We start from the raw sequence: 72089 nt of genomic DNA, 5'->3' as shown, positions 1-72089 counted from the left end.
AATATACGCACCCCACTTTGGGTACACCCCGGTTGGGGACTCGCCTCAAACGAGGGATTGACGGCATGAAATATTTCTGAGTGGCGGCATGAGACTTTGGCTGCGTTTATCAACTTTCCCCTGTTTAAACGGCTTTCAAAAGCCGTTTCCAAAACCCTTTCGAAAGCCGTTTCCAATGCCCTTCAGAAACGGATTCCAAAATAGTTGCGTTTATCAACTCTTGGCCTGTCACTGCACAGCTGCATTGCGCAATTCGACCCGAGGAGAAGAGGTCATATAAGGCGTGCATTGTTCGTAACTGCAGTACAATACTACAAAGCCGTTTCAAAACAGCTTTGCGTATATCAACTTCAAAAGGCTTTTACAAACAGGTTTCTGGAAACCTGTTTAGTAAACCTGTTTGGAAAGCCACAAATTTGCGGCTTTCGAAAAGGCTTTCCGAAAGGGCTTTCAAAACAGCTTTGCGTTTATCAACTCGTAAATATTCCTTGAAAGCTGTTTGGAAAACCTGTTTCTGCCGAGAAAAGGATAATTGATAAACGTACCGTTTCGAAAAGGCTTTCCGACGCATTTACACGCAGACTCTTGCTCGTTGACCTTAAGCTTACCTCTTCCATCCCGGTTGAGTAATCAATGCTATCTGGACTGTCCTAGCGTCACTGACAGTATCATTTCCATGTTTGCAAAGTACGTACACATACAAACGCACACAAACACACACACACACACACACACACCCCTTCTCTCGGTTCCTCCATCTTTCTCTCTCTCTCTGCCTCTCTCTCTCTCACCCAAGTTTACACACAATGCATGTTCTGTAATATGGTATAGGTACATCTTATCCCATTCCATTCGGGAACCTGGTGGCATATGAGTAGTATATATATGTACCCATATACACCCCGGTGGAGCAGGCGGAGCAAGGGTGCTCCACCGTGATTTGAATATGCATGAGATTAGGTCATATAATGAATATACATGATATTACATCATACATGAATATGTATGAAGGGGGAAATGAACGCATCCTTCCGACAAGATTATGAAAGCTTGATGTTTTCAGCCGTCCATTGCACGAGTATTTTGATATGATATTCGTCGCAGATTATTCTTGTTTTTTAGTGGTGCGTACATTTTAGGAAATGCTTGCTTCAAAACAGTGAATATATACGCGGTCATGATGTCGCTGTTGATTAATTCTCGACTATGTAAATCAGTGTGCCACGGTTGTGAATCTATCATAGAGTGGAGCCTTGCGTGTGGCAAGCGATGTGACATGGATTTCGTTTGTTGAGGAAAGGGGGAGTAAACTATATGTAAAGCCTTATTGAGTATGCATGAGTTCATAGTATCTCTAATGATGTTTTCGTAAATATGCAAATCAGCGTGCAATGAATGTGAATGGTGGTTGTGTGGAGCCTCGGCAAGCAATGCGACCATGAGATGTGGAGCACTACCTTTGATGTTGTTATTGTTATTGACTTTTCTTAAGGAAAGTGAGCGTGGAGCCTTTAGAATTGTGACTATGACACGTGTTGTGGAGCATCAGAGGAAGGGTGAGAGTTCTAGCTGTGGAGCCTGATACATATGCATGAGGCCATAGTATCGCCAATGATTTATCAGTAAATATGCAAATTAGCTTTCCATAAACGCAAATCCATCATTTCGTGGAGCCTTTACAAGTGCCGTGACTATCAGATGTGGAGCGCTACACTTAGTTTTTGTTTAGTTTGTTTGCTTGTTTTAGGAAAGTAAGCGTGGAGCATTTACCGCTGTGACTATGCCATGTGGAGTGTTACATTTATTCTGTTTCTTAGAGGAAAGTTGAGAGATTTATCTGTGGAGCCTGATGCATAAGTATGCATGAGGCCATAGTATTGCCGATGATTTATCAGTGAATATGCAAATTAGCTTGTTGTTGACTTTTTTAAAAGGGAAGTGAGCGTGGAGCCTTTAGCGCTGTGACTGTGACGTGTGGAGCGTTATGTTTAGTTTGTTTCTTTAATAGAGGAAGGGTGAGAGTTCTAGTTGTGGAGCCTGATGCATATGCATGAGGCCAAAGTATTGCCAATAATTTATCAGAGAATATGCAAATAAGCTTGCCATGAACGCAAATCCATCGTTTGTGGAGCCTTTACAAGCTATGAGAGATGTGGAGCGCTACGTTTGTTGTTGTTGTTGTCTTTTATTAGGAAGGTTAAGGTGGAGCCTTTACAAGCTATCAGAGATGTGGAGCGCCACATTTGTTGTTGTTGTCTTTTATTACGAATTTGAGGGTGGATCCTTTTCCTTTTTTTTTTGAAGGTGAGGGTGGATTGAGACTTTACAAGCTATCAGAGATGTGGGGCGCTACATTTGTTATTGTTGTTTTTCTTGTTAGGAAGATGAGGGTGGAGCCTTTGCAAGCGCCGTGACTATGAGATGTGGAGGCTACATTTGTCGTTGTTGTTGCTGTTGTTTTTGAAAAAGGTTGAGCGTTGTGGGGAGCTTTACGCGTTAATATGTATGTGCTGTAGTGATGATTTTTTTTTCTTCTCGTGAAAGTGTAACGCAACATTCCACGAAGTTGTTGCCTGGAGCCTCGTATATGAGGTATCGTGCATCAAAGTGATCTTTATTATCGCTCGTTCATATTATTGTAGAATGAGTAGGATATGTTGCATAATATGTATATAAAACATTGAAGTTTATTAAGGCATAACGGATCATGATGTAGCCTAAATAAATAATAAAATACTCAAAAGTTTTAGATGACTCGAATCTATTGCGTTAGATTAGACCTACATACACGAAGAAAGAAAGAAAGAAAATAATAATCGTGTCAACCGATTCATAGACGTGCGCGATATACATGTATAGCTACTTAAATTAGAAACCAAGTGTTTACAAACGAACCCGGTAGTTTTGGTTACTGTTGTAATAATATGACTTACTTTGGTAAGCTAAAATTATATACACATTTCTCATGAGCAACACAAACGAAACTCTCATCAACGCATCACTGGACTCGTAGACTATTTTAGTATTTTGGACCATAGTTTGTATGCTGTTGAATGTGAATCCATGACTTTATCCAGTATTTCGCTTGATTGCGCGTCACAATCGCATAACTAAATTGAACGTGAACACCACACGTGAACTAGACTACCAGTAGTTTTTTGATAGTGATGCTTGTATTGATCAACCTTTGATTGTGCAAGCTTGTGCAACCATGGAGGTGAAGGTTTGAAAATGTCTGCACATAACGCAGTGGTATCTTTGTACAATGGCCAGAAAGGTCGATGGTATTACGTAACCCGTAGGAAATGACTTTCCTCCATGAAGTAGGGCGGTAAATTTAAACTTCCTTACTCGAGTTCAGGTTCATTCGACCTTTGGTGGCTGTGGAGCATATCGCTTGCATTAATACCCACAGATATTCAGAGCGAGCAATTTTTACAGCGACGATAATTGGATTCCCCTTTGAACTTTAATACGAAAAAAAAAATAATAGAGCTTGAGGGAATTCATCATTGTATCGTGCCAAGCTGAATAAGCAGTATAGATGACTGTACACGTCCGTTATCATCAACCTTGGAGTGGAAACATAAAAATTATGATTTTAGACAGATAACTCTCGTTGTACTTCCCGATAAAACACGGGATTAATGCATTTAATCGTTGTCGAGGTGGTTGTTAAGATGTGGTTATTTCGTTTCGTGTTTTTGTGGTGTGGTCGGTACAATAATACTATGCCGAAAATGAAGAAAAGTTTGTTTTTCTTTTTTCTTTTTTTTTGTTCTAAAATTTAGCCCTTTTTCTTAATTTAATTTTGCAGACGTTTACATCGTACACGTCTTGTACGCGAATGACAGTGTATTTGTATTTCTTGCAAGCATTTTTAATTTATGCATAAGCAATGTTAGTTGATATAACATGTGTGTTGCGATAACTAATGTTCTGAGAGGTTTTATTTTTATTTTTTTCTGCTAAGTTTTGTTTTTCCTTCGGTAAATCTTTAACAAGTTTGAGCTATTGATTGCTTTATTTACCGGCCAACATTTTTTTGTTTTGTTTTGTTTTAACTTGTACCTGTGAAAGTATTGTATATTTGCTGCATGCATACATATTTATTTTTTTGTTGTTGTTTTATTCCTAAGAAGAATATGTATAGATATTTTTTTTAAAGATTTTTTCGTACTCACGTTATAACATGCAGGATGTATCAAACAGATCGCCTGTTCCATGAATGCAAAACCATCGTTTGTGGAGCCTTTATAAACGCTCTCTATCAGATGTGAAGCGCCATATACTTGCTTTTTTTGTTTTTGTTTGCCTGTTTGCTTATTTGCTTGTTTAGGAAGGTGAGCGTGGAGAATTTAGTGCTGTAACTGCGACATGTGGAGCGTTACATTTAGTTTGTTTCTTAGAGGAAGGGTGAGAGTTCTAGTTGTGGAGCCTGATGCATATGCATGAAGTCATAGTATCGCCAATGATTTATCAGGGGATATGCAAATTAGCTTCCCATGAACGCAAATTCATCGTTCGTGGAGCCTTAACAAAGTGCTGTGACTATCAGGTGTGGAGCACTACACACGCTTTTTGTTTGTTTGTTTGTTTGTTTGTTTGTTTGTTTGTTTGTTTGTTTGTTTGCTTGTTTTGTGTAAGCCTAGAGCCTTTAGCGTTGTGACTGTGGAGCGTTACATTTTATTTCGTTTTTTAGAGGAAGGGTTATAGAATCCCAGCTGTGGAACCTTATGCATATAAACAGAGGTCGTAGTTTTGCCGATGATTTATCAGTAAATATGCAAATTAGCTTTCCATAAACGCAAATTCATAGTTCAAAAGGCCTTAACAGGCGCTGTGACTATCAGATGTGGAGCGCTACACTTGCTTTTTTGTTAGTTTGTTTGCTTGCTTGCTTTGTTTAGGAAGCTAAGCGTATAGGGCTTTTAGCGCTGTGACTATGACGTGTGGAGCGTTACATTTAGTTTGTTTCTTAGAGGAAGGGTGAGAGTTCTAGTTGTGGAGCCTGATGCATAATGCATGAGGCCAAAGTAATGCCGATGATTTATCAGTAAATATGCAAATTAGCTTTCCGTGAACGCCAATCCATCGTTCATGGAGCCTTTACAAGCGCTCTTCAGATGTGGAGCGCTACTTTTGTGGTTGTTGTCTTTGTTTTGTAAAGGTAAATGTTATGTGGAGCCTAATGTTAATGCATGAAGCCGTAGTATCACCGATGATGTACTCAATATTCATGAATAATATGCAAATCAGCGTGCGACGAACCTGAATATTTGTTGTGTGGAGCCTTGGCAAGCGATGCGACCATTCGATGTGGAGCGCTACATTTTGGTGTCGTTGTTGTCTTTTATTAAAGGAAGGTGAAGGCGGAGCCTTTCAAGCTATCAGAGATGTGGAGCGCCACATTTGTTGTTGTTGTCTTTTATTAGGAATGTGAGGGTGGAGCCTTTGCAAGCGCAATGTATGACTATGAGATGTGGCGCGCTCCGTTTGTTGTTGTCTTTATCTTGGAAGGTGAGTGTGGATGAACTTTGACAAGCTATTGGAGATGTGGAGCGCTATATTTGTTGTTGTCTTTCTTTTTAGGAAGATGAGATGGAGCCTTTGCTAGCGCTGTGACTGTGAAATGTGGAGCGCTGCATTTGTCGTTGTTGTTGCTGTTGTTATTGAGAAAGGGTGAGCGTTGTGTGGAGCATTATTCATGAATGTGTGCTGTACTGATTGTTTTGTGTGTGCGTGTGCATGTGTGTGTGTGTGTGTGTGTGTGTGTGTGTGTGTGTGTGTGTGTGTGTGTGTGTGTGTGTGTGAAAGTGTAACCCAACATTCCACAAAGTTGTTGCACGGAGCCTTGTATGAATCGTCGTGCAGCAAAGTGATCTTTATTGTCGCTCGTTCGTATTGTAGAACGAATATGATACATTGCATACATAAAACATCTAGAGGACGTAAACAGATCATAATGTAGTCTCAATAAATGAAAAGCTTGGAAATTTTAAATAACTCCAATCTTTTGCGTTAGATTTTACACGAAGAAAGAAAGAAAAAAAACCGTGTCAACGGATTCTTATGCACACGATGTATAATTCATAGCTATTCCAATTACAAACCAAGTATTTGCAAACGGACCCAGCTGTTGTTTTAATAATATGACTACTTCGGTAAGCAAAAGTTGAGCAACACAAACGAAACTCTCACCAACATATCACTTGAATCGTAGACTAGTGCTATTCTAGTATTTTGGACCATGTATAGTTCGTATGCTGTAGAATGTGAAGCCATGACTTTGTCTAGTATTTCAGTTGATCATGCTTGAAACTACCGCATAATCGAATTGAACGTGAACACCATACGTGAACTAGACTACCAGTATATATATATATATATATATATATATTTTTTTTTTTTTTTTTTTTTGGGGGGGGGGGGATAATGATGCATGTTTCGATCAACCTTTGATTGTGCCAGCTTGTGCAACCATTATGGCGAGTATTTGGAAGTGCCTCAATGGTTGCACAAGCTGGCACAATCAAAGGTTGGTCGAAACATGCATCATTATCCAAAAAAAAAAAAAATACATATATATATACTGGTAGTCTAGTTCACGTATGGTGATCACGTTCAATTCGATTATGTGGTGATGTGTTGGTGAGAGTTTCGTTTGTGTTTCTCAACTTTTGCTTACCGAAGTAAGTCATATTATTAAAACAACAGCTGGGTCCGTTTGCAAATACTTGGTTTGTAATTGGAATAGCTATAAATGTATATCGTGTTCATAAGAATCCGTTGACACGTTTTCTTTCTTTCTTTCTTCGTGTAAAATCTAACTCAAAAGATTGGAGTTATTTAAAATTTCCAAGTTTTTCATTTATTGAGACTACATTATGATCTGTTTACGTCCTCTAGATGTTTTATGTATGCAATGTATCATATTCGTTCTACAATACGAACGAGCGACAATAAAGATCACTTTGCTGCACGACACTTCATACAAGGCTCCATGCAACAACTTTGTGGAATGTTGGGTTACACTTTCACACACACACACACACACGCACACACACACACACACACATACACACACACACACACACATAGACATGCACACGCACACACAAAATCAATCAGTACAGCACACATTCATGAATAATGCTCCACACAAAGCTCACCCTTTCTCAATAACAATAGCAACAACAACGACAAATGCAGCGCTCCACATTTCACAGTCACAGCGCTATAGCAAAGGCTCCATCTCATCTTCCTAAAAAGAAAGACAACAACAAATATAGCCCTCCACATCTCCGATTTCTTGTCAAAGTTCATCCACACTCACCCTCCAAGATAAAGACAACAACAAACGGAGCGCTCCACATCTCACACTGCTTGCAAAGGCTCCACCCTCACATTCCTAATAAAAGACAACAACAACAAATGTGGCGCTCCACATCTCTGATAGCTTGTAAAGGCTCCGGCTTCACCTTCCTTTAATAAAAGACAACAACAACACCAAAATGTAGCGCTCCACATCATATGGACGCATCGCTTGCCAAGGCTCCACACAACAAATATTCAGGTTCGTCGCACGCTGATTTGCATATTATTTACGAATACTGAGTACATCATTGGTGATACTACGGCTTCATGCATTCACATTAGGCTCCACATAGCGCTTACCTTTACAAAACAAAGACAACAACCACAAAAGTAGCGCTCCACATCTGATAGAGCGCTTGTAAAGGCTCCATGAACGATGGACTGGCGTTAACGGAAAGCTAATTTGCATATTTACTGATAAATCATCGGCATTACTTTGGCCTCATGCATATGCATCAGGCTCCACAACTAGAACTCTCACCCTTCCTCTATAAGAAACAAACTAAATGTAACGCTCCACACGTCATAGTCACAGCGCTAAAAGCTCTATACGCTTAGCTTCCTAAACTAAGCAAGCAAGCAAACAAACTACAAACTAACAAAAAAGCAAGTGTAGCGCTCCACATCTGATAGTCACAGCGCCTGTTAAGGCCTTTTGAACTATGAATTTGCGTTTATGGAAAGCTAATTTGCATATTTACTGATAAATCATCGGCAATACTAAGACCTCTGTTTATATGCATAAGGCTCCACAGCTGGGACGCTATAACCCTTCCTCTAAAAAACGAAATAAAATGTAACGCTCCACAGTCACAACACTAAAGGCTCAAGGCTTACATAAAACAAGCAAGCAAGCAAGCAAGCAAACAAACAAACAAACAAACAAACAAACAAACAAAAAGCATGTGTAGCGCTCCACACCTGATAGTCACAGCACTTGTAAAGGCTCCACGAACGACGAATTTGCGTTCATGGAAAGCTAATTTGCATATCCCCTGATAAATCATTGGCGATACTATGACTTCATGCATGTGCATCAGGCTCCACAACTAAATAGAAGTCTCACCCTTCCTCTAAGAAACAAACTAAACGTAACGCTCCACATGTCGCAGTTACAGCACTAAATTCTCCACGCTCACCTTCCTAAACAAGCTAATAAGCAAACAGAAAAAAAAAAGCAAGTATATGGCGCTTCACATCTGATATTCAGCGCTTATAAAGGCTCCACAAACGATGGTTTTGCATTCATGGAACAGGCGATCTGTTTGATACATCCGGCATGTGTGAGTGTTGTTTAATGACATGAGTACGAAAGAATCTTATTAAAAAAAATCAATACCTATACATATTCTTCTTAGGAATAAAACAACAAAAAATTAAATATGCATGCATGCAGCAAATATACAATTCTTTCACAGGTACAAGTTAAAACAAAACAAAATAAAAAATGTTGGCCGGTAAATAAAGCAATCAATAGCTCAAACTTGTTTAAGATTTACCGAAGGAAAAACAAAACTTAGCAGAAAAAAAAATCAAAAGAAAACCTCTCAGAACATTAGATCTAACATTGCTTATGCATAAAATAGAAATGCTTGCAAGAAATACAAATACACTGTCATTCGCGTACAAGACGTGTACGATGTAAACGTCTGCAAAATTAAACGAAGAAAACGGGCTAAATTTTAGAACCAAAAAAAAAGAAAAAAGAAAAACAAACTTTTCTTCATTTTCGGCATAGTATATTGTACCGACCACACCACAAAAACACGAAACGAAATAACCACATCTTAGCAACCACCTCGACAACGATTAAATGCATTAATCCCGTGTTTTATCGGGAAGTACAACGAGATTTATCTGTTTAAAATTATAACTTTTATTTTTTCCACTCCAAAGATGATGATAACGGACGTGTACAGTCATCTATACTGCTTATTCAGCTTGGCACGATACAATGATGAATTCCCTCAAGCTCTATTATTTTTTTTTCGTACTAAAGTTCAAAGGGGAATCCAATTATCGTCGCTGTAAGAATTGCTCGCTCTGAATATCTGTAGGTATTAATGCAAGCGATATGCTCCACAGCCACCAAAGGTCGAATGAACCTGAACTCGAGTAAAGGAAGTTTAAATTTGCCGCCCTTCTTCATGGAGGAAAGTCATTTCCTACGGGTTACGTAATACCATCGACCTTTCTGGCCATTGTACAAAGATACCACTGCGTTATGAGCAGACATTTCCAAACCTTCGCCTCCATGGTTGCACAAGCTTGCACAATCAAAGGTTGATCAATACAAGCATCACTATCAAAAAACTACTGGTAGTCTAGTTCACGTGTGGTGTTCACGTTCAATTCAGTTATGCGATTGTGACGCATAATCAAGCGAAATACTGGATAAAGTCATGGAGTCACATTCAACAGCATACAAACTATGGTCCAAAATACTAAAATAGTCTACGATTCCAGTGATGCGTTGATGAGAGTTTCGTTTGTGTTGCTCATGAGAAATGTGATTATAATTTTAGCTTACCAAAGTAAGTCATGTTATTACAACAGAAACCAAAAGTACTGGGTTCGTTTGTAAACACTTGGTTTCTAATCTAAATAGCTATACATGTATATCGCGTACGTCTATGAATCGGTTGACACGATTATTTTTTTTTCTTTCTTCGTGTTTGTAGGTCTAATCTAACGCAATAGATTCGAGTCATTTAACACTTTTGAGTATTTTGTTATTTATTTAGGCTATATCATGATCCGTTATGCCCTCATAAACTTCAATGTTTTATATATGCAATATATCCTACTCATTCTACAATAATATGAACGAGCGATAATGGAGATCACTTTGATGTACGATACCTCATGTACGAGGCTCCAGGCAACAACTTCGTGGAATGTTGCGTTGTACACTTTCACCACAAAAAAAAAAAATCATCACTACAGCACATACATATTAACGCGTAAAGCTCCCCACAACGCTCAACCTTTTTCAAAAACAACAGCAACATCAACGACAAATGTAGCCTCCACATCTCATAGTCACGGCGCTTGCAAAGGCTCCACCCTCATCTTCCTAGCAAGAAAGACAACAATAACAAATGTAGCGCCCCACATCTCCGATAGCTTGTAAAGTCTCAATCCACCCTCACCTTCAAAAAAAAAAAAAGGAAAAGGATCCACCCTCAAATTCCTAATAAAAGACAACAACAACAAATGTGGCGCTCCACATCTCTGATAGCTTGTAAAGGCTCCACCTTAACCTTCCTAATAAAAGACAACAACAACAAACGTAGCGCTCCACATCTCTCATAGCTTGTAAAGGCTCCACAAACGATGGATTTGCGTTCATGGCAAGTTTATTTGCATATCCCTGATAAATCATTGGCGATACTATGACTTCATGCATATGCATCAGGCTCCACAACTAGAACTCTCACCCTTCCTCTAAGAAACGAACCAAACGTAACGCTCCACATATCATGGTCACAGCGTAAAAGGCTCTACGCTTACCTTAATAAGACAAGAAAACCAAACAAACAAACATGCATACAAAGAGAAAGTATAGGCTCCAGATCTGATAGAGCGCTTGTACAGGCTCCACGAATGATGGATTTGCGTTTATTGAAAGCTAATTTGCATATTCACTGAAAAATCATCGGCAATACCATGGCCTCATTTGCATCAGGCTCCACAGCTTGAACTCCCACCCTTCCTCTAAGAAGCAAAGTTATGTAACGCTCCACAAGTGTCGCAGTCACAGCGCTAAAGGATCCACGCTCACCTTCCTAAACAAGCAAACAAACAAACAAACAAACGAAAAAAAAAAAACCCAAAAAAGTGTAGCGCTCCACATCCGATAGAGCGCCTGTAGATTCAAGGCTGAAAGAATGATGGATTTGCGTTCATGAAGCTAATTTGCATTTACAAGCAAACTAAACAAAAACTAAGTGTAGCGCTCCACATCTGATAGTCACGGCGTTTGTAAAGGCTCCACGAATTGATGGATTTGCGTTTATGGAAAGCTAATTTGCATATTTACTGATAAATCATTGGCGATACTATGGCCTCATGCATATATGCATCAGGCTCCACAGCTAGAACTCTCACCCTTCCTCTGGTGCTCCACATCACGTGTCATAGTCACAATTCTAAAGGCTCCACGCTCACTTTCCTTAAGAAAAGTCAATAACAATAACAACATCAAAGGTAGTGCTCCACATCTCATGGTCGCATCGCTTGCCAAGGCTCCACACAACCACCATTCACATTCATTGCACGCTGATTTGCATATTTACGAAAACATCATTAGAGATACTTTGAACTCATGCATACTCAATAAGGCTCCACATAGTTTACTCCCCCTTTCCTCAACAAACGAAATCCATGTCACATCGCTTGCCACACGCAAGGCTCCACTCTATGATAGATTCACAACCGTTGCACACTGATTTACATAGTCGAGAATTAATCAACAGCGACATCATGACCGCGTACATATTCGCTGTTTTGAAGCAAGCATTTCCTAAAATGTAGCATCACTAAGGAACAAGAATAATCTGCGAAGAATATCATATCAAAATACTCGTGCAATGGACGGCTGAAAACATCAAGCTTTCATAATCTTGTCGGAAGGATGCGTTCATTTCCCCCTTATTAACGCTATCTAACCTTACCAGGAAATAATGACATCATACATATTCATGTATGATGTCATATCATGCATATTCATTATAAGATCTCATCTCATGCATATTCAAATCACGATGGAGCACCCTTGCTCCGCCTGCTCCATCGGGGTGTATACGGGTACATATATATACTACTCATGTGTATTAAGTTTATTGATGGGAATTTCACAATTCCGTACGGAACGGGTTAATTTATTGCTCACTCCATTTCTGTGTTCACTACAAGCATGACGAAAAGAAGTCATTCTTTTATGCTGCATGTTCTTTGTGTATTCCACGAGAAGTTTACGTGACATGCATGAGGACATACGCATGCACAATATTTTTGATTTAAATCAAGATTTTACTTTAAAAAAAAAATCTTTTACAATTATTCCTTTGTTGTCATAAAGTGAATCCTCCTCTTTCAAAATAACTTTCCAATTCCACAAAGTTCTTCTACTCATGAATATAGAGTATAGATAGATCAAGATTTCATCCAAATCATAAAGTCTTCTTCGGCCGTATGCTACCGTACAAAGGAGAGGTCATATCCTTGTAAGTTAATGTCCAAGTTGCTGATCATGTCCAGGGCAGCATCACTTGGTTTAGCAATTTATGCAAGCCCTCCGGAAAATTTGCGACGGTGGCAGTTGTGCACAATGTGACCCAAGATTTGGTCGGGATGGCTGCAATCACATGCCAGACTATCTAAGGATCCCCATTGGTGTGGACGGTGGCCTGTTTGTGTCATGGAGGATTTGGTTGCGGTTCAGGGCGAGCCACTCTTTCCGAGGGAGGTCGAAGTCCCCCGTAGCTCTGCTGTCTGGTCAATGATGATGTTGCATGTAACTTTAGTAGTATCGGAGACTGCATCGGACCATTGATAGGAGGTTGTTCAGGTCATCGTGGATTGGAAGGTCTGGGTCTGCATTGACGGCACTGGCGATCCTTGCCATTTTTTCTACCATTAGTAGGGAGGGGGGATGTGTGACAAAACAGGAAGCCAGTGAAGAGGGTGGACCTGAATGTTCCTGAGACTGCCCGCATGGCCGAGTTCAGGATCGTATCGACACGTTCCGTGTGGCAGCTCTAGGCCCACGAAGATGAGCAGTACTCTGCAGTCGAGTCCATAAATGAGGGCTAGTGCTGCAGTAGAGGGAGTACTGGCTTTTAGACCAAAATGGATTTTCCTGTTGATGTCGACTCGATATTTCTGTTTGTCTGCAAGTCTCTTCAAGTGTTCTAAGGTTTTTGGGAAACGCCCTGTACTTCATTGTCAGAGTTATCACAGAAGGCTACCTTGAGTTTAGCGTTGGTAAGATGGTGACTTAGACAGAAGGCAGTGACTGTAGTCTTTGAAGAGTTGCGGCGAAGTCTCCAAAAAGTTAAAGTACTCCTCCATTGTAATGAGGTCTTGGCGGGTGTACGTCATCCACGGATCTATTCTGACATGTGAGGGCGAGGTCATCTGCATTAGCAAGCTTCTTGGATGATTTCAAGGCATGCCACTCACATATTGTTGAGAGTTGGAGTTAAGCTAATATAGTATCCTGGGGGGGGGGGGGGGGAGCATGGTTCAGAGTCTTCAAACAGCTGGACTGCATGGTTACCTAGAGTGACCCTGAATCTGCGATTGCTGAGGATTGAACACAAGCAACGCAAAATTGTCTATGGTCTGTGAAGGCAAGACCTGTTAACAAGCCTTGTCGGAAGCCATCCTCGACATTACTGGTTTATAGGACTAGAACTTCATCGGTTCCTACCGGTCTGAAACCTGCCTCTTCTCTCGGCAGGATCGGCTCCTTTAAAGGAGAGAACCTGGCAAATAGGAGTAGTTCAAACAATTTGAAAGTTGTAAATATCAGCGAGATAGATCTGTAGCTGGTACAGTTTGAAGCAGCTTTCCCCGACCTCAACTCTCTCCAGGCTTTTGGGAATATTGTTCCAGTGGAATGGGCACAGGAGAAAGGGGATGTCAGGAAAATGCGTCCGTTGCGGCCAATGTTCTTAAGGAACTCCGAGTAGATATACAATCGATTTCAGCCATTTTGCTTAACTTGGTGGCTTTCAGACCAATCTCCATGTATGCTAGTGAGTAGGGATAGCAAAAGCCAGAAGCCTGTTGACAAGGTCAGTAGGATTCTCACAGGCCTTTAGCAACATTATTCTTTCGAGCTGCCTTAGAGAAGAGAGACCTTTAAGTTGGCAACAACACAGACACCTTAGGAGGCTGGTGAGGGGCTGGTGGGGCTCACACGAAGTGACGGAGAAGGTTCCAAGCCTTTCTTCTGAAGTGAGAAAATTTTAGATCTTCCACCATTCCCTGCCACCTTTGGCGTCTTGCCGTGCCTAGTGATGCAAGAAATTCAATGGCGATGCTGGGGTCTTCCGTTGATTCAGTGAGCTCCAGCAGTTCTCATCAGACTTACCATTTCGTGTTAGTCTTCCGAAAACCTTGAGGGATGTACTTCCTTGCCGCTTGTTTCAGGATACTGCAGAAAGACTGGAGCGAGACCAGGAACCGAGTCTTCCTCCTCTTGCGTGTACCCTTCTCAATCAGCTTTTTTTCTGAAATCCCATCGTGCGCATGGCTTGGGCTTGGATAGGAAGGCTGGAATTTGTAACCCAATGTGGACCAATTCTGGGCGATGCTGGCTGTGAGGGAAATGAGGGAAAATGTTTCGAGATGTAAAAAGTGGGGAGGCCATTAGCTGATCCTGAGGCGAATCAAATTAGTCTGGATTGTAATCTTGCTTCCATCTGCTGTAGTAGAAAGTGTCAGGTTGCGTGGCATCAGGAAGGAGGTTATGTAATAATCATGAGTCATGCGTTTGTTTGTTTGTTTGTTTTCCATCTGAGAAGATGGCTGGATAGCAAATATTCAGCTGCACTAAGCTAGTCTTCCATGGAGTCCAGTTGGATGTTAGGCGAGACCACTTCACCGGGTTAAACACCCATCACAGTTGTGACTCTCTCACACACGGGGCCTCCATTTTATGTCCTATCCGAGAAACAGAGTGTTCTGCCTTTTGCTAGAGGGGACGATATGATCACACACAACATTGCTCAGTCCAGACTCGGGTATCGAACCCGTCGCTTGGGTCAAAGGCAGACGCACTCCCGACTGAGCCAACTCACCGCCCTGCGTTGAAAATAGAGTCCATATGGTATGAATAAAAATCAGTAAGTACTTGCAAACTGCATCATTCTGTGTGAAAAAGCAACAACAAAACAACACATATTATCATTCTTACACATAATTCTCACGAATGGACTTTCACTGAGGCTTTTTGCACAGAATTCGAAAAAAAAAAACACATATAAACTCTTACAATTACGCACTCACAGACGTTTATTTCCTCTTTACATCCAGATTGCTTTACAGTGTTGTACAGTTAACTTTCAGTTACACTCACAGGAACATTTTTGGTTGAATTATTTGTCTGTTTGTGTTTGCTGTTCTTCTTTGCAGTTCCAGGAACAATCCATACCCGCCACCAACTGGGCATTATTGTGTTCGTCGGAATGACCGCTGTTTGCGCCATGAGACAAAACGTCAGTGTTGCCATGGTAGCCATGGTGAATGACACCTACGTCACCCAACAAGTTTCAAGGAACGGCAGCGTAGAGACATTTCAGACATGTCAACAGAATGCTGATACTAATAACACGTCAACCACAGAAGTAAGAGCGCTATTGCATATTCGTAAATTCTCGGTCATACGATGGTTTATGCTTCTGATAACGACATGACTTAATTTACTAGCCATGTATCTACTCTCTTAATTTTCACCTACAGATCGATTTCGTCAGCTATGATTTTAGTTTCATTGTTTTTGAACATTGTTTTCTAGTAGGGTATCAATCATGTGCTTTTATTTTGTGTTTTTGCATATCACATTGTTTTACTCGCATGTGACACTTTCTGTGTTGCATCTCTATAGGGAGACGGCGAGTTTCTCTGGGACGCCCACACGCAGGAGCTGTTGTTTGCAGCCTTCTTCTACGGATACATCCTTACCCAGATCCCCGGCGGCTGGCTCGCCGACAAATACGGCATGAAGTGGGTCTTGGGCTTCGGTTTTCTTCTGTCCAGTGTCTGCACTCTCGTAGGTCCAGTGGCAGCCATGACAGACTTCCGGTGGTACTTCGTGACCCGCTTCTTTAGCGGCTTTGGCGAGGTTGAGCTTTATTGGTCGATTGTTGTTGTTGTTGTTGTTGTTGTTGCTTTAACAAGGGTTCGACAAACCCGATCGAATAGCTTCAAACATCCCGAGTGAAAAATTCGCTGATATTCAATAGCTTCAAATCACATGGTAGATTTAGAGCCCCGGTCACTAATTGATTATTTTGAGTACGTGCAGCGAGTTTATCTAATGTATCTTCGACAGACGCATTTGTATACGAAATCATACGCTGAAGATCACTCAGGGAATACCTCCTTCTCAGATTAGTTATGATGTTGCAGACAACAGCCTTGATGTGCTTTATTTTTTTTCCAACCATGTTGAAGGACTGAGCTCTTAGTCCTTGATGTAAACCTTTTTTTTTCTGCAGGGTGTGTCTTTCCCATCGATGCTGGCAATGTGGTCCAAGTGGGCGCATCCAAGTGAAAGGAGTAGCTTGAGTGTGATTGGATTCGCAGGTATACCATACCCGTCTCGTTGAATCGATCATTTCATATTTCACCTCATGAAATATTCTGTTCATTGCGGCCTTTGATTGCATTCATATATTCATTATTTGTATAGTAGTTCCTTCCAGTCTTAAGGCCGTGTCACACCTTTCCGGGCAAGCTAACCGGGCTTGTTGCGAGGAGTGATTTTCCGCGCGCAGGAAAATTTTCGCGGACGGACAAGAAATTTTGCGAGTTTCGCACCTGTTTCCTACCTACTAGACGCGTACTACTTACATTCTACTTGCGTGTATTCCGTGTGACCTGCGTGAGAGCTTTGGAAGCGATCCGTTTTCTGTTACGAGCGACTTGCAGGTACTGAGATGTACCTGCGTTGGAGGTGCCTGCGAGGTGCTGCTGGTAAGGGTCTCATACTGGTGTTCTGCGTGTACCTCTGCGAGCAAAACCCCATAACTCACTCGGAACAAGTTTTGAACATGCTCAAGGCCTTGTCATGCTGCATCTGGGAAGTTTTGCGGCTTGACTTGCGGGTAAACGAATTTGCTACACGGAGCTCTCCGCAGTTGGTCCGCACCTGACAGTAACTAGCGCGTATCTCGCCTGTAGTTGCCCGTAGGTGCGCACTCAAGTCCGATATAACCGCAGCCAAGCTTTGAGCATGACCAAAAATTTTCCGGGTGAGTCGCGGGGATGCCCAGAGAGGTCCACGCAGAACGCCAGTAGGAGTTCCTTAGCTGCAGCACCTCGCAAGCAACTCCCACGCAAGTACTTCGCAGTCCAGTATGCAGCCAAGATAATAACGTTCTGTGGGATTTCTACCATTCCTTCCGAGGAATTCCTTTACTGAGTGGTCAGCACCCACGCGAATGGTACAAAGGTCACAGAGTATACTCGCAAGTAGAATTTAAAGTAGAACGCGTCCAACAAGTAGGACACATGCAGTGACTCGCTCAAATCCTTGTCGCCCTCAGGAATGTCCGGTATGCTGAAAAATCCCTACACTCAACAAGCCCGCGTAACTTGCCCGGAAAGGTGTGACAGGGCCTAAACATAGTTGCGGGTAAAAAGATTTACGTGCGCACCTCCGGGCGACTACGTGTTAGGTACTGTCATGTGCGGGTCATCTGCGGGGACTTCCGGGTTGTAAAAATTGTTCTTCCCAAGTCGTTAGGAAGGCTTGCCTGGAAAGGTGTGACACGGCCTTAACGACGCGTTGCTAGCCCGCACAAGGCCGCTATCGCGCAACGCGAATGCAAAGTTAGTTACACCAAATTTGCCGATAGTGGCCTTTGTGCGGGCAAGCAACGTAATAATTATATCTAACACTGTCATTATTTGCTGTAGAATTGAAGATATCGATTCAAATTTACAGAGACACTGCCCCTCTTATCGAGATAGCTCCTTGCTATTCATGTGTTGTTTATACTCATTTCCGATTTCCATGATATGTGCGTTTTCTTTGTACCAGGTTTCAACTTTGGCAACATTGTTGGCAATGCGCTTTCAGGTTTTCTGATCAACCTAAATATAGCCGGCGGATGGCCGTTTACTTTCTACATTTACGGTCAGTATTGATATGCAATTTCATTTCAGATTATAGCTATTGTGGCGCAGTGGATGAGACCACGACTGCACGTCACGACTTCTACACCCATGAATCATACAGCCCATGAGTTCGACACTAATCAAAGAAGGTCCACTATATAGAGTGACACATTAATCCCCGTGTTGTTATATCGAACTCGATACATAATGTCGAACTCATGGGCTGTATGCCTCGTGGGCTGTATGACTCATGGACCTTTTTTTTTCAGTGTCGAACTCGTGAACTCTTAAATGACTTGTGAGTGTCAATTTCGCGGGTTAAGACCACGGAGTCCCAATGATGAGTTCCCGCTAGAGTCCAGTGGCAGAAGTAGTACTATAGCGCCCTTCAACGCGACACTAATAGATAGTGCCCTGTGTTGGCTGGTTCTTAGAAAGTAACGCCGTTGCATCTCACGCTGTTCGTCTTCACGCGTTTTCCTCCCTCATATTTTATGGATTCCTCAGTATAGCTACACGGAGTGAGCCCAATATGAAGGGTTCTCTAAACGTTCTGGAAAGGGTCATAAGACTATTTAAGACATTTCTTATTTTTTTTTTAGAAAGTTCGAGACGATTTTCAAGAGTTCTTTTTTTTTTACGTCCGCAGAACGTCCACTCCTTTTGAAATGAGCAGAAATTAACGTTCTATTACACGACGTACGAATTTGGATTTCCATGTACACTGAGGCATGAACGTAGACCATAGATGGATTTCACTGAAATTAGGATGTGTATAAAAGATTGTCTAGATTGTGACATGAGAAAATATCTCAGAAGATATATGTTTATGTCTTATTGTTTGAAGCCCCACTAATTGCCCGTACAATGATGACGCAGGCTTTGTATTTTTACAGCATATAATCAATATCTTTTTTTTTTGGGGGGGGGGGAGGTAAAGTGACGACGGAGAGAATCTAAATTCTTTGACAATTTGACAATTTAACAACGTAGCAAAGTATCGAATTCAATTAAGTTGAGTCAACTTTATATCAGCTTCATTAACGATTTTTGTTTTTACAGTCATACATACTGACATATCGTAACAAAATCATTCGCCGAAGACAAACAAAATACGGCATCTTTTATGAATTAAGGAAAAACATAAATGTAAAAGGAAAGTTTAAGACAAGGCGATGATTACAATGGAAACAGAGAGATGTAAGTAGAACAAAAATTAGGGATGTATAAGTGAAAAAAAACCCTTTAGATATACCTTGTCATGTCGCCAACGCAAAATGATTGGGATTTAAAGAATAATAAAGTTTCTGTCATCACTGCAGGATCGTGCGGGGTTGTGTGGGTCATCGCGTGGTGCTTTCTGGGGTACAGCTCGCCCGCCGAGCATCCGTGGATATCGGTGGAAGAGAAAAAGTACTTGGAAGAAGGGCTCCGTTTGTCAGGCTCGGTAAATCAATGGCATGGTCAGGGATAAGGTCAGAATCAAGATAATTTGAATGAAACCAACAAGAAGTAGCCAGAGTTGATCAAGATATGACCGGTCAACATGCTACCCTCTTAAAGTTTGGGAACTTTCAATTAATGTTGGTGTTTGAAAAATAGAATTATCATATCACATCATAATCATCACAGAGAGTCATGTTTCATGAGCATACAAATCCCAACAAGAGATGTATGCCGTGACTGAAAACACTAAATAATCGAATAATCGGTGTGTATTGCGTCTATGAAGGGCGATTTGTCAATCAATTGCAATAAAAAAGATAGGCGCAACAATCATGAATTGGGATAAAACCTACTCTTCGTTCAATTTTAAGGGAGAATTTTTTTTTTTTTTTTTGTAAAGAGAGAAAGGAATGTAGGTGTACAACCGTGCCTAAATTCCTTTACGATGAAGAAAATTTGAATCGAAAGCAAAAGCTTTGTCCAGTTAGCTTCCTTTACGTCGTATTTTCACAAATTTCAATTTAAACGGAAATTCATTATTCGCATTTTTTAGAACAATCTTAACCTTAATTTCATAAAATATCGAACTTGTACTCACTGTATTTACACTAGCGTTGCTTTTTCCTCTATGTTTTCATTTTGGTTAGAAAGGCAAAGTGTCGGTTCCGTGGGCCAAGATGCTGACTTCGCCCACAATGTGGGTCCTGGTCTTCACTCACTTTTCTCACACGTGCGGCATATTCACCCTCCTCGTCAATCTGCCGCTCTATTTCAGCGACGGTATCAGAGTGCCTATCGAACAGGTGATGACATTACCCCGTGAAGAAGTAACCATATTGATGACGATAATGAGCAAGATCATAATTCAAATAATGATATATACATATTATGACAAGCTTCATATTGAAAACAATAGTGGAAGTGACAATAAGTATACTGAATGCGTGTTTTAAGGCAATTATGTGTCACAGTGGTGACAAGACATTTGCTCCTGCGACAATTCCTCCGGTCTTATTTTCTCAAAGGACTTAGGATTAGGGTTGTGATAGGGTTTTAAGGTTTGATTTGATGGGAGGATTCTAGGATTAGGGTTGGGATCATGTGTGTGGGTAGACTTTATGTTTGGTTTGGCGTGCAGATATTTTATGTGAGCAATTGTCTCAGTAGCAAATGTCGTGCAACCATCATTATTGATGTCACTTGTGTAGTTGTATTTGTTTTGAGTAGCAGTACGCACAGTGGCAACCAATTACGTCACATTTGGCCAGCAGTATACAATGCGAACCTGGTTGCAGTGAATTTAAGAATTTTCGCATTTTTTATCCCATATTGATGAAGCTCCTACCATTATTGTTTGATTATCATGATTTCAAAGTAGATCTAAACATGAAGCAATGTCACACTTCTGTAGTAATCACACATCTTTGCTCTTTGGTTCACTCTGCACAGGCGGGTGTGTACTCGGCCCTTCCATTTATTCTTCAGTTCGTCGTCATGATAGCAGCGAGCTACCTAACGGACCGACTTCTGGCGCGGGAAGTCATTGGCAAGACGGCTATTCGCAAACTGATGTCAGGAATAGGTAGACTATGATCCTATTTTTTCTTACTGACAATACGTTGAGACATATAGGCTTTATATAATGAGGCACCGCCGGCAGAACGTTTACAAAAGTGTGTGTGTGTGTGTGGGGGGGGGGGGGGTTAGCACTTCCTGGTTCATGAGCTTACAAGCCCCCCCCCCCAAAAAAAAAAAAGGCCTTCAGCGCAACTTCTGATGCCACTTCCGGGTTTCTTTAGCTGACAAGCAAAAAACACACACAAAAAAAAACAACATAACCTTACCTTACCATAACCTTATCTATTTCTTACCAATGCCACTTACGCACTGCCGGGGTAAAAAAAAAAAGAAAAAAAAAGAAAAAAAAAGTGGGGCCAAAAGTGGTGACACCTTATGTATTCCTCTGTATGGTGCAAAAAAAAAAGGGGGGGGGGGCCCGAACCCCCAGTCCCCCCCCCCCCCCCCCGCATATGAGATACCATTGTTGGTAAGATTATAGTTCTGAATTCCCTTTGATATGATACAAATGATAAAAGACTTTTCAGTGTTGTCCAGCCAGTCTCCCCCGTCCAGTCTCCATATCCACGCATTTGTAGAAATATCTCGATAACATTCTTCGTGCAGATTGTGGCAAAGTCACGACTTAAAGGGGATGGCTAGTAACTGATCAGTGGGAATCAGTGGGAATGCTGGAGGATGATTGTTCTAATGCTTGTGGGATTCATTTAAGAGTACATTATATATCTCTTGTTGTGTGAAAATTATTTGCTTCAGAATGGTCTCATATTCAAGTAATGTGCAGTTTAATGTTTCCAGGGTAGCGTGCCTGGTCAGTGACGGGGCATTAATCTGCACATTACTTGAATATGAGACCGTTCTGAAGCAAATAATTTTCACACAACAGTAGATATGTAATGTACTCTTACATGAATCCCACAAGGATTGGAACAATCAACCCTCAGCATTCCCACTGATTCCCACTGATCGGTTACTAGCCATCCCCTTTAATGATAACAGTAAGAGGTCTTCAATAGTAGCAAGATGATGATAACGTTTTTCTGCAGAAGTCATTCTTTCTGTCCAGTTTTTAACCTATTTGTGATCAGAAAAGAGAGCTAAATACATCCTAAATTTCAAAGGTTTTTCCACATACAACTCCCTTTATAGCGTGCAGGAAGTGGATTCAACAGCCAGATGGCAATTATTATGATAGAGAGAGCAACAACATCAATACTGGCGATCATTACGGTTCCATCAAAGTCTGAATAAAGCATATCATTCATGTCATTATGGTCTCTGAAGTCCTATCACTTCTTTTCCTGAGGATTCTTCTCTCTTTTTTTTTTCTAAGGCTTTATCGCTGTTTGCATGAGGCACTCGTCAGAATTACCGCGTCGAAAAAAAAAAATCACTTCGTTTTGTTTGCAGATTTCCTCTTTGTTCTTCTTTATCTGACAGGGTTTTTCTCTGGATCTTTCTTTCTCATACTGACCGGATTTGCCAGCTGTAACATCGGCATGTCTGTAGCATTCGTCACGCTGGCAATGGGCGGAATCGGTTTTTCCTTTGCCGGTCACTTCGTGTCGCTGCTTGACGTAGCCGGAGTCTACGCGGGTTCGGCTATGGGCATGATGAACACCGCTGGAACACTTGGCGGGATTGTCGGGCCTTACATCGTAGGAGTGTTCACAGAAGTGCAGGTAGACGTGTAGGCCCCTTCATACAGAGACATAAACTCGATTTCCCACTTTAAACTACCTTTAACCTTAACATAATATCATTGAACATTATTTTTCTCGCGAACATTCCGGCAGGGAGATTTAAGAGATGCTTCGAGGTATAGTCTCTGTCCATAATACATAAAGCTAGTACTTTCGAAAGGGGGAAAAGTGATTCTTGCCGACATCTGAGATATGCAACGTGATATCACGACATTGTGTAGGTAGTCAATATATCCGGAAGAATGTTTCATGCGTTTCATAGAGTGAAGAAATTCAAAGAAGTTTAAAGTGAAAACATGTTTTCAACGAGAAAAGCAATTAAAGACCTATGGCCTTAGCTACCATTACCAAGCAAGCTGGTTACCAGAAGATGGCATTGTCCACGTATAATCACATTATGCCAGGTAAAGAGAACTTCGATTCCATTACGGGGACGACTCAAACAATCATTCGTTGCTGGCTAGTGTTCTTCTCAACTTAATTCCGACTAACTACACTGTAAGAATATCCTTGCAAACTGTTTTAGCAAAGATGATAAAAAGACAAAACAAAACAACATTCTGATATAGTATAGACGATTTGAGCACTAGAAATAGTAACGACGGTGATAGTAGTTTTTGTTTATCGTTATCATCATTGGGAAAGCAATGATTATAAAACGGTCTCCATTTTAGGGGTGGTGTTGTATTTGGTGTCATGCAACTACATATCAGTTATTTTCGAAACATTAGAAAGAAAAATAGCATGCAACGACTTTTGGTATCCGTTGCCCTTTCTACCTATATACCATTTGACCATAGAAGCGATTTAAGGTCATTTTGGTAGGAACAAATTTGTTTCATGGTCACAGACATTTGATGTCATTGATTATATAATCACATTCCTATGATCGATCTCTCTCTCTGTCTCTTTCCGAATTCCAGTCACCTTCACTTCTGTCCCTCTTTCATTCCCATTATTTTTTTTTCTCTCTGTCCCAAAGTCTGACATCAGTGGTTGGCAGAAAGTGATGTGGTTCTTGGCCGGAGTGTACGCCTTTGGCGGACTGACATTTGTCCTGTTTGGCACGACTCGTCTGCAGAATTGGGCAAGACTAGATGAGGGCAGCAAACAAAAGTATGACGTTCCAGACGAATCCAAGGCTGACTCTGCTGTAACCATGGTAACAAGTGAAACCTGATGACACGGCTTCCAAAGACCGCGAGCAGGACCAAAGGAAAAACAGCCTTCACGACGCAATACGGGCATACCTGGATTTTTGACAAGTCCTCGTTGTTTAGGTTAAAATTTTACACTGAATTTAATAGAACAGAACTGTTTATCCCAAGCTTCTTCATATTCTGATGAAGAAATGAAATCAAGTTCAAGAAACATCCACCCCCCTCAAAAAAGCAAACAAACAAACAAACAAACAAAGAACAAACAAGCAACACCAGTCCGGGGGGGGGGGGATCTTTGGGTACTTTGAGTGGCAATTGGCCAAGAAAATCCCACAGCATTGTACACTCTGGACAAAGTCTTTTGCGTAGAAAGCGTTAAGTCACTCATAATATCTCAGCTCTTTGGCCTGATATAGGTTGCTCAGATTTTTTATTTTGCCAATGAAATGCCACATGCAGGCAACGTATGCGCATTCGGAAGGCAACAATGTTGTTTTAACATATAGCTTCGAGAGTACTAACACAGTACTGATATACAATTTATTTTTCGTGGCTGAAAATAAACCTTTGTTAAACCAAAGTCATGTCTATAACTTTTTGCACCTTTTATTTCAAAATTTGAAATAAAAATTGAAAAAAAAGTTATAGACATGACAATTTTATTGTTTTGACTTTGTTTTGACTATCCATACGGGATGTTTGTGATGGCAGCATAAAGAACAGATAATTCGCCTTTTGCAGACCTTTTCAAAATCAGGATATCGTATTTAATAAGATAAGGGAAAGACAAGTAAAAGTAAAGAGAGCTACCATATTACTAATATTGGTAATCATAAAAGTCACAGTGGCAGAAGCCTTGGTTTTGAGTAATATTGGTTATTTTGAAGGAATGTTAATCACAAAATAAGATAAGGTTCGTTATTCTGAAGGTTTGTTATTCTAAGCACACGATTCTCTGCACCTAGACGTTTGTTAATCCAAGAATAAAATTGGATTCGTTCATGCTACTATTTGTCGCGTTATTTCGAAGGTTCGTTATTCTTAAATGGAAGTAATGTTTGTTGTTCTGAAGGTTCGATGTCCGAGAATGAAATAAGGTAAGAAAAACGAACCCTTCGAAATCACATTCAACATGATATGCAGTATACTGGAATACCACATTATAAAAGATACAGTGTTATTGGCATTTATACCAGCCTCTGTCTAAAAACTGTTTGGTGTTAACAAAGAGGCCAAAGAGAGAGAGAGAGAGAGAGAGAGAGGGAGGGAGAGAGAGAGAGAGAGAGAGAGAGAGAGAGAGAGATAAAGAGAGAGGGAGGGACGTATAGAAGCCAAAAGAGTCGCCATCAAGGCACAGATTGTAATTTTGTATCATGTCATGATACACTGTACAGTGTATTATAAAGGATCCAAGTCTCAATGCACTGGGCAGATGCTATGTACACTCATAACTCATGCTTCTTTTTGGTCTATTAATTTTGTTCTGGACTACTTATGTTGTACATGTGATGTGCTTGTTTTCTTACGTGCTTGTCTATGATGAATACAGTTTTGGTACAAATTTGCATAATTATGTTTGGTCATGTCTCCTTATTCTTTATGAGATTTATTATTTTGTATATCGTTTACCAAAATAAAATACGAAAATATGAACAAGCAACAACCAGTCGAGAAAATTTATCTTAAACTGTAATTGCTATCAAAGATTGGAGACAATTCTATATCCCGCTTCTTTCTACGTAAAAAGAGTCACCAAATGATGGAAAAGCTAAATAGGTTGTTAAAGGTTTTTAAACCGGAGTATTAGGCGTGAACACATTTTCCTTCTTTTTTTTTTTGGGGGGGGGGTTGTAATAGTAATTATTTGTGCTGAGACCGACAAAAGTATACCAAGCCTTTATGACACTGAGTTGGTATATGATCGGAATCATATCAAGTTGATTTCTTCATTCTTTTCAGAAGAAAAATACAAACCTATCCTTGATTTGAAACAATTATGTTTAGAAAAAAATAGAAAGATCTTGAGTACTTTTTGAAGACTTTGAATGGACAGAGTTACATTGAATGATTTAAAGCGGAGGCATATAATAATGTGTCACACTAGTACGACAATATTATGAAACCAAAAAAGTAAAAACGGAAGTCGACAACATCGACAGTGTGCACTTATAATTATGCGACCTGTTGATAGCCAGAAGGCATGGTAAACTAAAAATGGTGGTACAACATGCTTTATCTAACATCAGAAACACCATTAAAAAAAAAATACGGTATAAAGAAATATATTCTTAAAATGCATAGTGACAATTGCGAAGTTATTCTTTGTAATAATTATTTGTTCTCGATATGATTTGGCTATTTCCACACCACGAATAGTTGTAAAGTTCCTAGCTAGAGAGGGCGACATTTATTCCTGCACGAGGACCTGCACTTGAAATTTCGATCTGTCTTTTATCTACAAAATTACTTTATTCAATTTCAGTTTCAATTCAATTCATTTATTTTTTCATTCTTCCTTTTTCAACAAAACAAAACGCATAATAAATTTGGAATTACATCATAAACATAAACATTCGACTTTATAAAAGATAAATGATACAGATAAACAAAAGAATGCATACTGGCAAAAAAGTACAAAGTTATGCTTCAGTTGAGAAAAAGAGAACTGAGAGGTCCATTAATATAAAGCAAGCTTGTATGTTGTGAACCACTCAATTAGTGACTATTAGTAACATCTGTTTGTGTTTGAAATGTATCAGATAAAATAATATGATTATCACAATGAAACAGACCACCCTCTGAATCGGCCATCTGATCTTTATTGCGGCTTCCTAAAAAAAAATACCAACACATAGAATAAAAGAAAACAAAAACAAAATTGTCATTAAAATGTGTGGAAAAGGGAGAAGAGCTCACGAGTATGAATCTAAATACCAGTACTAATCATGTTGGTTTTCCGTCTTCAATAAGAATGTCAGTTCAACCAGGGAGGTGACTCACCTCCCTGGTTCAACTAACAAGTGTCTAGTGATTTTGTTACTTAAAAACCAAAAGGCAGCAACAGAAGTCAACATAATATTGATAACATAATAATATGATAACATGATATACTGTACAAATAGGCCTCATAGGGCACAAACAAACAAACAAACAAACAAAAAAACACCCTAACAGATATCAGGAAAACAGGAAGCTTCACAGGTTGCTTACCTCTTATGTATTGAAGTCATATCTGGCCTTCCAGTATCATTAATTTGTGCCTTTTCACTATTTTCTTATCCCCTATTCCATAATATACCTGATAGTCTACCCGCTACTGACACCCTACCGGTCCCCTGAAACTTCTCATGGTTCATGGTTATGTGTCACTGTAAACCTCCCCCCCCCCCTCCTCCCTTGTTGGTGCATTTTGATTAGTTGTGTGCCTAAGGTTCATAGTGTACGTAGGTGTATGTTTGCTTTCTGTCTTTAATTATTATTTGCCTCTGACGAAGGTTCTGCTAGAATAGAAAGCTATAAGGAAACCTCTGAATCGGCTTTTACTTCACTGGCTTGTTTCAGTCAGATGAACATTTTCACCATTTTTCTGAATCCGTTAACACTTTGAGGCGCACTATGTTGTCTGCTTGCTAGATCTGATACGAGACAGATTCTGGCATTGGTTTAAAGGAGTAAACTAGTGTAATAGCCTATATCAAACTGGGATCCGAAACAGCGAAAGAAAGAAAAATGGAATACGAATGAAATATACAAAAGATATCGAGTGGGTGAGGGAGAATTTTACTGCTGCGACTTATTTTTCTATACTGTCCGTTATGATGTCCCATCCGAACGTTTTGTTATAAGGCTTGCAGTATTCCTGTTTTAGCTTGTTTGTTGTAAGATGACTACACACTTATGAAAAATTTAGGACACGCTATGCATGTATCTTGTTAGCAAGGACCACTTCATTTTCATTCATTTATTCATTCAAACCACTGATCTCTTACTGGAAATGCAAGTATTGTATCTGGATATTTCATAGACCTATCGCTTTTGAAGCCACCGCGACACCATCTTACAACGATAATCGCCCAACATTTGGGTAAAGAGCACACACATCACGTCATTTGGGTAACACTCTCTGCTGGAAAATGCGTCGAAATGTATACATAAGTGTGTGCCTACAAAGATGGCAGGGCGGCGGCTTAACTTGTTTATCAATTTGTATACAACGTGAATGGGCCCTTGATATATTCAGGTCGATACACCTCCTGTGAAGATCAGTGATTCAGACATGTGTGTAACCATGGTAACATGGGTCATTGATTGGTCGTTTGACAGAAAGCTTGCGCTATGCCTGAATGAATATCATTGTTGTGAGCCATTACGATTATTCACAATGAAAATATTTCCAATTGTATGTGATCGCGCTGTGAGGGAAAAATGATGAAATAAAGGTGTTTTTTTTTTTAAACATGTCTTTCCATCACCACTCTACACAATACTTGTGAGGTTTGCCCTTGATAGCTCTACACAGGATTCTTACGAATCGCGATTGGTATGCTGTGAAGCAGAGAAATAGAAAAAGAAAATCATTTCATGCAATTATGATAACGGACCATTCCCAACTTTTGGCTCATTTTCCCTTAATAGGGAACAAACACACGGTCACGCAGTGTTGTTTATGGAAACATTTCTCAAATCCACAGTGCAACTATGTGATACTGGGACATTGCACAGATTCCCAATAGCGGGACACAGTTTGACTGATTTTGTTCCACAACGATTGTGTGAGTGGGTCACATTTTTATCATAGTTGGATGAAGTGGTGAAGAACATTTATGATGTTTTAACTTCGATCTCGGCCTCGACATCTACCAATGCGGTCGAAATATCATTTGATATCGGAAAAAATGGATCTCATGAAGTCGTCGAAAGATTCTCTGCTTTCAGAAGCGACTGGAAAGGAGACTGAACCGCTCATTGGTAAACAGAAAAGTGAGTTATTTTAGCTGATCCGCGTTAATGTTTCATTTCTCCTAATCCTTTAGATATTTGAACGTCCCTATCTATCTTTCTCAACAGAACATTGAGACCAGATGGACACTCCAATTTTCCGTGTGTATACCTGTAATAATGGCTAATGAGTCATGTAGGCCTACAGTATTGTGGGTTGATTAAAGGGCAAATGCAAAGGAAATGCATGTTGACTTGTGATTTATAATATCTTCAACATCACTTCAGACGAAGTGACTGTCTAGATACCTACATGATATATTAAATGATAAATGTTCTACTATTTCTCTTCAGATTGATTTGAAATGCCACCAAAACTCTACCAAACCAAGATTCTGCGTAGTCTTTTAGGGAGCTTTAGATTTTGACGCGCGGACGTTCAGAGGAAAAAAAACCACAAAAAACATGTTCTAAGTATGCACAGAAACGCGCGTCAAGTTGATCTATTTTGAGCTTGCGTCAAAGTTATAGTTGCTATCCAGCCTGTCATTGTCCATGCCGTATCTTCCGCGGTGACCGCTGCAATGAAGACCATGCTTGAGGAACAGAAGACTTGGAAGGAACAAAATGAGGAAGGAAGGGTTAGTGGAAGAATGAAAAGGTCTGTTCAAATTGGTCATTTCGAAGTAGAACGACTCGAACAATACACAAGGAAGGAGAAAGTGACAATCTGCGGTCTGAAGGAGGAGGAGGGTGAAAATACGACGGGAGTGGTGCTAGACCTAGCGAAACAAATGGGAGTAGACATCAAGGCCACGGATTTGAGCATCTGCCATTGATTGGGCTCAACACCGGCGGATGACCATCAAAGGAAGAAAGCGCGCACCGTCATTGCTCGTTTCACCAGGCGTGAGGCAAAGGCAACTTTCATGCGAGCCAAGAAAGGTCTAAGAAAGAGAGAGGATCTGAAACATGTTTACATCAACGACGACCTCACCCGTCTCAGGAGCAAAGTCGTCCAAGAGATGAGGAAGGACACAGGCATACTCCGTGTCTGGACAATAGATGGAAAGATCCATTACATTAGTAAGTCCGATGGGAGGAAGAACATCAGAGTTCTAGATTCGCTGGACAATCTCCATGACATCGGCTGGGACGAGGACCGCATCAAGAAGTTGGGGGTCTACCTTGACATCTAGGAACTTGCGGCACATGCCTGCTCCGATGACCATAGATATCATTGCTCATCGATTTCAAGGCTGGAGATTGCAGGGCTAAATGTTTGCGGTATTTCTAAGAAATGTGATTATGGCTTCCTACAAGATTTTGTCTCAGTGAAACTAAAACCGATCTGAATTATTCTTATTATTTTTTCTGGATATCAATATGTGACGGCCCAGAAAAGAAACGTCTCTAACCCCCTCAGTGGGACTCATGGGTTAGCAATAATTGTTTCTGTGAGATTCAAGGGCTGCACAGAAATTTTGAATCAGACTCAGTCTGATTCTATATCTTGTGGATTAAACTTGACTTTTCTGGATTCTCTATTTTGATTGGCTCAGTGTATATTCCACATGAAGAGTCAAAGTACTATACTGACGATATTTTTGACATAATCTTGAATGACTGTACCACTCTGTGGGCTAAATACAATCTCCCGTTTTTGTTGGTAGGAGACTTCAATGCCAGAACAGGAATACTTGGTGATTTTCTTACAGTGGAAGATGAGATTCAAAATGAAACTGGTTTGTCATTTCTATATCCCACAATATAACTGATTTTCAATCTGAACTTAAATTGCTTGGTATTTGTACTAAAAGGTTCAACAATGTTCGTCATGTTAATGATAACGGTCGTAGATTATTACATCTTTGCAAAAATATAAATATACATAATAGTGAATGGCACATTCGGCGATGATTTCGGTATTGGCCGTTTAACATGTGGCAGTGTCAGTACCGTTGATTATGCTTTGGCATCTCCCGAAGTGTTCACAAAAATTGAAAATTTCTTCATCGGCACTTTTGATAAATTTCTATCAGACAAACACTGTCCGATTTCACTCGAAATTGTCAATAGATTTGCGCATGCTGTAGGAAGATCCACGAAAATTATAACGTTTTGAGAACAGATGTAGGTATGATGAAAAATCAATCAAGGTCAAATGGAGGGTAAGAAAAGAAATATGTTCTTTCAAAATTTTGATGATGCAGAAATACTTGCATCAATAGATTACATAGGGACACTTACTGAAGGAAACATTTCTCAAAGTGAAATTGATTAGATCGCTGGTAATCTACGTAATATCTATTTAGATGCTGCAGTTGCGTGTATTTATGGTTATTGAGTCTAAAGCAAAGAATTTCAAGGCACGCCGAAACAAATTTCATGCAAATCCTTGGTTTGTTAAGGAATGTTCTGATACAAGAAAAACTTTTATACAAGCAAGAAATGTCTTCCGTCGAATTAAACTGTTTATAGTGAGAGTGAAATGAAATGTAAAAGTAAACTGTACAACAATGTTATCCGTTTAAAGAAGCAAAATCATACTTGGCAATCAAATTCAGCGTAAAGGAATGTAAAAAGTTCAAATCCGAAAGATTATTGGAAACTGATTAATAGGAAGAATAGAGAATCTGAAACATCTCACGAACTATCTTCGCATGATTTTTATGATCATTTTAAAAGTTTGGGTAGTTGTAACGTACGATCTTATGATGCTGGTATTGAAGCATGCCTTAATGATCTATGTCAAATGAAGAATTAGACAGAGAGATTAAAATATCGGAAGTTGTCAAATATACAAAACGACTTAAAAATAACAAGGCACCAGGCCTTGATTTGATTTTGAATGAACTTCTGAAGAATAATTTAAAAAATATGGTCAAGTTGATAACCAAATTGTTTAATCTTATATTCGACAGCGGCATTTTCCGAACAGATTGGGTAAACGGTTTGATAAAACCATTGTATAAAGGGAAGGGCTCACGAGATTGTGTTGACAACTACAGAGGTATTACATTATTGAGCTGTGTTTGGAAGCTATTCATGGCAGTATTAAATGATAGATTAACTTTGTTCGTAGAATCACAAGGCCTGCTAGGAGAGGAACAAGCTGGTTTTAGATGCGGATATTCAACTATATGGACCATGTATTTTCATTACATGCCATTCTTGATTTTTATTTACAGAGAAGGAAAAGAGTGTATACAGCTTTTGTTGATTATAAAAAAGCATTCGATTTAGTTGATAGATCTTCACTGTGGTTGAAATTGTTTGATCATGGAATTAATGGTTAATTACTCCGGGTCGTTAAGGATATCTGTAAAAAGTCGAAATCCTGCGTTCTTATAACAATTCTAAATCAGATTTTTTTAAAGAGTAACATAGGTGTAAAACAAGGCGAGAATTTATCATCAATATCATTTTCGTTGTATCTAAACGACTTTTCATCGTTTCTGTCTCAGAGATACCCTGGCCTGGATTCTCTTTCGTCAGGTATCAATGAAACTTGTTCTACCGAAGAATTGAATGTGTTTGTTGATTTATTCACATTACTATATGCATATGATTACGACTGTGTTGGCTGAGAATGCTGAGGAACTCCAGTTAGCCCTTGATGCTTTATTTGATTATTGCCAATTGTGGCATCTTACCGTTAATACTGCTAAGACTAAGATAGTTATTTTTTTTCCCGGGGGAAAGTTAGAACAGCTCCTACCTTCCTTTTCGGAGATGATAAAATTTGTGTCTGGGATGATTATGTTTACTTAGGAACGACGTTCAACTATAATAATAATTTTAAGAAAGCTATAAACAAACAAGTATACCAAGCCAGAAGAGCGTTGTTCTCCATGAAATGTATAATGTTACCTCTCCTCCTTCCGATCGACGTAAAACTAGAGCTATTTGAACATTTGATCATGCCTATTTTGCTCTACGGCAGTGAAACTTGGGGTTTTGAAGACCTAGCCCAAATTGAAACTTTCTTTTGTAGATATTGTAAGGAACTTCTTGGATTACATAAGAGAACTCCGACCTGTATGGTTTATGGTGAAATAGGTAAAGATAGATTATAAAAAACAGTGACCCTTCGGATTTTAATGTTTTGGTCTAGGCTTGTTCACAGTAATATGTCAAAGATAGCACATGTTTGGTACAATTTTCAATATGTTTCATCTGCGAGGCAAGAACATTTGATTACATGGGTAATTAGGATAAACGAGATATATAACAACCTTGGTCTCACGGAAATTTGGAACAGCCAAGCATCAAGTCTTACTTTAGTTGGCTTCAAAAGTTTAGTTAGTACCAGATTAAATGATATTTATAAACAAGAGTGGCATAGTATTGTAGACGAAAATTCCTAATGTATAAACTATCGAATTTTTAAGCAGAAGCATCAGTTTGAGGAGTACTTCCGACACCTAAATGATTCGCAGGCAAAGATTTTATGCAAATTCCGTTGTGTTAATCATAAACTGGCAATTGTTTCTGGAAGATATAATCAAATTCTTAGAAACGAAAGATTTTGTACCCATTGCAATGAAGATAAAATTGGTGATGAATTTCACTACCTTTTTCAGTGTAGCCTCTTTAATGAACAACGAAAGAAATACTTGTAAAAAAAATATTACTGGAAATACCCAAATACTATGAAGATGGATCAATTATTTAATTGTCAAAAGAGAACAGTCCTGTCCAATTCAACCAAGTTTTTTAGTTATATAATGACACATGTTTAGATTACTAGTATTTTTGGTCCTTTTTGCAAATATTACATTTAAGCCTTTTTACAGGCTGTGCCTTCTTTACTATTGATTTATAACTTATTTGTCTTCTTACTCTCCGCTCCATTTTTCTTGTTCTCGTTCTCGTCTCCATATTTCGTCCATTCTACGTTCACACATATCGTGCGAATACATTTCGGTATATATCCATGTGTTTGTATTTATTTTTCTTCATTTTCATTTTTTTCTGTTTATTCTTTTCTGAACTATATGTGACCGTGCACCTCAAAACGAACATAAAGTCGCACACACTGATTTTGCGTGAGGACTGAAAATAAGTGAAATGGGTTAACCTAGCCGAACTTGACTTTTTCATATTTTCTTAAGGAGCGGGTCTTCTTTTACATTATGCTAAAATTTGGTATCATAAAACGAGCAGGAAAGTGTGTTTTTTCAGCAGTTTATCTCGAACTTTTTTGGTAGAATAGTGTGATTAGGTGTGTCTTTAGAATCCCTTTTTCATTTCTGAAAAACCTTGTGAACACTCTTCACTTTCAACTCTAATAACTAAGGATAGTGCTACTGCTTTGAAAGTTAGCATTAATTATGGTCGGCACGTGTTAATGAGGCATGCTTAATTTCAGTTTAATCTGATAATCTCTTCATTGTTGTTATTCTGGTGGTTTACTTCCTGTTTTTTGTCCCATTCATCGCACAGCCAGCACGGTTTGGTAAAGATTAAGCGCTTGAATAGACACTGTCCTTCAGAGCCTCTTTTCTCAGTTCACACTTTTCCTGAGTTTGTACTTTCTTTCCAATATTTAGATAGGTTAGGGGAGTCCATTTGATTTGGTTTATACATCATTTTAAAGCTTAAAGTCTGCTCTTTCAGAATATGGTCTTAACTAAAAATTCATGTCTGGCGATTTTTTGTTTGTTTTGTGGTGCAGGGTCACATATGTCACATGTATTTCTTTTGTTAATTTGTATAGGTACTTTGTCACCAGTTTTGTGTCCTTCTCATTCTTCCCTCTTCACCTCCATTTCCCTTCTCTCTCCTCTCTCTCTCTCTCTTTCGTCATATTTCATTATCTTTTTTTTCACCATATATCGTGTACATATTTCTGTACATTTTTTTTCTTTTCTTCAATCGTATTTCATTCCTATTTACTCTATTATTAATAGCTGTTTTGTACACTTTTTAAAGTTATTTGCAATTTTGTATTTTTGAATTAATACTGTGATATATGTTTTTACATTGGACTCCGATACCCATAGTATGGGTTGTTGAGCAAAATAAACTTTCAACTTTCAACTTTTCAACTTTCAACTTTCGTCGCATGAGTTTTTCACTACGCGTACTGGGCTATTTTACGTCCGCACAGTTTGCAACCCGTTACGTAGAGAACTACTTCATGCACCGATCATATGGGGGCGCCATTTTATTTTTCATACGTTGCGTCCCAGCGTAATCTAAAGCTACTTTTCTACGCGACGCAGGGGAGAGGAGAACGTCCAGCGCACTCGTCGTCTCAAACGTCCGCGCGTCAAAATCTAAAGCTCCCTAATAACCTTATAACCTGGGAACAAGAAAGTTGTGCTCTGTCTAGGAAAATTGCATTACTATATATCTTTTTTCATCAAATTAGTACCTTATAAAAAAGATTGGTAGATGGTATCATTGGCAAGTTATGCTGAGTTCACTGAAAGATACATTTAAACGTCTTTTGTTCGTCTTCAAATTAGGAGTGATAAACAGATCTGATGTCATCGCCAGGATTTGGTTTGAAAACTGTTTTGAAGGCGTGTATCCATACAATCTGAAGAACAATACCAGAACCGATGAACAGATGCACGCTGTACAGAATTAAAAAGAGAATGAATACATGTAGCTTATCTATATAAACACACATTTCGCAGCACAGATACTGCTTATATTTAGTCAAAGTTCGAAAGTATTTACGCCGAGCAAAACTTAATGTTGGGTTCTTGGATCAGTGCCAGAGGAAATACATGACTTTTTTTTTTTGTCAACTACATTAAATTAGAAATAGAAATTGAAGTGGACTATTCATCACTGTAATGCAAATAAAAATAGCTTATCAAAATGCGGTTTATGAGTGTACAGAGGAAATAAAGGTAATGTGAACATATAAAACAGTGTGTGTGTTTGTGGGTGCGTCTGCGTGTGTGTTTGGGTGTGTGTTTGGGTGTGTGTGTGTGTGTGTGTGTGTGTGTGTTATGATTTCATTGATGCATGGGGCCATGTTTCTTGCAGTTCCAGGAATAATCCACACCCGCCATCGGCTGGGCATCCTTGTGTTCCTCGGAATGACGGTGATTTGCGCCATGAGACAGAACGTAAGCGTTGCCATGGTAGCCATGGTGAATGACACCTACGTAGACACGAAGCGGGTTTCCTGGAACGGCAGTATGGACACATTAAAGACATGTCAACAGAATGTTGATGAAAACACAACGTCAGTCACAGAAGTAAGAGTGATAGTATCTATAACATAGGACCTACATGAGCCAAACGAACCCGAATGTGGTTATTAGGATGAGATTACTTGGCAATTGTTTTGTTTTTTTGTTTGTTTGTTTGTTTTGTTTTGTTTTGTTTTGTTTTGTTTTGTTTTTTTTTTTGGGGGGGGGGGGTCAATTATTTCAAGCGATAGGTTGACTTCATTAGCTAAACTCAGTCCTGTCTGGTTCTGTATCAGGATGTGATTCCTTTGCTGGTACGTCTAAGTAGCATTATGAACGTGTGATTCATGAACCTGTACACCTTGAATTTAAGTGGGAACCCGGGGCAAAGTGGACCAAAAATGTTTGTCCGGCCAAAACCATGAAAACGGGCATTCAAAGCAGAGTAAAGCAAGATTTTTTGTTTACATTATTCCCTTAGGACTACCGCTAACTAATGGCAGTAAAAATTGTTTTTAAATTTTCAGTTTTATCGATTACTGTGAATTTTCCAAAAAAAAAAAGTTTGAAAATTCCACTTTGCCCCAGACCATTGGGGCATAGTGGAATATACACGCAAGGCATGCAGCGAGCGTGGAAACGCACCAAACTTCATACCCACAAGCCCATTAGTTAACATGTTCCACCTTGCCCCGTCCACTTTGCCCCAACCATGTATAATTTTTCCGAGCATGCATCACTGTGACGTCGGTCAATATTTGCTAGCCCTGATACCACGATTTATGGAAGCTTAAATTACTTTATATTACTTTACATTACGGAAATAAAATCATTTTGAACTGAATTGAATTGAATTAAAACCCATGCATCGTAGTTACCATGGTTTTCGAGATACTATTTCAGATAAGCATGATAATTTGACATAGAATATAATTATTATCATCAATTGTTGGTTTTGAGGTATGCAAGACAGATGTTTTCCTTAAAGACAAACATACAATTATTCATTTATTCAGCTCTGATATCAAAAGATGGAGCATCCGGAGAGGGATATTGGTGTATGAGCGTTAGATTCAAGACTAAATAAATTTAGGTTTAATGGAGGTGTTTCACTTTGCCCGTGTTCCTCTTTGCCCCGGATTCCCCTACATGTAAAAACGCAACGAAAAAGAAATGTGGAGTAATAAACTTTTACCTCGTACGACTGTTGTATGTGACACCCTGGCATGTTCTGTATCTAAAGGAAGACGGTGAGTTTCTCTGGGACGCCCACACGCAGGAGCTGTTATTTGCAGCCTTCTCCTACGGATACATCTTTACCCACATCCCCGGCGGCTGGCTCGCCGACAAGTACGGCATGAAGTGGGTCTTGGGCTTCGGTTTTCTCCTGTCCAGTGCCTGCACTCTGCTAGGTCCAGTGGCAGCTATGGCAGACTTCCGGTGGTACTTCGTGACCCGCTTCTTCAGCGGCTTGGGCGAGGTTTTATTGTTGTTCTTGTTGTTGTTGTTGTTGTTTTAACGAGGGTTCTACAAACCCGAGTAGGTTCGAACATCCCGAGTGGATTCCTAGCAGAAAATCGCTCACATTCAATAGCTTCAAAATTACATGGTAGATTTAAAGACCCTGTCTCTAATTGATTATTCTGAGTATATGCAGCGAGTTTATCTAATTTGTTATGACTGACAGACGCATTCTGCACGAAGTCATGCGTTGAAGATCACTCAGGGAATATCTTCTTATCATGTTAGTTATGATGGTGTAGATGATAGCCTTGATGTGCTTTATTTTTATCCAACCATGTAAACATTTTTCTGCAGGGCGTGTCTTTTCCATCAATGCTGGCAATGTGGTCCAAGTGGGCGCATCCAAGTGAAAGGAGTAGCTTGAGTGTGTTTGGATTCGCAGGTATACCATACTCGTTCTATTCTGCTCACTGTCGTATCAATTTGCAAGTTCCGATGATACCTGGATGCCGTCCATTGTTTTGTGTTACTTCTGTAATAATTATGCCCACCATTAATTGTTCTATTGTCATATCCAGAATGGAAACAGCATAGCCTCTATAGTAAACTACTTTTACTATCCGGGCCTATGTCATCCACTATCCATCTACACACAATATCAAGACAGTTCACAATGATTTAATAGCACGTTTATTACCTAAGACATTTTGGGACTAGCACCTAAAGCCAATGGACCTTGTTTCTTATATAAAAAACGACGAAAAAAAAATCGTATCATTCAATTCCGCCAGAGATGAAGTGGAAGATATTGTTTTAACGTAATATACAGATCGATACAATCTAAGACGTACAGAGGGAGTAACGGCGATAAAGAAGGAGAGAGGTGTTGATTACGACAAAGTATACGATACGACACAGTAGGTGGAATAAGAGTCATTTATATTAGACGCCTATGGTGGATCCTTGTCACTATTATTGAGTGTTTGCTAGTGATCATTCGTCCCATTTTACTATTACGTCATCATTCGTGCAACTGTGGCTTCATGTGTGGTGAAACTGTGGATCTATACGATTTGCTCTCTTGCACGCACGCCGAGAGCTCGGCAAAAACAAAAAACAAAAAAAGCTTGCGTTTGTAGCGTGCATGCGACAGCGCGCTAGCGTAAAGCGCACAGTGCTTGTTTCTAAATTCATAAAACATCAAATGGCAAGGATCTATTTCGGTGTTATATAAAACAAATAATTAATGTTTTTCTCTCGTGCAGGGGACAGAATATTTCATTCTGTGAAAGATGAAAGTATTGATCCATTGCACTCATAAACATTCATTTTGTATAATAGTTCCTTCAAGTCTTATGTCTAATAATCCTGTCAGGGTGACTGCCATTATTTGCTGTAGAGTTGAAGATATCGATTCAAATTTAGAGACACTTTTCCCCCCTATCAAGATAGTTCTTTGCTGTTCATGTTTTGTTTACTCATTTCCGATTTTCACGATTTTACATACATATGTATGTGTGTTTGTGTGTGTGTGCAGGCTTCAACTTTGGCACCATTGTCGGCAATGCGCTTTCGGGTTTTCTGATTAACCTAGATATAGCCGGCGGATGGCCGTTTACTTTCTACATTTACGGTCAGTATTGATATGCAATTTTATTTCAGATTATAGCTATTGTGGGGCAGTGGATGAGACCACCAGTGCACTTCACAACTTCGACAGCCACGAATAATGCAGCCCACGAGTCGAGCAGCCCATGAGTTCGACACTAAGCAAAGAAGGTCCATGAGACCGACGCATTAACACCCGTGTTGTAAAGTCGAACTCGTGGGCTGTTTTTTTTTTTTTTTTTTTTGTGTGTGTGTGTGTGTGTAATGTCGAACTCACGGGCCTTATTTGCCTAGTGTCGAATTTATGGGCTGTATGACTCATTGACTTTTTCTTTTTAAATGTCGAACTCGTGGGCTCTTATAAGACTTGGGCGTGTCAGTCTCGTGGTATAAGACCACGGAGTCCCAGTGTTGAGTTCCCACTTAGAGTCCAGTGGCAGGAGTGGTACTATAGCGCCCTTTAGTGCAAAACTTCAGTGTCATAAGACCTTTAAAGACATTTTAAAAGGTTTTTCGAAAGTTCTAGACGGTTTTAAAAGGTTTTTTTGGACGTCTACTCCTTTTGAAATGAGCAAAAATTGACGATCTATTGCACGTCATACAAATTTGGATTTCCATGTACATTGAGACATGAACGTAGACCATCGATGGATTTCACTGAATTTCGGATGTGGACAAATGATTCTCTATAGATTGTGCTATGAGAAATTATCTCGGAAAACATGTTTATTGTTTATTGTTTGAAGCAGAATGTCTCATAGAATGATGACGCAGACTTAGTGTTCCTACGGTATATATTTCTTTGTTAAAGTGACGAGGGGGAATATCTAAATTTTTTGACATCTCGACAACTTAAGAATTTGACAACGTGGCGAAGAAATTAATTCAGCTGAATTGGGTTATCTTGATTTCAGCATTATCAACGATTTTTTACAGGCATATATAACAAATCACCGAAGACAAACAAAATACGGCATCTTTAATGAACCAAGAAATAACAGAAATGTAAAAGGAAAGTATAAGACTAGAAGATACGATGGAAACGTAGGGATGTAAGAAGAAGAAAGAATCAGGGATGTATAAGTGAAAAAGAAAATGAATCTTTAAATTTACCTTGTCATGTTGCCAACACTATTAGGCATAATGATTGGGATTTTTTTTAAAGTTTCTATCATCATTAGCAGGATCGTGCGGGGTTGTGTGGGTCATCGCGTGGTGCATTATGGGGCACAGCTCGCCCGCCGATCACCCGTGGATATCAGTGGAAGAGAGAACATACTTGGAAGAAGGGCTCCGCTCGTCAGGCTTGGTAAATCAATTGCATGATGTGGGATAAGATCAGAATCAAGATAATTTGACGGAAATCAACAAGAAGTAGCCATCGTTAATCAAGATATGGCCGGTCAACACGTTACCCTGATAAAGTCTCGGACGTGTTATGTGATTTTGGTTGTTTGAAAAATAGGATAAATTGCATTTGTTTGAAGATTTATTTATTTATTTATATCATATCATATCACATCATGATTATGATAGATAAAGAGCTATGATTCATGGGTAAACAAAACCCAACCAGAGATATGGCAATGATATTATTCATGGCTATGACTAAAAAATCACGGAATAGGGTAATTTTGTCAGTCAGTTGCAATAAAAACAACTCGACTCAAGAATCATGAATTTGGATAAAAACATATACTCCTCGTTGTGAGAAAAATTTCTTGGGATTATTAACATTAAGCATGTTAAGAGAGTAGTAAATACTGTACAACCAAAAATAAATCCCTTTACGGTGAAGAAAAAAATCAACTGCAAGCAAAAATTGTGTCCACTCGGTGGACACAATCCCAATTTCCCAAGTTATTACGTTACATCCTAATTTCTCAAGTTTCATTACTTTCCATTACATTGCATCCTAATTTCCCAAGTTTCAGTTTAGATGATTATTTATTGTCCTCCTTTTTGAGGACGATCTTAACTTCATTTTCACAAAATATCGAATTTGTACTCATTGTATTTACACCAGCGTTGCATATCCTCTATGCTTCCATTCGGTTAGAAAGGCAAAGTGTCGGTTCCGTGGGGCAAGATGCTGACTTCGCCTACCATGTGGGTCCTGGTCTTCACACACTTTGCTCACACGTGCGGCATATTCACCCTCCTCGTCAATCTACCGCTCTACTTCAGCGACGGTATGAGAGTGCCTATCGAACAGGTGATGACATTACCCCATGAAGAGGTAACCATATTGATGGCGATAATGAACATGAACATATCAATATGATAAATGCATTGATAAGCTTCTTATTGATTGAAAGCGATGTTGGAAGTGATGGCCGTGAAGCATGTTTCATGGTAATCATTTGTCACATCATTTTTGATGTCATTGTTACACTTATTGTTAAATCTTGACAGTGCACAGTGGCGAATCAGTAACTTTTGGCCAGCAAAATGCAATGCGAACGCCGTGAAAGTGAATTAAACTATTTTCGCATTCTTTATCACATATTAATGAAGCTTTTATCGTACTGTTTGTTTGATTATATGATTTTAACGTAGACTTAAACATGTAGCAGCATCATTATACTTCTATGTAAATGACACATTTTTCGTTTTCGGTTCACTCTTTTCAAAGGCGGGTGTGTACTCGGCCCTTCCATTTATTCTCCAGTTCGTCGTCATGATAGCAGCGAGCCACCTGACGGACCGACTTCTGGCGCGGCAAGTCATAGGCAAGACGGCTATTCGAAAACTGATGTCAGCAATAGGTAGACTATAGCTGATCCTATCTTTTCTTAGTGACAATACGTTGAGACATATATAGGCTTTAGATAATGAGGAACGCTTGTTGGTAAGATTAGAGTTCTGATATCTACATTCAATACAACTGGCCGCCTGTCTCTCAAAAGTATGCTATTCTCACCGGCTACGCCGAGAAACCCGAGAGCATAAAGCACAGAGAAACCATCCCCCATCCGTGCCTCAGCAGCTGCGGGTGCCCCCCCCCCCCCCCCCCCCCCCCGCCCTGCCCGCTCCATACCGTGGCAGCGCTTCGTGCTAGACAGGGCGCTCCCGCGCCCCTCGCTCCGGACCCGAGGGATGCACTTCCCCCGTCGTCGTCGGCCTTCCATCGCCCCCTCGACCCGTCCGCATCGCCGGACTCTGACTGGTCGATGCTCAACGATCGCCCGTTATCCGCTGCCTATCTGGCCCTGGCTCAGAACCCTCCCGTCACCTCCGCCTCCTTGGTGAAGAAGCAGAGGCGCTCCTTCTCCGCTACCTAGTAGAGTTCTATACACCACTAGGGGACCACTTTTATGGGGGCAACCCCCTGCGCCGCCGCCCCTTCACAGAGGACGTCCCGCGCTGGGCCCAAATGACGCTCCTCACGCGATCCACCATGCGTCTAGCGGCCTATACCGGCGCGCTGGCCAATCTATCGGCGCAGGCCGACGTACTAGCGGTCACTCAGGAGGACCGGTCCCTACTGGCCTCCCTACTGATCACCCTGACCGAACTACTGTGGCAGCAATCGACGCGAGAGGGTCTGTATACGACGCACCGCCGCCGTCGCGACATGACCCTTCGCACGCTCGGTTTCTCCGAACGTCACAGCGCCCAGTTGACTAGAGGGGTGCCCTTCGAGCGACCTCAGCTCTTCTCTGGTCAATTCGCGCCTCAGCTGTGTGAGGAGATCGCTGTTTGACAACAAGCGAGATAGCTCAACTCGCAGCTGCGCTGCCCCCTCCCGTGGTCGCGGCGCCTCCTGCGCCCCGCCCCGGCAGGCAGCCCTACCCCCGCTGGTGGCCCCCGCCCCAGCCCCGAGGTCGGATGCCTCCTACTGACAGCGGCACCGCAGTTCTGGCGGCAGGAACAGAGGGCGTGGCTCCTCCCGCTCCGGTCCCCGTCCCGCCGCGAAACAGCGCGGCGGTTTTTGAAACTCAGGCCCGAACTCTGGGACAGGTGGGACGCATTGGCGACCGCTTACTAGCCTTCCCCCCCCCCCCCCTCCTGGCGCAGCATCACGGAGGACCCCTCCGTGATGGCGGTCGTATGGAATGGCTATTCTGTAGACCTAATACAGCACCTTCCCGAAGGGGCCTTCCGTCTTCCCTCCCCTCCCCTAAAGCCGGCGGAACGCCAGGCTCTCGACAGGGAATTTTTTCCCTGCTCGCGAAGGGAACGATCGAGGAGACCCCAGGCCATCCGCGCCTGTCCCTCTCCCCATCTTCATAGTCCCCGGAGACTGGACGGTATCGATCGACCTGAAAGACGCGTACCTCCACGTACCCATCGCCCCTCGGTCGCGAGACCTACTAGGCTTCTCATCGGGAGGCAAGACTTACCGGTACAAAGCTCTCCCCTTCGATCTCAAGTTCTCCCCGCAGCTGTTCACGCGACTAGTTTCCACCGTGATAGGCTTTCTTCGGCAGAACGGCTTGCGTGTTTATGCCTACCTCGACGATTGGCTGCTAGTGGCAGCGTCGCCACAGCTCATCAATCGCCAGCTGCGTTTCCTGCTCGAGACCATTCAGCACCTCGGCTGGCTCGTGAACTGGGATAATCCCAACTCACCCCCACATAACACCCTACCTTCCTCTGCGCCGTCCTGCGACATCCCGCGGGGTCTGGTCCGGCCGACCCCACAGCGTATCAATACCATCGTGAGCACCGTTTGGTCGCTCAGCGCCAGGAGCAGCGCCCCAGCCAGACTGTGGCTATGCCTGCTGGTCCTTCTAGCCAGCCTCGTGGGTATCCTATCCGACTGCAGGCTGTGAATGCGTCCCCTGCAGTTCCCTTCTGTCACTCCATGTCGCGCCGTGCCCTGCTTCGATTGTGGAGTGCTCCTGCCTCCCTCTCACATGGCAAGCCCACTTGCACGGCTTCCCCGTCTGTCACTGTGACGACAGACGCCTCCCTGCAGGGCTGGGGAGCTCACTGCCTTGGACAGACTCCCCACGGCACGTGCCCCCCCCCCCCATGTTACTTGTCAACATATCAACCTACTGAAAATGAGAGCGGTGCTCCTCGCACTCCGCTTTTTCCAGCGGCGTGTGCAGGGCAACACTGTAATCATACGATTACACTGATAACATATGATTACACTGTAATCATACCTACGGACAACACCACGGTTGCCGCGTACATCAACAGACAGGGGGCACAAGTTTATTACAGCTTAACGCCCTAGCTGCTTAGCTCTGGACGTGGTGCCAGGTTCAGGCAGTTTTGTCGATTGCCTCGTACATCCCCGGCGACGAAAACCTCATTGCGGATTTCTTACCTCGAGGGCAACATCGCCCCTCTGAGTGGACCTTTTCACAGCGAGGTAGTCCACTCGCTCAACCATGTTCAGCGCCTTTCGACATTGATCTATTCGCGTCGGCCCTGAACGCCAGGCTTCCGCAGTACTGCTCGCGGGTTCAGGACCCGGCAGCTAAGGCGCTCGACGCGTTCTCGGTGAGTTGGAGGCATCTGTGAGTGAACGCCTTTCCCCCAATCCCTCTCCTACCCCGCGTCCTCCAGAAGATCTGGGAGGATCAAGCGACCCTGGTGCATGTGGCCGAAGAGGGTTTGGTACCCGGAGCTGAGGAGTGTTGTAGTGGGACTTCCGATCCCACTAGCGCTCCGGCCAGATCTCCTCTCCCAGCCCATCTCGGAAGCCCCATACACACCCGCCTCCACCATCTGCGCCTGACTGCATGGCCCTTATCAGGGACGCCAGGACGGCAGCCGGCCTCTCTGAGAGCGCCGCCTCCCCGGTAGCAGCTTCACATAGGCAATCTACCGCCCAAACCTACAACTCCCGTTTTGCAGGTTTCTTCAACTGGTGCCAGGAGCGCGAGATCGAGCCCCGCTCCGCTCCCTTAGAAAAAGTCGCGGACTTCCTAATACATCTTTTCGATGAAGGCTTATCGCTGGCCACGATCATGGGTTACAGATCGGTCATAGCAGCCATTCATGCCGGTCTTGCCGACGGCTCGTCCGTCTCTAACTCTACGACGCTGACGCGTCTCTTCAAGGCCCTTTTTCTCCAACGGCCCCCTTCGCGCAGCCTCCTTCCCTCATGGAGCCTGCCGAAGGTCCTCGAAGTGCTCTCAAAAAGACCCTTCAAGCCCCTCGCTGAAGCATCTCTCAGAGACCTCACCATTAAGACAGTCTTCCTGTTGGCCATAGCCTCAGGACAGAGAAGATCCAAGATCCACGCCCTATCCACTGCGCCCTGTCACATCCGTTGGGAAAGGAGAGCCGTTCGCCTCATCCCACGCGCCGACTTCATTGCCAAAAACCAATCGGCCTTCTCGGGGCCAGCCGAGATCTTCCTTCGTCCTCTCGCCGACCTGTCGTCGGTCCCCGAGGACAAAGTATGGTGCCCGGTTCGCGCGTTAAAATGGTATCTAGCGCGTACGAAACCTAAGCGACAGGGCGAGCAGCTCTTCGTAATTACTACAGAGCCGTTTACTCACGCCTCTCGAGATACTATCTCCACCTGGATCATGGCGGCAATCAAAGCCGCAGGCCCGGCGGCTCTCATCTCCAATACCACGGCGTCTCCCTCGAAGAGATCCAGTCTGCCGCATACTAGTCCTCCTCTAACACCTTCACGTCTTTCTATCTGAAGGACATACCCACCTCCGAGGGCTCCTTTCAGCGGGGAGCATTCACGGCGACTCCAAAAATGTAAACACCCTACCTCCGGGCCTCGACAGCCGGCCACCCACGTCTGTGCCGGTCTAGCATACTTTTGAGAGACAGGCGGCCAGTTGTACTGAATGTACATCAGAAGAATCAGAAGCGATTCTCTTATCTACGAGATACAACTGGCCGCCTGTCTCAGGCGCCCGCCCATTGTCCCCTCGCCTCGCTTCGCACCGGCCTGTCGCTCCTGTCGGAGGGCCCTCTTCTGGGCTACTACAGAGGAAGATTCAATGGCGGTCTCCCGCACGCCGAGTGCGTGCTCGGCGGGCTCGCGGAGGGTGCGTGCGTAAGTGACTGTTTTTGTCTTGGTGTCTCTGTGCTTATATGCTCTCGGGTTTCTCGGCGTAGCCGGTGAGAATAGCATACTTTTGAGAGACAGGCGGCCAGTTGTATCTCTGTAGATAAGAGAATTACTACTGATTATTCTGCTCCCTTTGATATAATAAAAATAATACGAGAGTTTTCAGTTATTGCCCAGCCAGTCTCCCCGGGACAGTCTCCACGCTTTGTCGTAATACCCAAAATCCTAGTGTAAGATCTTTGGTAATACCTTGATATCATTCCTCGTTCATATGTCGCAAAGTCACAACTCAATGATAACGGTAAGAGTCCTTTAATGGTAGCTAGATGATAACATATTGACGTTTTTCTGAAGCCGCCATTCTTTTTGGCCAGTTTTTAATCCATTTCTGATCAGGAAAGACAACTATTTTCATCCTAAATTTTAAAAGTTTTTCCATATTATTCAATTCCCTTAGCGTGCAGGTAATACATGTATATTCACTTCCCAGATGGCGATTATTACGATAGAGAGAGTAACAGCATACATAATGGTGATCATTATGGTTGCATCAAAGTCTGAATCAAGTAGCCTCTGAAGTCTCATCACTTCTTTTCCTGGAGAATTCTGGTATAAATCCTTCTCTCTTTTTTCTAAGGCTTTATCGCTGTTTGCGTTGTCAGCCGTTCAAATGTTGTCAAGGCGGAGTAAAATTTGGTGATCCGAAGACACTCATATAGTTGCTTGTTTTTGTTTGCAGATTTCCTCTTTGTTCTTCTTTATCCTACAGGGTTGTTCTCCGGATCTTTCTGTCTCATACTGACCGGATTTGCCAGCTGTAACATTGGAATGTCCGTAGCGTTCGTCACGCTGTCGATGGGCGGAATCGGTGCTTCCTTTGCTGGTCACTTCGTGTCGCTGCTTGACGTAGCTGGAGTCTACGCGGGTTCGGCCATGGGCATGATGAGCACCGCTGGAACGTTTGGCGCGATTGTTGGGCCCTACATCGTAGGAGTGTTCACAGAAGTGCAGGTAGACGTAAAGGCCCCTTCATAAACAGACTTCAACTCGATTTCCTATTTTGTGCTACCTTTAACCCTAACATAATATCACTAAGCATTTATGGTCGCGCGAACATTCCAGCCGGGAGATGTAAGAGATGCTTAAAAGTTTAAAATGAGTATTCAAGAAGAAACGCATTTAAAGACCCACGGACTTTGCTACCGGTAGCAAGCAAGTTGGTTACCAGCAGATGGCGTTGTCCACTTAACTTGTATGATCGCATTGTGCCAGGTGCCACTCAAACAATTATCCCTTGCTGGCTAGTGTTCTCCTCAACTAAACGTGATTCCGACTAACCACACTGTAAGAATACCCTTGCAAACTGTTAGATAATAACAATGATCATAAAAAACCTCTTTGATATAGATAGACGACTTGAGCACTAGAAATAGTAACGACGATGAAAGTAGTGATAAGACGTTATTACCGTTTTTGTTATCGTTATCAACATAGGAAAAGATATGATAATAAAACAGTCGTCGTTTTAAGGAGAGGTGTTATATTGGTGTCATACAACTACTTATGAATTTTTGTCTAAACATTGTAAAGAAAAATAGCATACAACCACTTTTGGTATCCGTTGACCTTTCTACCTACCATTACCATACCAAATTTGTTTCATGTTCAAGGACATTGTTGATATCCTTTATTATATTATCATATTTCTTTGATCTCTCTCTCTTTTCCGGTTTCCAGTCACCTTTACTTCTTTCCCTCTTTCATTCCGATTTTTTTTTCTCTCTGTCCCAAAGTCTGACATCACTGGTTGGCAAAAAGTGATGTGGTTCTTGGCCGGGGTGTACGCCTTTGGCGGACTGACATTTGTCCTGTTTGGCACGACTCGTCTGCAGAATTGGGCAAGACTAGACGAGGGCAGCAAACAAAAGTATGACGTTCTAGATGAATCCAAGGCTGACTCTGCTGTAACCATGGTAACAAGTGAAACCTGATGACACGGCTTCCAAAGACCGCGAGCAGGACCAAAGGAAAACAGCTTTTCCGACGCAATACGGTGGATTTTCTTTTTAGATTCCTCGTTGTTTAGGTCAAAAGTCTTACACTGAATTTAGCAGAACATGACTGTCCTTCCCTAGGCTCTTCATTATGTCCTGCTGAGGAAAGTAAATGTAATCCGAGAAACGTTTCTCTTAAAAAAAAAACACACACACACACACACACACACCTGAGATCAAACAAGTAACACCAGTCCGGGAAGAAAAAAAAATATCCTTTAGATGCTTTGAGAGCCGATTGGCGCAGAAAATCCCACAGCATTGTACACTCTGTGAAAAGTCTTTCGCGTAGAAAGCGTTAAATCACTCATAAAGTCTCAGCCCTTGGATCTGATCAAAAGACTGTATAGGTTGCTCAGATTGTTTATTTTGCGAATGAAATCCCAGATGAAGGCAACGTCTACGCATTCGGAAGGCAACAATGTTGTTTCGAGAGTACTAACACAGGACTAATGTACAATTTATTTTTCGTGGCTGAAACCAACGTCATGTTATTAACTTTTTCCACCTTTTATTTCAAATTGTTTTGACTTTCTTACGAAATTGACTATCCATACAAGATGTTTACGATGGCAGTATAAGGAACAGATAATTCACCTGTGACAGGGCTTTGCTGAATCAGGATATCGTATTTAATCAGATGAGGGAAAGACAAGTAAAGAGTATAGAGAGCTACCTTATTATTGGTAACTATAAAAGTCACAGTGGCAGAAGCCTTGGGTTTGGGTGATATTCGTTATTTGGAAGGAATGTTAATTCGAAAATGAAATATGGCTTGTTGTTCCAAAGGTTTGTTATTCTAAGCTAACAAGATTTTCTACACATGGATGTATGCTAATCCAAGAATAAAATTGGATTCGTTAAAGGACTAGTCCACCTTCATATACACGAGGATTGAATGAAAGCAGCAATATTTGTAGAAGGCATCAGTAAAAGTTGGAGAAAAATTGGACAATCCGTTCCAAAGTTATCGATTTTGAAAGTATCGATCTGCCCAGTCACTGCTGGATGAGAAGACAACTACAGTGTATGATGTCACATGCATACAACGATAAAAGGAAAATGTAAACAGAATGTCCCAAATCTTAATTTTTGGTTAAAAGTGCACATTTCCTCAACTTGTCACTAATGTACAATATGTTCAGGGTATCATTATTCCCCATACCTTCTGAAAGAAGCAAGTCAAATGTTCTTTCATTATGCAAGATAAGGGAAGATATGTTGATTTTTCTTTATATTTTCTTTATATCGTTGTACACGTATATGACATCACAAGGTATAGTGGTCTTCTCATGCAGCAGTGACTAAGCAGAAACTTAAAGAATTACGGATCGTCCGATTTTCCTCAAACTCTCACTAATGTGTTCTACCAATAATGCTGCATTCATTCGATACACATGTCTTTAAAGGTGGACTTGTCCTTTAATCCTACTATTTGTGGCGTTATTTCGAAGGTTCGTTATTCTGAAATGGAAACAATATTCGTTGTTCCGAAGGTTCGATGTCCGAGAATGAAATATGGTGAGAACAAACGAACCCTCGAAATCACATTCAATATTCAACATTCAGTATACTGGAATACCACATATAAAAGAGGCACTGTTGTTGGCACTTATACCAGCCTCAGTCTAAAACTGTTGGGTCTTAACAAAGAGACCAAAGAGAGAGAGAGAGAGAGGGGGGGGGGGGAGAGGGGGCGTAGAAGCGAAAAGAGTCATCATCAAGGCACAGATTGTAATTTTGTGGTGATTTCTATACATAAAGTTACGTCTCTACTATCTATCAGGTTAAACCGTATCATGTCATGATGCATTGTACTATAAAGGCTCCAAGTCTCAAAGCACTTGGCAGATGCTATGTACACTCATAACTCATGCTTATTTTCAGTCTATTAATTTTGTTCTTGACTACTTATGTTGTACATGTGATGTGCTGGTTTTCTTACGTGTTTGTCTATGATAAATACATTTTTGGTACAAATTTGCATATTATGTTTGTTCATGTCTGCTTATTCTTTATTAGATTGTATCATCTTTTATATCGTTTAAAAAGATAAAATACGAGATTATGATAATAAACAAGCAACAACCAGTCGAAAATTTTATCTTAAACTGTAATTGTTATCAAAGATCGGAGACCATTCTGTATCAAATCCCGTTTTTTTCGACGTAAAAAGAGTCACCAATTCATGTTAAAGCTGAATAGGTTGTAAAATGTTGGGGTTTTTTTTAACCAGAGTATTAGGCGTGAACACATTTTTTGTTGTAATAATAATTCTAAGTGCTGAGACCAAACAATAGTATACCAAGCTTTTATGTCACTTAGTTGCTATAGGATCAGAATCATATTAAGTTGAATTCTGCATTCTTTTCAAAAGAAAATACAAGCCTATCCATGATTTGATTCAGCCATGTTTTGAAAGAAAAAAAAACCTTGAGTACTTTTTGAAGACTCTCAATGGATGGAAATTACATTGAATGGTTTAACGCATGTCATAATGTGTCACACAAGTACGACGATATTATGAAACTAAAAATATTGTAAAAATATTGTAACATTGAATGTGTGCCTATACTAGAATGGGATCTATTGATAGTCCAGAAGGCAAAACAAAATTAGCTGTACAACATACTTTATCTTAAATTGGAAACATCAAGAAAATACGGTCTTCTTATACCAAATGAAATTTGCGAAATCATTCCTTGTAATAATTTGTTCTCGATATAATTTAGCAACTTCCACACCACGAATGGTTGTAAAGTTCCTAGCTAGAGAGGGCGACATTCATTCACATAATATGCCCCTACACTTGAAATTGTCAGAGCTTTGATCTGTTTTATCTACAAAATTACTTACTCGTAACATATGTTTGTGTTTGAAATGTACCAGTCATGACATAATGCTCACAATGAAAGAGACTGCCCTCTGAATCGGCCATCTAATCTTTATTGCGGCTTCTTAAAAAATACCAACACATAGAATAAAAGAAAACAAAAACAAAGTTGCCATTAAAATGTGTGGAAAAGGGAGAAGAGCTCACGAGTATGAATCTAAATACCAGAACTAAGCATGTTGGTTTTCCGTCTTAACTAAGAATGTCAGTTCAACTCCATGCAACTTCCACTTCACTTTTGAAATATTAACCTCATAATCATAATAGATCTCAAATCCCATGCATACCAATAGCTAATGGTGTGCTTAGGCCTACAATGTAAGAATTATAGATACATTTCTATTAATTCCTCGTCTTATGCAAATAAACCAACATTTTGACGGGGGGGGGGGGATGGACACGATAGACTAAAACAGGAGGTGAGATCGGTGAAATAAGATTTTAAGTTTATAAGCCAATTACACTTTTCCGATCGAACTTAGGTATTATTGAAAAATGGATTATATCATAGCCTGGTCAGTAATATGGTGTATCATTATAGGTTCACTAAAAGTCATCGAATAGATGATTAATTCTTTACTTCTCGTCTGCATGTATATTATGACAAAATATACGTGTCTAACCATTCATTGGTATGGTAAGAATTTGTCGGAAACATTTGCATGAAAAATTACGTGACCTATACTGGCTGTTATGGGTAAGTGCGGGTGGTAATGGTAATGGAAATGAATAGTAAGGCGCATAACCGTGTCTATTGTTCAGTTCAAGCGTTCCAGGAGAATGATTTCAGAGCGGGAATACGAATAAAGAGGGTCTGGAGGCCTTAAAAGGTTCATAACAAATATTAAAAAAAAGTGTTAAAGAATTATATGCTGCATATTTTACGAAGTATCTAATGATTTTGCTATGTACAGACTAAAAGTCAACATACATTAAATTCTAGCTATCCTTCAATATGAAAATACTATACGTATAGGCCTATAGGCACAAAACAAACAAACAAACAAACAAACACTCCAATAGATATCAGGAAAACGGAAAGCTTCACAGGTTGCGTACCCGTAATGTATTGAAGTCATGTCTGGCCTTCCAGTACCTTTCATTTGTGCCTTCTCACTCTTTTTATCCCTCTTCCATACCTAATTAATTGGCTACCTGCTATACTGGCACCTACCGGTCCCCTGAAACTTCTCGTGGTTCATGGTTATGTGTCTCTGTAACCCCCCCCCCCCCTTCCTCCCTTGTTGGTGCATTTTGTTTTGTTGTGTGCCTGACGTTCATAGTACCTAGGTGTTGTTGCTTGCTTTCTGTGTTTGTTATTTGCCTCTGACGTGACGAAGGTTCTGCTAGAATAAAAAACTCTGGAACTTTTTGACCCAGTTTCTACTTCACTGGCTTGCTGTGGACAGATGAGCAGTTTTCAGCATTTTTTTTTTTTTTTTTGTATCCGTTAACACTTTGAGACGCACAGTGATGACTGCCTGCTGGGGCTGATACGAGACAAATTCTGACATTGGTTTGAGGGAGTAAGCTGGTGTAAGATATCAAACTGCGATCCCTTTAAACAGCGAGAGAAAAGGAAATAAAGGAAATGCGAATGAAATGTAAACATTTTATTTTGATTTGATTTGATTCATTCCCGCATTCAATCAAATATAAACTGAATGTACATATAGAAATATACAAAGACAAAGAATCACAAGTGCAGTAATTTAAAACGATGATAAAGCATTACACAAATAGATACACATAAGCAATAGTATTGATCAGTATACATAAACAGAAACGTGCATAAAGATGTATACTGAGTAGTATATTTCAGTAAATAACAGAGATAATCGAATCCAGGAGACCACCATTATGAGGGATTCAGCTTGAAATGGATGGGGGCTTTAAATATAACGAGTGGGTAAGGGAGAATTTTATGAGAGCGATGTTTTCCCCCTGTAGTTTATGATGACATACCCGGACGTTTTGTTATAAGAGTTTCAGTATTCCTGTTTTTGTTTGTCTGTTTGTTTGTTTGTTTTTGGTTGTTTTTATTTTGCACTAAATCAATAGACGTACGTAGCTCACGACATCACGTGGTTTTGATGACAGTCTCTACTGGAAAACGCGTGCAAGTCCCCCCGTAGAGTTTGCGTGGTAAGATGGCGGCTTGGAGGCTTCGCTAGTTTGTCAAGAAATTAAACGAGAATGAGCCATTGAGATATCCAGGTCGATATATCTCCCGTAAAGATCAGTGATTCAGACCTGCATGTATGCAGCAGGGGTCATTGATGGATTGTTTGACTCACAGCCTGCGGTGTGCCTGAATGAATTTTCTAGTGGCGGGTTGTTATGACCATTGTGATTGCTCGTTATGAAATTCTTTCCACTTGTCCGTGATCGCGCTCGTGACGGATTTTTTTTTTAATAATCTTGTTGTTGTTGGTGGTGGTGCTTTTTAAAACATGTCTTTTCATCACCGTTTTACACACAGCTTTTGCCCCAAATAGCTCTGCACGGGATTCGGGGGAATAGCGATTGGTATATAATCGAAGCAAAGGAATAGAAAAAAAAAAAGAATCATTTCGTGGAATTATGCTAATGGACCACTCCCGACCTTTGGCTCCCTTTCCTTTCATAGGGAACGCGGTCACACAGTGTGGTTTATGTGAAAATAAGGGTTATTTATCCACAGCGTGATAGACAGTTAAAGTGTGTGTTTATCCCTGTTTTATAAGGGCTGTTTTAAGTGAGTTACATTTTTATCAAAAGATCCAATTAGTAGTGAAAAAATACGATCCTTTGACTTCGATCTCGTCCTCGACATCTGCCAGTTCCGTCGAAATATCATTCGACGTCGGAAGCGATGGATCTCAGTAAGTCGTCGAAGGAGTCTCTCCCCGAAGCGACTGGACGAGAGACTGAACAGCTCATTGGTAAAAAGAAAAGTGAGTTATCATAATATGGCCGATCGCAGTGTATCCTTTCTTTGCATTCCTTTTGGCCCAATCCTTTCGATGTGTGAATGTCCCCATCTATCTTCGAATGCAAGAGAACATTTTCTCATGCAATCTTTCTCATGCGATTTTATGCAAACTCATGTAATCTTTTTCATATCAGAGACCAAAATAACGCTCACTCCCCTTTTCGTGTAGTAATAATATAATTGCGTCATGTACATTATTGTGGGTTGATTAAAGGACCAATGCAATGGAAATGCATGTTGACTTGTGATTTTATAGTATCTTCAACATCACTTATGACCAAATGAATATCTAAATACTCCTCATGATTATATTCAGTGTTGAATTTTGTAGTATTTCTCTTCAGATTACTTGGAAATGGCACCAAACCTTCACCAAACAAAGATTCCGTGACATCTTTTGATAACCTTATCATTTAACATGGAAACAAGCTAGTTATGATCTGTCTACAGAAAGGTGCATTTACGTGTACTTTGTCTTTTGTTTATCACATTAGTGCCTTAACAATGGGCCGAATGCATAAAACTAGCAATTGCTTGTAAGCAATTGCTTCAAGCACAAGCATAAGCTCGTCTAGTTAAAGGTCTAGCTCAAGCAATTGCTTAAATCCATATGCATAACCTTTCGCTTGTTCTGCACAAACAATTGCTAGCGTTTTCAACAAAAGGGACGTCCCGCCCGTGCGAACACAAAAACAAAGGCGGGTGTGACAGCATGTATTTGAAAGGACGTGTGTGTGCGAAAACATTTCCTGACTTGGCAAAAGAGCTATGAAATGACACTCGTGATAAATGCATACACTCAGATACATCCACACACACACACACACACACACACACACACACACACACACACACATCTTTACGCACACACACACACATACACACACAGGCCCACTGGATGATTCCCATCACTGCCTATAGTAGCCCGGATCTGCCAGGTCGCACGCGGAGAGATGACCCCTTGCTCTCCACAGATGTCAGACATCCTGCCTCATTCTCATCACATTTTGCGTGCTAACCACTGGACATTCTCGTTGTTAAAACGAAAAGAAAAGAAGTTTCTTACACAACTTAAGACGAATTTCTTGTAGGTTTATACCACTCCTGCACAAGTTTGGTCTTTCGTCTATGAATGTGAAAATGATACTTAAAAGCGAACATCCCAGTCAAGCAAAAGAAGTTGCTCAACGTGCTGCTATCCTTGAAGAGCTGCTTTGCCTGGCAGCTGCTACAGCTATCGTGCAGCTTAAGAGAAAGAAAGAAGATGAAGAAAAACAAGAAAGGAAGAAGAAAAAAAAGGCTGTTTGAGTCAGAGAGTGGTTGTTGCAGAGGACTATACTTTGGTCAATATGAAAAGCTTTCAGCAATTACATGATGGAGATGTCAAGAGCTTCAAGAACTTTCTTAGAGTGGAACCTGGCCTGCTTCAGGAGCTTGAGAGGTTAACCCCCGCATCCAGAAGAAGGACACAAACCTGAGACGAGCTCTGGAGCCTGGTCTGAAGGTGGCCATTGCATTGAGATACTTAACCAGTGGTGATAGTTATAAAAGTCCCTGTCCTACGGATTTCGTGCTGCACACAACACCATTTCGACCAATGTGCCAGAGTTTCTGCCAGGCCATCTACGAGGAATTTCATGAAGAGTACATCAAGCTTCCTTGTCTTCGAATTTCTCCTTGACAAACTGCTTCACCACCTCTCTTTTGGCAGTTGTGTCCTTCAACTCTTCTAGATATATAGGAGTTGTAGAACATGTGGTATTCCTCCAAAAAAAAGGGGGGGCAGCCAACAGTTCGTTGTCCTCTGATGTCCAAGTACAGGCAACACAGGATTTCTTCTTCTTCTTTTTCGTCTGTTTTCCTTCCCCATCATCAGAGGGTGCTGAGACAGAAGACTCCTCATCCTCTTCAACCTCAGTGGGTTCATCAGCAGCACTAGGGGGGTCTGTAGCAACCTCCTGGACTGGATTGAGTTCTTCAACCGGGTCCAGGGCATGTACTTCCCCCGTCCCCGAAGGGCCTTAGCTTTCCTTTTTACACCTTGCTTCTTCGGCATGACGAACTAAAGCTATTGACCGATTCTGTGACGCGCTATGTGTATTTTTGGCATGGGCAGCGCCATTACGCGGTGTCTCAGCCGACCCCCCCCCCCTTCCCACTCCCCACCCCTCTCCCTACATTAGCACGCGCGCAGAATGAAAAATGGCTTTAGCCAATGGGCGTCTCGTACTGAGTGCGCGAATGCTTGCTTGGTGCGCGAACCTTTGTTACAAGTGCGTGATAAACATGTTGCCCGGGGGGTGGGAGAGAGCAGGGGGGGGGGGGGTCGGCTGAGACACCTCATGGCTGCGCCCAGTGCCATAAAATGTCTGCTGCCCTCAACGAACCCGAATCGGTCAATATGACAAATTTCTCTCAATGGGTCAACTTTATATAGGAACCATTTGGTCACTTGTTCGCTAGCAATGGCGAATCAAAAAAAAAAATGTTAGCGATACCGTGTTACGACCGTTTGCGAATTCTTACGAGTGTTTTGCGAATGTTTGCAACTGTTAGTGAAAATGCAAATTCGCAAAGAAATGTTAAACATGTTCAAAATTTCTTTGCGACAAGAACAATAAAAACAGTTCGCGAACTTTCTTGCAACTGTTAACGAACCTTTTGCAACCCTTTACAAACCCTGGCGAAATCCCAAATTCGCTGCGTTCGCAAACGTTCGCCGCTCAGTGAGATACCCACTAGCAATTGCTTGCGGGCAGCAAGCAATATTGTTTGTGCTTGCTAGCAAAAGTTTTTGCTCACAAGCAGTTGCTTGTTTTTATGCATGCGGATTCAAGCAAAAGGCTAGCACAAGCAATTGCTAGCTTTTATGCATCCGGCCCAATGACTAGTAGATGGTGTCATCGGCAAAATCTTTGATTGTGTGTGTGTGTGTGTGTGTGTGTGTGTGTGTGTGTGTGTTGTTCTTGTTGTTGTTGTTGTTGTTATGATTGCATTGATGTTGTTGTTGTTATGATTACATTGATGTTGTTGTTGTTGTTGTTATGATTGCATTGATGGGACCATGTTTCTTGCATTTCCAGGAATAATCCACACTCGCCATCAGCTGGGCATCCTCGTGTTCCTCGGAATGGCAGTGATTTGCACCATGAGACAGAACGTCAGTGTTGCCATGTTAGCCATGGTGAATGACACCTACGTCACACAACGGGTTTCCTGGAATAGCAGTATGGAGACATTGGAGACATGTCAACAGAATATTGTTCCAAACACAACGTCAGTCACAGAAGTAAGAGTGATAATATCCGTAAATTCTTAGCCGCATTTATGAGTCAAACAAACCCAAATGTGGTTCTGAGGATGACATTACTTGGCAAGCGAAGTATTTATATTTTCAAGTGATTGATTAATTTCATCAGTTAAACTCAGTCCTGTCTGGTCCTTAAAGGGACATTCTAGACGATGTTCATATTTCACATCATGGAACACGTAAATCAACGGCTCCATGTGTAGATTTGTGGAATTTATAGTGGTCCTTGATCAGAGAACTCCATACTCTGAAAAACCCAAAACAAAATGTATCATAGCAATGTAATTCCATTACAATACCACATGCTTAGCAAGCTCACCGTGTAGAATGTATGCATTCTTTCTTCTTTTGTTCTGCTTCCTTGAGCCCTAACCCATGCATTCTTATGGTGAGGCTGCCATGTCATCATCCTTGTTCACTGCAATTGTTATACATTTAGAGAACATTCTTATTCCTCATCCCATTCACTGGAAATTCTGAAACTCTGTACCCAGTATAGTGTTCATATAAGTTTGAAATTCATCCGGAGGTCCAATTTTAACTTGGTTCTGCACCAGGACGTAATTGCTTTGCTGATACTTCTCAGTATAGCATTATGATCGTGTGGCCCATGAACCTGTGCACCTTGAATTTATGCAGATGTAAAAACGGGAACGCAACGAAAAAGAAAAGTGAAATAATGAACTTTTACCTTGTATGTGACACCCATGTGCTGTATCTATGACAACTTATAGGGAGACGGCAAGTTTCTCTGGGACTCCCACACGCAGGAGCTGATATTCGCAGCCTTCTACTATGGATACATCTTTGCCCAGATCCCTGGCGGCTGGCTCGCCGACAAGTACGGCATGAAGTGGGTCTTGGGCTTCGGTTTTCTTCTATCCAGTGCCTGCACTCTGCTAGGTCCAGTGGCAGCCATGGCAGACTTCCGGTGGTATTTCGTGACCCGCTTCTTCAGCGGCTTGGGCGAGGTTGGTCATCATTGGTCGATCGTTGTTGTTGTTGTTGTTTGACTTCATCATCAGAAAGAGCAAAATAAAACCTAACAAGTTATACCTCACAGGGCCGGCGGAACCGGGGGTGGGGAGGGGGGGGGGCATTGGGCTCGCCCATCCTCCCACTTTTTTGCACCCTTACATAGAAATACATAGGGCGTCACTACGTCACCACTTTGCCCCCCCCCCCCTTTTATTTTTTTTTTACCCTGGAAGTGGCAGTAAATAAGATTACAATGAAACCTTTGAGCGCGGTAAGGCCGTTGTTTTTGCGCTGATGACCTTTTTTTGTTTTGTTTTGTTTGTTTTGTTTGTTTGTTTGTTTTTTTTTTTTTTTTTTTTTTTGGGGGGGGGGGGGGGGGGGCTCGTCATCTTATAGCCGGAAGTGGAATGAGAAAGATGCGCCGCCGCGAAACATCATGAAGTCATGATTACAAATATTCTTTTTTTACTGTTAATTTCTATGCGTTTTGGGTAGATTTAATCGCTAGAATCGCGAGAAAGGATTAAATTCTTTTTTTTCCCGATTGACACTTCATATAAGGCCAAGTAAAAAAAGAAAGTAGTTTCTCGTCCGGGTTTTTTGAGCAAGGCGATGAGGGAGGTCCTTACTATTTGATATCTTACTATTTTTTCAAGGATCGTCAAAATGAAAGTAATATGTGTTTCTCGTCCGGTAATTCTGAGAAAGGTAACGAGAGAGGGCTTTACAATTTTCTATATTCAATTTATGAAATGAAATATCACTCTGGTAGCTGTGTTATGAGACCAGGTCCCAAGTGTACGTCTTGCCTGCACTCTGTGCATTTTCAAACAAATAGATATATGTGCCATACTTGAAATGAAACTTCATGCATGCAGAAATACATTTGCTTTTTCTTTCCACTACAGATGTCAAGGGAACATGACCATCTTAATACTGGTATTTAGTGTTGTAATGGCTTTTCTGATACCAGTGTACTTGCAATTCTGATGTATTGTGCTATTAATTGAAACAGGTATAAAACATGTCATTCAACAAATGTACGACTGAAATAAATTCCATGATATTCAAAACACTGCTTTATTTATTGGTGATTGTGACTTTTTGTGTCCACACAGCTGGTATGTATATCTGCAGTTCTTCACAGTACAATTGTAGCACATTCAACTGGAAACTGGCTTGTACAATTGCAGATGGATGTCAAAATGATACTGATATGGCATTCTAGCATTAAACGTTTAAAGATGTTTCTTCATGTTCTAAAAAGACATTTGATAATCACTCATTATTTGGATGATGAATGATTGTATAACAGTACACTATACAGGTGATACCACTCACGGCTGTGTCCGTGAATTTACATCGTGAAGAAAAGTATCCCGCAGAAATACGAGACAAACCAGAATCCGTGGAAAAGTTATTTATTTTGTAGATACACCCATTTAATAATTCTACATTTGCTGGAAAAGCGCATTCATTTTCTCTTCAAAATAGAATGTATCGCCGTGACAGACCAGGGAAGGGGACCCTGGACAGCTACAAAACAAGCACACTTTGCCGATATACGGTGCGGCACGGCCACTGCACTGGCACCAGGGAGGTGTGGACCTCCCTGCTGGCACCGTACCTTCTGACACTGCACACACATGCACATAGTCACAATGACATGAAAATGTACACAAACTCGATACCGTACAATCCTAACAAGCATTTGTACAGTACAATTCATCCGCTTAAAATATCAGAAACGGGGAAAAATATGAACAACGCGCGAAATATGCGTGGAATATCAGCGATTGTTCGCAAAAATGTTGCCGCTATCGCGTTCACGACGTACCGAGTGCGCTGTACATCACAGCCCAGTAGGCCGGCCCGCCGCGCCGCCCATCCAACTACAGTGCAGTTCGACGCTTTGTGGGTCATTCCTTCTTGCCGATCGGCCGAGCTCGCAGTGTGAAATGCATGCGTTATTACATACACACTACACACAGAAGCTACAGCTGTACTACAGTCTACAGCAGTCTACAGGACGCAAGGCGTAAAAATTAGAAATGAGACGTCACGATTGGTAGGTGATTGTCGATCTTTTTTTTTCGGCGGCCGAAAAAATAGTAAATATCAAAAAAGTCGATGCGGCAACTGAAAATCGATGCGGGCGGGGAGCGGGTTGGGACGAGAATTATGAATTTCTTGGTATTTTCAGCGCCATTTTGAAAATAGTAAATAGTAAAAAAAATCGATGCGGCGGCCAAAATCGATGCGCGCGAGGACGAGAAACTGGTTTCTTTTTTTACTTGGCCTAATATGTATCATACAATAAATGAAGAGCTTGCTTGCAAAAGGCGCTAAATCGATCATTTTCAATGGATTTAGCGCCTTTTGGAAGCGAGCTCTTCAAAAATAGTTTCTACATTTTATGTCTGTCTATCTTCGTTCCTCTTCCACCACCCCCTCCCCTCCGTTTCTTACTAATCTCGCTCTCTTTTCTGTAGGGTGTGTCCTTCCCATCAATGCAGGCACTGTGGTCAAAATGGGCGCATCCAAGTGAAAGGAGTAGCTTGAGTGTAACTGGATTCGCAGGTATACCACACTCGTCATGCCCTTTTTTGTTTGTTGTGTCAGTTTCTTTGTTCTGTGGATACCCGGATGCCGCTTCGTGTTGTGTGCCTCTTTTGTCATATAAAGCATGCAAGTCGTTAGCAATTGCTGTTCCGTTATAAGATCTAAAATATTATTTGTGACCCTGCACCTCAAAACAAACAAAAAGTCGCCAGACATTAATTTTTAGTTAAGACCATATTCTGAAAGAGCAGACTTTAAGCTTAAAAATGATGTATAACTCAAATCAAATGGACTCTCCTAACCTATTTAAATATTGGAAAAAAGCACAAACTCAGGAAAAGTGTGAACTGAGAAAAGAGGCTCTGAAGTACAATGTCTATTCAAGCGCTTAATCTTTACCAAACCGTGCTGGCTGTGCGATGAATGGGACAAAAAACAGGAAGTAAACCACCAGAGTAACAACAATAAAGGGATTATCAGATTAAAGTGAAATTCTGCATGCCTCATTATCACATTCTGTCCATAATTAATGCTAACTTCCAAAGCAGTAGCACTATCCTTTCAAAAGTTATTAGAGTTGAAAGTGAAGAGTGTGGACAAGGTTTTTCAGAAATGAATAAGGGATTCTAAAGACACACCTAATCACACTATGCTACCAAAAATGTTCGAGATAAACTGCTAAAAAACACACTTTCCTGCCCGTTTTATGATACCAAATTTTAGCATAATGTAAAAGGAGATCCGCTCTTTCAGAAAATATGAAAAAATCAAGTTCGGCTAGGTTGACCCATTTCACTTATTTTCAGTCCTCACGCAAAATCAGTGTGTGCGACTTTATGTTCGTTTTGAGGTGCACGGTCACATTTAGGAGCGAACTTTTCGACCTTGCAAACTGTAATGTAAAATATACATGGCAAGGTCGTTCACCGTCTGTTATGTTTTGTACAAAATCAACCACTTTTACCGCCCTGTCTTGGAATGAGACAAAGAAAAACCTTACTGATATGTACCCTTTCCATAAAATTAATTATGCATCCCCTATATACAAACCTTATTTCATTTCATTTCATTTCATTCCTTTATTTATGCACGGCACATATATATGTATATATAATGTATGTGTTTGTGTGAGCGTATATATATATATATATATATATATATATATAGATATATATATATATATATATATATATATATATAGATATATATATATATATGAGAGATAGTTCCCTGGGTCCCGAACGAATATGACACATCAGATTATTCATATGTGACCATGCACCTCAAAACGAACGTAAAGTCGCACACACTGATTTTGCGTGAGGACTGAAAATAAGTGAAATGGGTCAACCTAGCCGAACTTGACATTTTCATATTTTCTGAAAGAGCGGGTCTTCTCTTACATTATGCTAAAATTTGGTATCAAAAAACGGGCAGGAAAGTGTGTTTTTTAGCAGTTTATCTCGAAGATTTTTTGTAGAATAGTGTGATTAGGTGTGTCTTTAGAATCCCTTTTTCATTTCTGAAAAACCTTGTCCACACTCTTCACGTTCAACTCTTATAACTTTTGAAAGGATAGTGCTACTGCTTTGAAAGTTGGCATTAACTATGGACAGAATGGGTTAATGAGGCATGCTTAATTTCAGTTTAATCTGATAATCCCTTCATTGTTGTTATTCTGGTGGTTTACTTCCTGTTTTTTGTCCCATTCATCGCACAGCCAGCACGGTTTGGTAAAGATTAAGCGCTTGAATAGACACTGTACTTCAGAGCCTCTTTTCTCAGTTCACACTTTTCCTGAGTTTGTGCTTTCTTTCCAATATTTAGATAGGTTAGGAGAGTCCATTTGATTTGAGTTATACATCATTTTAAAGCTTAAAGTCTGCTCTTTCAGAATATGGTCTAAACTAAAAATTCATGTCTGGCGACTTTTTGTTTGTTTTGAGGTGCAGGGTCACATATAATAATCATTCTGTTGGTAGGTCCTGACGAAGGCCCAATGCCGGGCCGAAAGCTTGACAAATAAAAGGGAGACTAAGATCGAGAGCAACGTCCCGCCTCAGTCCAATTTCTTTCAATATATATATATATATATATATATATATGAATTAGAATATACATTACACAGAGAGAAAGAGAGAGAGAGAGAGAGAAAGGAGAGATACCATAAAAGCAGTAGAAAAGAAAAGAGAAAGTGTTCTTTGCGACTGAGCATATTCAGTATATTGGCACAGTGAAGGTGCAATGAATGTGTTCTGTAGATTATTCAAAACAAGACTGATAAAACTTTGTGTCTGGCCGTTGACTGCACAATGAGTCTTTTGTCTAATCACTTTGGCATAGAATTTAAGATCTAGCTTTCAATTTCAGTAATACAGAGACACTGCACCTCCCAGCTTCTTCTTTTTTCCTGGACTTTTCGCTATTTCGATTTTCATCTAATTTCTGTTTCTTTGTTTTAGGTTTCAACTTTGGCAAAATCATCGGTAATGCACTTTCAGGTTTTCTGATCAACCTAGATGTAGCTGGCGGATGGCCTTTTACTTTCTACATTTACGGTCAGTATTGATCTGCAATGATTTGAGTCATTCTGGATAATATCCCTTTCCGACGGATTTTTTTTTCTCATCGGTCACTAACTTGTCGGAAGCAAAGTTTGTTGTTTCCGGCCACCAACCAAAGTGTATGGGATCGCAGTCTGTTGAATCCGACTTGTGTTGGTCGACTATGAGGTCAGTGTCGGACATGTCGGGTGTGATCCAATGACTCGAAAGGCAAGATACTCCGAGAAATCTTGATATCTCTTGTGTTATTTTCCCTACTGGAAAGAACACAGTGTCCCACAGTGTGTTCACAGTGTGTTCACACAGTCGACTATGTGAAACCGCTCGAATTTAACAGTGTGAAAGGTGATTTCACACTGTGGTGTAGTTTTCACAGAGTATTCACATAGTAATGCTTTGTTTCACACTGTAAATTAATGACTCACATTGTGTTCACACTGTTAAAACGCTCGAAATTGACAGTGTGAAGAGATTTCACACTGTGTTTCTCACACTGTGTTCTTTCCAGCAGGGTTGCCTGTCCTCAACTCAAACAAGTTGCATAATTTACTATAGGCTACCTGATGAATAAGTGAAAAATCTGATTAAAAGAGTGGGAAAATGAGCGAAAAAAATGGGATTCTATCTAGATTCGAACCCGAGACCTCCGGATTTCTAGCCCAGTGCTCTACCGACTGAGCTAGAGAAGGCTCTATTACAGTATTCGTCCCAGAAACCCTCAATTCTCACTATAAGAGAGACTTTCTCCCGTCTCAGTTACTATTTGTGGTCATGATTTCAGTCTTATTTTGTTTGTCTTTCGGAGACTCGTTTTATACTTCCGATCTACCTAAGATGTTTGCAAGCATTGCAGTAATGATTGGGACTACACAAGTTTCTGTCCTTCTCCGCAGGGTCGTGCGGGGTGTTATGGGTCATCGTTTGGTCTTTCCTTGGGTACAGCTCGCCCGCGGATCACCCGTGGATATCAGTGGAAGAGAGAAAATACTTGGAAGAAGGGCTCCGTTTTTCAGGCTCGGTAAAATTGATAAATGACGTGGTTAGGGTTAGGGTCGGGGTCGGGATAATCCTACCTGTTGTCATGGTAGACAAGTATAGATTCTATCGTGTAAAAGTTTTCAATAATGTCACTCATTCGACAACAGGGATAGAGTGTCGTGAAAACTGTAGCATAAGCATAATATTTGTCAGGCAATATGTTCTGACAACTTGAAACGTTTGTGTACCCGGGGATTGTTGTCATTCCTTTAAACATCATTTTCAACTCAGTCGATTAAGTTCGAGTACTTGGATGAGCGGCTTATGCATTTACGTCCTGTGCAATTTCAAAGTCTGAGCATACTAGCAGGACACGAATATTTCTTGAGAAGTGTCTGAGGCATGTTGCTGTAGAATTTCATTTTGACATATTGTGTATAAATGCCTATAATAATCTGAATTTCAAAAGCCTTTTTTTCCACTCAGTATTGCACTCGTTTAACTGTCTTTTGTTCTTAAGCGAGGCAAGTATACTTTTTATATTATCTAAAAGTTTATAGTCTGCGAAACAGGAATGCAAAATTAGCACAAATTATTAATTTCAACGAATCTTTTCAAGGATACCTTCATGAAGGCCAAAAACAGAGGACAAAAAAGTAGAAATGTAAGCAAATTATGTGTCAACTCACTATTATTACATGCCATTGTGTCCCAGCTTTCAATTGTAAAGTTGAAAATTTATCATCCGCCAGATTTAAGGTCGACCTGTTGTTTAGTTTCATATGGAATACAGCATTTATACTCGAGGTAAGACATTTAAACAAGCCTTGACTTTCCTCTCTGCTTTCTACTTGGTATAGAAAAGTAAAGTGTCTGTACCATGGGGTGCAATGCTAACCTCACCTGCCATATGGGTACTGGCCTTCACGCAGTTTGCCTACCATACCGGAATGATCACGCTCCTCGCCAATCTCCCGCTCTATTTCAGCGATGGTATCAGGGTACCTATCGAACAGGTGATGACGTACACATGAAGGAGTGATCCTTTTGACCTGACAATGAATAAGATGATAAAAAAAGATGGTGATCTTTATGTTGAAAGTAATGTTGACAGTGATACGGATGACTATAATGAATGTCATAATATGATAATCAGTGTGGTAGTTTCATCATCCTCATTTTTGTACATCAGTGCTTCACTTTTATAATTTCATTTTAGTTTAGTCAGAAAACACATAATCGCGGCCTACTCATTCTTTTTTTTGTGCTAAAAAAAATATACAAAATGTGAAAGTGAATTAAGAATTTTTGGGATTTTGTATCCGATAGTGACAAGATTTTCTTCTGATATTATCCTTCTTTCTGATTATACTCTGTTTAAAGTGGACTTGCACATAAATCAGCATCGCACATCTAGTACTTGATCTTGATCACTTGATCTTTCGTTTTCTGTTCACTCTGCACAGACGGGTGTGTACTCGGCGCTTCTATTTATTTTCCAATTCGTCACCATGGTAGCAGGGAGCTACCTGACGGACCGACTTCTGGCGCGTGAAGTCATTGGCAAGACGGCTATTCGAAAACTGATGTCAGCAATAGGTAGACCACAGCTGATCGTATCTTTTCATAAAATTTATGACTATTTAATAGTGATAATACGTCAATATGTAAGGTTTAGATGTAATGAGCATTTGTCAGTAAGATTTAACAGCGTTTAATTAGAATTATAGTACTGTTATGCTTTTAGTCTCCACGCTTATGCTTTGGTTCCAGAATACTTACTTTGTGTCCGCATAGGCGCATAGTATTATGGCGTAGACATCCGCGGTCAAAATATATGACTATGAACTGAAATCGTTTGGGACAAAAACTCAAAAATAATAATATGAGTGCTCAGTAGCAGTTTTCACAAAAATTGCCCCTGGAGGCGACATTTTGGTGCCAGTTTATCGAATTCTATTCACTTGAGAAAACTAAATTCATCTTGAATTTGATATGGTTTGATAGTGGCTATTTGTGTAGTACACAGGTCCACCTTTCGATGCTCATGCTGCTTAAAAAAAAACAACAACACAAACACACACACACACACACACACACACTCAAACACACACACAAAAAAAATGTAAAATTATACATATCCAAAACATGACAAGACAGAAAAAATAATCTAACTAACAAGCAAACACGTACCTAATAATGGACACATTTCTGAACATTATAGATAATTGTACACCATGTCAGTTAAAAGCAGGAGGATTTGGAAAAACAAATAGACAGCAACAAAAACAGCCAAATAAATAAATTAATGAATAACATGAATGAATGAATAAATCGATTAACAAAAACGTCTATTTACAAATCTAATAAGATATATCTTAACAAAAACAAATAGAAAAACTGACCAGAAAAAATATCATTTATTAGTGGAAAATTGAGCAAAGAAAATGGGATTCCATCGGGATTCGAACCCGAGACCTCCGGATGATAGCCCGGTGCTCTACCGACTATTGATAATTTAGGGTTTCTGGGACGAACACTGAACTAGGGCTTTCTATAGCTCAGTCGGTAGAGCACCGGGCTAGCAATCCGGAGGTCTCGGGTTCGAATGCCGATGGAATCCCATTTTCTTTGCTCAATTTTCCACAAAGATATATCTTACACAAATACTATAATGAGTGTTACCCTTATGTTGCAGTAACGTAAAGACGGGTGAATAGTTTGTTTCACCTTGCAGCCAAGTATCATCATACACTCTATCTGGGTTTTGTTTTGTTTTTACGTATCTTTGCCTGTCATTCTCTCTTTTTAAAGGGTTTTTCTCCGGAGCATTCTTTCTCATACTGACTGGTTTTGCCCGGTGTAACATCGCAATGTCAGTGGCGTTCGTCACGCTGGCAATGGGCGGAATCGGTGCTTCCTTTTCTGGTCACTACGTGTCGCTTCTTGACGCAGCGGGAATCTACGCGGGTTCGGCTATGGGCATGATGAACACCGCCGGAACACTCGGCGGGATTGTCGGGCCTTACATCGTAGGACTGTTCACTGAAGTGCAGGTAAACGTATCACATATCACATATCTAAGGGGAATTCCAGTGCAGTTTAGAATTAGTCTGAAAAGAAGGAGTAAAATTCTTATAGCGCAACAACGAACATTAATTTGATAAAAATCGGATGAAAAACAAGCAGAAAGGTATAACAGTTGGAAGTTTCACTGATTTTTCAGGAAAGAGTTCTCGTATAGAATATGCAAAGTGAAGTAATGATGTCATCCTCTCTCAACTTGACAAATAGTTTGAAATTTCCAGTGTTTCATTCAAACCCAATAAAAGGGCCTACATCCAAGTAGCAAATCCTGGTATACTTACCCAATCTTTCTTCTGAAGTTTTTCGACCAGGAATACCAGCATGTTTCACATGTTAATAACAGAAACATTCGTCATTTTGTGTGTGTGTGTGTGTGTGTGTGTGTGTGTGCACGATAAATGGAAATTGTGAAGTGATGACATCAGACGCTCACTCATGTACATATTCATATCAACTCATATCGTTGTAACCGGAATTTCGTTGTAGCCATGTTCGTTATAATGAGAGTGTGCTGTAGTAATCAATCTGAGGTAATTTTGGAGGGAGTGGGCGGGGGAAGGGAATAACCTTGATTTCATAGTATCTCCGACGTCGCTCATTTGTGGTTTCTAATCACTTTTACGTCCTTCTCAATTTTTTTTTTATTTGATTTTTTTTTCTCTTTCACACAGTCTGACATCACTGGTTGGCAGAAAGTTATGTGGTTCTTGGCCGGAGTGTACGTCTTTGGCGGACTGATATTTGTCTTGTTTGGCACGACTCGTCTGCAGCATTGGGCAAGCCTGGATCAGGGCGGAGAAGAAGAGTACATACCTCTCGAAGACTCAAAGGCTGGCACTTCACTCAGTAACAAATGAAACATAAAGACCCAATTGTACCATATTATAGAATGCGAACGGGGACATTTGGAAAACAATCTTTATAACTCGATGCGTTTGTTGTTTTTTTTTGACAAGTGACAATTCGTTGTTCAGGTTTATATTTTGCACCACTCATTGGATCTATTGAATAGATTTGACCGTCTGATTTGAGCCTCTTCATTTTGCCATAACAAAAGTAGGAAAATAAATCGGAGAAACTTTCCTTAGAAAAAAAAAACACTCAGACACACGTTACAAACGAGCAATACTAGTTGAAAAAAACGAAATGAAATTCTTTCGTGGTTTCGTGGTTTGAGAGCACAATGGCACAGAAAACCGCATCACACTCTCCAAAGCCTTGCTATACCAATGCGCCCTGTTTGCAAAAGTTCGACATGTATTACATGTATATACTGTAGTTGCAATTTATAATGACCTTTCAGAAGAACCTTGCGATGGTGACTTCCAAGTACAGATGATTTCTTAGGTAAGCAATTTATAGAATTTTTGAACACAGCAGGATATCATATCTATTGAGATTCAATATATATATAAAAAGGTACATAATATACTGTATGAAGTTTGTTTGGTTGGTTTTCTTTTTGTTTGTTTGTTAATCAGTAGAAATGCATGGGGTCAGTGCATCAAAACGTGGTATGATTTCTAATATTTGAGGCAATAGATTTATGTTAGCCATTCCGTTACGTCATTATGTCATTGGTGTTTAAGAGTTATTAAAATCGTCAAAAAATATATAACCTTACTACCGTGCTGTTATTGTCTCGATATTCGTATGTAGAAAAAATTGTGACGCACGTCGTTCTTTGTCAAATTAAACGATTACATGTCGTAAAAACGCTGAGAATTAAAAACTAAAAGCACCACTGTCAGGTATTCGTGTTTTTCATTCTTTTCTCTTGATCAATGGATGATTTTCAAGTTCGGTGCTAGAGCTAGTGCTATCTTAGCACTGGCACCGGCAATTAAACTGAACTTGGAATCAGTCGGTGTTGGGAGTTTGACCTCAAAATTATGAGTATTGCCGGTGGTTATTGCTGGGCCTGGTTTAATGTCGTGTGCTGAAACGCGCTCCACCGTTTGTGTTGGCGATTTACGTACTTTTTTACCCATCGGCCAACACTATCCCCCGAGAATTATCATCTTCGTCATTTATGTCGTTCAAGATCCATGCAGTTGTTCGCGTTGTTGAGTAAGACCGGCATTTACGTCCATGCAAAGTAAATGCTCGTTGTAAGCCTACGTGCAAAGTCTATGCTAATGCAATGGTCGCCCACGTACCGTAACGCTCTTGACATGGCTGCATAAATCTGAGCTTGGGGGGCAAGATTAAGATCGTATCTTGGAGAAGGGGTGAAATTTGTGGCATTTCAATCTTTAACTTTATGCGCTACAACTTTTTTTTTTTCGTTGCACAATTCCCGCGGACTCTGAGTGGTGTGATGCTAGCACCTCTTGTTTGGATCGATAATTTTGATCGGTATCGCTTCGTTAATCTGACCGTCTGTGTTGGAGCTCGATTTAGGGCAGTTACTACTAGCACTAATGGTCTAGCCCAAGTACAGAACTTGAAATCACCCAAATTTATACAAATTGTACTTGTTTCCTGTTTGTTTGTCAGTAATAAATGCATTCCTGTACGTGTTTGTTCATGTGCGTTTACTATAAGATATTGAACTGATCGCGTGTGGTTTATCAACATGAAACACAAAATAAAATACGAAATGAAAAACTAAAACAACCAGCAATCTGTCGTACATGTTTCTGTTATTGAGGTGTATTGATACATGGTGTTATTCCTGGTCGAATATCTTCAGAATGGTGATTAGTTAGATACATAAGGATTTGAGACTGGAACGTAAACTCATTAGAATGAAACACTGGAAATGTAGAGAAAAATATGTACATACTGTAACGCAAGTTATGAGGGAATGACACAGTCACTTCACTATTTGCATTACGTATATCCATATTGACTGTTCAATAACTGCTTCCTGAAAAATTAGCAAAACCTCCAAAAGTCACAACTTGTGCGAGGAAAATTGCACTCCTTCTTTGTAAACTAACTTTAAAAAATACCTTCATGTGAAGTTATTCTTCTTCAAATGCTTGATATGTTCTACAGTTTTAATTAATCACTGCAAGTTTTAGCCAAATCGGGTAAGAAATAAAGAAATCACAGCTTTGCAAAGTTTAACAGCCAGTAGAGGACACAAACAGCTTGTGACGGATATGTGAACTTGTCTAAAAAGGTTTAATACTCATACAATTTCACATTTTTCCTTTTTTCTCAACAATCCAAATGCGGCACGATAGAATGCATTTTGCAAGCACGTATTTTGAAGGTGAAACATGTTTATAATGTGAAAGAAGATAAAGCTTTGAAATGCTGACATTTTGTATAGAAAATAAATGGAGAGTTGTCCACAAGTTCCGCCCTGAGCAAGTCTGTTAATTTGTCGCCCGCTGCGATTCATTTACAGTATTCAAAGAGCCGTAGTTTCCTTATTATTTGTCCAATTTATCTCGAATTTGCAAAGAATAAGTCAAATATTATGTCAAGCATTGAATCAGAGAACGTTCATCAAACAGTATTGGTTCTCTTAAAGTGGATTGGAATTCCCCTTTGAGTGCGAGACACCGAATGAAGGGTTTAAAGGAATCGTTAAGTTTTGGTTGAAACCTAACTTCAGGTTTCTAACATTTTTGGTAATATGATGAGAAACATCTTATGAAATATGAAAGGGCATGTAATTCCGATAGGAATTCAACGTTTATTTGATAAAAATTGGTGTTGAAATGGCTGAGATATCCAAAACAGAGTGATACTAATAAAAAAAAAAGGCTCATCACGAATGAAAAAAAAATCAACAATAAATCCACAGCACCAATTTACCTCCAAAGTTCCATCACAGATTTGGACATAATGGCCCAAATTCATGAAGGTGGTACAAATCATAGAGATGTATACTAATAATATACTAGAGCGCGGACTGCGTATGGCGCGTACGCAGTGCTCGTGTGCCGAGATGAAGAGGCCGTGCGCCATCTTTGTCCGGGCAAAAACAAACATCGCGTCCGGGCAGCGTTTTTTTTAAAGACGGCACAGATTGGGGCATGGCGCGTGTTAAACCTATGGGAAAAACGTTGGGTTAGGGTTTTTGGTTATGGTTATGGTTAGGGTTAGGGTTAGGGTTGGGGTTAGGGTTAGGGTTAGGGTTAGGGTTAGGGTTTGATGGTTAGGGTTAGGATTAGGATTAGGGTTAGGTTTAGGGATAGGGTCCCCGATAGATTTTTAGTTTCCCCAATCTGTGCCGTCTAAAAAAAACACGCGTCCGGGCAGCGCAGTAGTGGTAGACACGTAAACACGTACAACAAGCGCTCAAACACGTATTGGCTTTCAGCAAGAAGATGAGGGGGTCGGATGAGAGAAGGAAACAACTCAAAAATTTAAGTTGCTAGCAATCTCTTATGAGTGGTAAAGAAAATGAAAATAAAAAAAAATTACTTTATTTTCAACGAGGTA

At 40.7% G+C, this 72089-nt stretch overlaps 3 protein-coding genes across 3 annotated transcripts; all 3 read left to right on the top strand.

Moving 5' to 3' along the window:
• Positions 1-15548: 15548 nt before the first annotated feature.
• On the top strand, positions 15549-24138 carry LOC139742584 (sialin-like). The gene is made up of 9 exons (XM_071653114.1): positions 15549-15734; positions 15995-16231; positions 16608-16695; positions 18155-18250; positions 19554-19678; positions 20325-20480; positions 21127-21259; positions 22696-22937; positions 23941-24138. The coding sequence occupies exons 1-9, from the start codon at positions 15576-15578 to the stop codon at positions 24136-24138; spliced, it is 1434 nt and encodes a 477-aa protein (XP_071509215.1). The 5' UTR covers positions 15549-15575.
• An 11952-nt stretch (positions 24139-36090) lies between these two features.
• On the top strand, positions 36091-48276 carry LOC139742583 (sialin-like). Its single transcript, XM_071653113.1, has 9 exons — positions 36091-36279; positions 37457-37693; positions 38032-38119; positions 39215-39310; positions 40470-40594; positions 41345-41500; positions 41921-42053; positions 47055-47296; positions 48079-48276. Exons 1-9 carry the CDS (start codon positions 36118-36120, stop codon positions 48274-48276), a joined length of 1437 nt encoding a protein of 478 aa, XP_071509214.1. The 5' UTR covers positions 36091-36117.
• Positions 48277-57354: 9078 nt separating this feature from the next.
• On the top strand, positions 57355-68542 carry LOC139742581 (sialin-like). The gene is made up of 9 exons (XM_071653112.1): positions 57355-57495; positions 58251-58487; positions 60987-61074; positions 63519-63614; positions 64514-64638; positions 65459-65614; positions 66065-66197; positions 67413-67654; positions 68357-68542. The coding sequence occupies exons 1-9, from the start codon at positions 57355-57357 to the stop codon at positions 68540-68542; spliced, it is 1404 nt and encodes a 467-aa protein (XP_071509213.1).
• Positions 68543-72089: the final 3547 nt, after the last annotated feature.

This window comes from Diadema antillarum, unplaced genomic scaffold, assembly GCF_040938485.1.
Source record: "Diadema antillarum isolate AM-2024a unplaced genomic scaffold, OU_Dant_1.0 seq00001007_RagTag, whole genome shotgun sequence".
NCBI lineage: Eukaryota > Metazoa > Echinodermata > Echinoidea > Diadematoida > Diadematidae > Diadema > Diadema antillarum.
This window is presented reverse-complemented; position numbering and strand designations above follow the sequence as displayed.

Bases quoted from the DNA above. Each gene is read 5' to 3' on its own strand.
- LOC139742584 (XM_071653114.1), top strand. From the start codon at position 15,576: ATGACCGCTGTTTGCGCCATGAGACAAAACGTCAGTGTTGCCATGGTA. The intron at 15,735-15,994 runs GTAAGAGCGCTA...GCATCTCTATAG, and splicing joins ATAACACGTCAACCACAGAA to GGAGACGGCGAGTTTCTCTG. The intron at 16,232-16,607 runs GTTGAGCTTTAT...TTTTTTCTGCAG, and splicing joins TCTTTAGCGGCTTTGGCGAG to GGTGTGTCTTTCCCATCGAT.
- LOC139742581 (XM_071653112.1), top strand. From the start codon at position 57,355: ATGAGACAGAACGTCAGTGTTGCCATGTTAGCCATGGTGAATGACACC. The intron at 64,639-65,458 runs GTAAAATTGATA...TACTTGGTATAG, and splicing joins GGCTCCGTTTTTCAGGCTCG to AAAAGTAAAGTGTCTGTACC. The intron at 66,198-67,412 runs GTAGACCACAGC...CTCTTTTTAAAG, and splicing joins AAAACTGATGTCAGCAATAG to GGTTTTTCTCCGGAGCATTC.
- LOC139742583 (XM_071653113.1), top strand. From the start codon at position 36,118: ATGACGGTGATTTGCGCCATGAGACAGAACGTAAGCGTTGCCATGGTA. The intron at 38,120-39,214 runs GTATACCATACT...GTGTGTGTGCAG, and splicing joins GAGTGTGTTTGGATTCGCAG to GCTTCAACTTTGGCACCATT. The intron at 47,297-48,078 runs GTAGACGTAAAG...TCTGTCCCAAAG, and splicing joins GAGTGTTCACAGAAGTGCAG to TCTGACATCACTGGTTGGCA.